The 72,089-nt window shown below is 38.6% G+C and overlaps 7 protein-coding genes across 7 annotated transcripts; 1 reads left to right on the forward strand and 6 right to left on the reverse strand.

The window, feature by feature from the left end:
• Window positions 1–5,150: 5,150 nt before the first annotated feature.
• Window positions 5,151–8,865, reverse strand: LOC123754890 (larval cuticle protein LCP-22). Its single transcript, XM_069332598.1, has 5 exons — window positions 8,815–8,865; window positions 8,512–8,674; window positions 8,139–8,245; window positions 7,445–7,743; window positions 5,151–5,379 (listed from the first exon to the last, which is right to left on the reverse strand). Exons 1-5 carry the CDS (start codon window positions 8,863–8,865, stop codon window positions 5,151–5,153), a joined length of 849 nt encoding a protein of 282 aa, XP_069188699.1.
• Window positions 8,866–23,901: 15,036 nt separating this feature from the next.
• Window positions 23,902–25,113, reverse strand: LOC123754888 (endocuticle structural glycoprotein SgAbd-1-like). The gene is made up of 3 exons (XM_045737221.2): window positions 25,024–25,113; window positions 24,358–24,677; window positions 23,902–24,115 (listed from the first exon to the last, which is right to left on the reverse strand). Exons 1-3 carry the CDS (start codon window positions 25,111–25,113, stop codon window positions 23,902–23,904), a joined length of 624 nt encoding a protein of 207 aa, XP_045593177.2.
• Window positions 25,114–29,554: 4,441 nt separating this feature from the next.
• LOC138369359 (cuticle protein AM1159-like) lies at window positions 29,555–30,451 on the reverse strand. Its single transcript, XM_069332599.1, has 3 exons — window positions 30,440–30,451; window positions 29,978–30,225; window positions 29,555–29,771 (listed from the first exon to the last, which is right to left on the reverse strand). Exons 1-3 carry the CDS (start codon window positions 30,449–30,451, stop codon window positions 29,555–29,557), a joined length of 477 nt encoding a protein of 158 aa, XP_069188700.1.
• Window positions 30,452–34,950: 4,499 nt separating this feature from the next.
• LOC123754883 (cuticle protein AM1159-like) lies at window positions 34,951–35,852 on the reverse strand. Its single transcript, XM_045737217.2, has 3 exons — window positions 35,841–35,852; window positions 35,363–35,610; window positions 34,951–35,122 (listed from the first exon to the last, which is right to left on the reverse strand). The coding sequence occupies exons 1-3, from the start codon at window positions 35,850–35,852 to the stop codon at window positions 34,951–34,953; spliced, it is 432 nt and encodes a 143-aa protein (XP_045593173.1).
• A 4,387-nt stretch (window positions 35,853–40,239) lies between these two features.
• Window positions 40,240–41,080, reverse strand: LOC123754882 (cuticle protein AM1159-like). Its single transcript, XM_045737216.2, has 3 exons — window positions 41,072–41,080; window positions 40,576–40,823; window positions 40,240–40,456 (listed from the first exon to the last, which is right to left on the reverse strand). Exons 1-3 carry the CDS (start codon window positions 41,078–41,080, stop codon window positions 40,240–40,242), a joined length of 474 nt encoding a protein of 157 aa, XP_045593172.2.
• Window positions 41,081–51,422: 10,342 nt separating this feature from the next.
• On the forward strand, window positions 51,423–52,894 carry LOC123755168 (cuticle protein AMP1A-like). Its single transcript, XM_045737644.1, has 3 exons — window positions 51,423–51,451; window positions 52,138–52,400; window positions 52,548–52,894. Exons 1-3 carry the CDS (start codon window positions 51,443–51,445, stop codon window positions 52,783–52,785), a joined length of 510 nt encoding a protein of 169 aa, XP_045593600.1. The 5' UTR covers window positions 51,423–51,442; the 3' UTR covers window positions 52,786–52,894.
• A 16,802-nt stretch (window positions 52,895–69,696) lies between these two features.
• LOC138369374 (cuticle protein AMP1A-like) lies at window positions 69,697–71,776 on the reverse strand. The gene is made up of 3 exons (XM_069332614.1): window positions 71,748–71,776; window positions 70,229–70,488; window positions 69,697–70,126 (listed from the first exon to the last, which is right to left on the reverse strand). The coding sequence occupies exons 1-3, from the start codon at window positions 71,754–71,756 to the stop codon at window positions 69,889–69,891; spliced, it is 507 nt and encodes a 168-aa protein (XP_069188715.1). The 5' UTR covers window positions 71,757–71,776; the 3' UTR covers window positions 69,697–69,888.
• Window positions 71,777–72,089: the final 313 nt, after the last annotated feature.

Below are 72,089 nucleotides of genomic sequence, written 5' to 3' on the forward strand. Positions count from 1 at the left end.
TACATTGCTGTGCCATCCACTCTCTGGGCTGTTACATAGCTGTGCCGTCCACTCTCTGGGCTGTTACATTGCTGTGCCGTCCAATCTCTGGGCTGTTACATTGCTGTGCCGTCCACTCTCTGGGCTGTTACATTGCTGTGCCGTCCAATCTCTGGGCTGTTACATTGCTGTGCCGTCCACTCTCTGGGCTGTTGCAATCCGCATTGTACAATAAAATGCCTGCCAGTATATGCACTGTACGAGTCTTTAATTCGGAAGAGTCTGCAATGAGTGTTAGTGTGGATGGTCACAGGATGGGGAGCATCGTGTCCAGAGAGTGTAGCAACGTGACTTGCGACAACAAGCAAGATTCTTCTCGTCTGCCAGGATGCCAGACCGGTTTGCTTTGTTGGGTGTAATGAAGAACCAACACACGCACACACACACACACACACACACATACACACACACACACATACACACACACACACACACACACACACACACACACACATACACATACACACACACACATACACACACACATACACACACACACACACACATACACACACACACACACACACACACACACACACACACACACACACACACACACACACTCACACACACACATACACACATACAGAGAGCCTCACGACCAAGTGGATAGCGTGGCGGCAGCAGTCCTAAGGATCCCCGTTCGATTCCCAGTCGGTGCAAAAACAAAGGAGCAGAGTTTCTTTACACTGTTGCGTTTGTTCATCTAGCAAAAGGAATTGTATAACACATCACTGGTATGGGCTCAGAGATGGTAAATCTTGTCTTTCAGGTTTAATAGAATTCTATGACCATGCGACAAAAATTAGAAGGGTAGGCAAGCTGCATACTTCAACCACCCTCCAGCTCAAGCTTTAAGTCAAATACTGACACTTTGTGATAAGTAAAAATTTGGCTTTTATAGCAGACAATTGACAGGATGAATCATCCATTTATAGCTATAAGAATGTTACTGTGTTTGCCTTAAGATGGAGGCCAATCACTTCGAGCTTGCCTCATCCAGCTTTGCAGGTTGAATAATCTAGGGTATGGGACGGACATAGGCTGGCTGGAGTCGCCAGAATTAAAGAGTGAGCAGCATGCCAGGATCTCATTCTGACCCCTAAGATGATTATGGCCCACTAGCTACACCCAGTTAAATGTTTTGAAGAAAGAAAATGGAGATTACAGCATCATTAATTGATTTTCAGAAAATTAACATAAATTTTCTGATAGCAAACGGATAACAATTACATCTTTAAATATTTCACACCACTAGGCTCCTCTCACCAGCTGACCACCCACACACCTGTGGTAGATTATTATAGTAAAAAAAAAAAAGAGACAGACAGACTGACAGGTCTGTAAATTGACTCGGTCGACCAGGGCAAAGAGACACTGGAAGACTAACAAACAAAAAAGAGACAGACAGACAACACTATACAGGGACAGAGGCAGAGGCAGGTACAGAGATAGTCAGAGACAGACCGACAAAAAGAGACATTAAGAGATAATGAGAGAAGGAATGAGAAGGGAGAAGGGGGGGGTGTTCGAAGAGAGAGGGAACGCGATGGGGGATATATGAGGAGAGAGGAAGAGTGGGGTGAGATTGAGAGAGGGAGGGGAGGGTTGAGAAGATTAAGAAGGAGGAGAGAATGCATGAGGGGGGGGGGGAGGAAAGATGGAGAGAAATTTAGAGGGGGGGAGATGGGAAGAGAGAGTTTGAGAGACTAGAGAGGGGAGATGGGAAGAGAGAGTTTGGGAGACTAGAGAGGGAGATATTAATTAAGAGAGAAGGGGAGAGGAGAGAGTTAGGAGGGAGAGAGACCCGAGAGTGGCTGGACACTACCACTCTAACCTCCTATAATAATTTAATTCACTGTTTCGGGGACAGGAAGCCAGAGTGTATTCATACACGTTTGGATTTATCATGGTCACCCCACCCAAGGCCGAATTACAGACCTCGCCTAGGATGCAACCCCAACAACAAGCTGACTGACTCCTGCGTACCTTCTCACGGCTTCATGAACAGATGCATTAGGTGAAAGGAAATGTTTCCAACCATTTCTGTCCCGTTGGGGATTCGAACCCGAAATTCACGATTGTGCGTCGAGAACAAACCCGACTGTACAACCGCGACCCTCCTCTTTTTCCAGTTATGGCAGTAAGCTGAATATTCTGTCATGGTCTCGAAGACATGTAATATGGAGCAATTGACTGGGTTTGTTTGATATGTAGTTCTATATATAATTTTTTTTTTTATCTGTATCCGTAATTCTAATCCTCAAGTTAGTCTATATAAAATTTACTTGCGTGTTTGGGAAAAAGAAATCGCAGGTGGTGACCGATCAACAGGCCAACAGCCGTGCATAAGGCGGGTTGTTGTGCTCAAGGATGTCTTCCCGTGCTAGCATTTCATTAGTAAAAATTCGGTGGTGACATTCCTCTCAACAGCCAACCACAGAAAGAGATCATTGATAGCGCCGCCTACTAAATGACGTCATCAATATATTTGGAACACTAAACCTATCTATGCCTTTTTTGTCTCAAGTAGTATCTATCTAAAATGTAAAATTTTCAGCAAATTTCATTTTAAATCGAAGATATTGCTATAAGTAGGTGTAACAAAAGTATATCTGATCTCTCTAAGCTGCATTATAGTAAGTAGGTGGCGCTTTGTAATAAGCATCATGAACGTTACAATGTCTCACCCACTAATACTGCGATTAGTGTTAAATTTCGGCCACTAGATGGTACTACTTGTCAGGTATCACTGTTGACATCACAAGTTAGCCAGCAACTATTATAGCCCATAATATATATAATTATTGACAATTGATTGTAATTTTGAAATTGTAATTTAATATAAAACACCTTCTGGATAGATCTGTGATGAAACAGATAATCAAAAATAAAAGGTTACTGATTTCCGGAAAAGAGCCAAGAGGGAGGAGCTTTCAGCTGATCCTTTGCTGTGATTGGCTATTGACGTGAATGTCAACATAGAGTTTCTGCCAATGAAATGCGAGCGAGCTGAATGCATCCTTCAGTCCAGCAACCCGCCTTATGGGCTGCTGTTTGCCTCTTGCTTGATCCACTAGTCGGCTACTCTAAATTCTTCTTCAACACGGATGGCGGGGCTTGGGAACCGCCCTCTGTAACTGTTCAGTTTTATATTCTGTTCCTAGATGGAACATCTTGTACTTAACTTGAGGGTTTTTTTTCTTTTTTTTTTGTAAGTGAATATTTAGGAAGTGTTTATACTATTGGCCGAAAGTGAATGAAGCACGTTTTGAATCATAGCTTCAAACATGTCTAAAGGGACTATAAGTCAAATACTTACTAATGTGACTAATACTTACTAGTTTAGTAAGTCAGTATTTGACTAATACTTTGTGAACCTGACAGCCCTTTGTTTTGATAATGGGCTGACAAATTTTTTAATTGCTAGAAAGCCTTTGGCATAGTACCCCATAAAAGACTAGAATAAGTTGGAGAAGCAAGAAGGAGTGATAAGGGAAGGTACTCTAATGGTTAAGGGAGTTCTTAGGCAACGAAAGACATCGAGTCACTGTGAGGAGTGAGATGTGACTGGTGGAGTCCCACAGGGTTCAGTTCTTAGACCTATCCTCCTTCTCACATATATGTAAACGATCTATCAGAGGGAATAGACGTATTCCTCTTAATATTTGCTGATGCGAAAATTATGAGAGGATTAAGACAGAAAAGATGGCAGGGATCTAAAAAATGACCTGGACATACTGAAAGTATGCAATAAATGTCTACTGGCAACTTAACTCAAGCAAATGTAAATTAGTGAAGACGGAGGAGGGAGCATGAAGCCAGACACAAGGTTTCATATAGATGATGAAACTTATAGTTTCATGGATCCTCCATGAAACTGACTGTAAGATCTAGGAGGGCTTGATATTATATCGAACTTGTCTCCTGAAGCCCACATCCAAAGGATATTAATTTATTGTGTTGGGGGATAGGCAGCCAGTTTGTGTTTATACACGTTAGGATTATATCGAGGTTGTCCCCTCCCCCCCCCCTCACTTCCCAAGGGTGAATTACAGACCCCCATAGGATGCAACCCTACAACAAGCTGACTAACTCCTGGGTACCTACTTCCTGCTAGGTGAGCAGGAGAATTGGGTGATAGGAAATGCGCCCAACCATTTCTCTCCCGCCCGGGATTCGAACACTTTCTCAATTGTGAACAATTTCAGTTTTGTGAGTCGAGAACATACCCGACTGCACTACCGGGCCCCCAACAGCATGTGAGAAAATGGACAACTTCAGAACTGCTTTTAGAAATTTGAGTAAGGAATCATTCAGAACCTTGTGCACCGCATATGTCAGGCCAATCCTGGAGTATGCAGCTCCAGCATGTACTCCATACCTAGTCAGGCACAAGGTGAAGTAGGAGAAGGTTCAAAGTTATGCCTTCCACAATAGTTCCAGAACTGAGAGGTATGAGTTACGAGGGAAGACCCGTAAATTGACCCTCACGTTGCTGGAAGGCAAGAGATCTTAGAGACATCATTATCAAACACAAAATTATCAAGGGAATTGATAAGGAAGATAAAGACAGACTAATTAACGTGGGTAGTGTTCGCACAAGGAGATACAGGTGAAAACTGAGTACCCAAATGAACTAATGAGACATAAGAATTTTATTTTATCAGAGTAGTTAACAAATGATGCACTAGAAAATGTGATGGTGAAGACTCTATAACACAGTTTCAAGTGTAGATAGAGCTCAATTTTATATTACGGCAGCAAATAAAACATTACAAATGAGCTTAATCATATGAGCAGCAACAAAAAAAGTACGTGAGAGAAGGGTTAATAATGATCACAGTACTTGCCAGTCCGGAGAGATAAAGACGTCTCCAGGTGAAAGAAAATTGAAATATTGTCTAAACTTGTTCATATAAATATATCCAGTACCTGGAAATTTAACTATGAATTAAGAATAAAATTTATAAAATATTTGGAACATTAATTTATTACATGACACGTTACATATTGTGCGCAATATAACTAAGACAAATAAATATAAGAAACACAACTATGTAAAGCTTTCAACAGTGTTGAGTTACATGTGTAATGACAGGCAACAAGTGTTACTGAGGCTGGATGTAGGTCTGTGAAGGAGCAGGTAAAGCACTAGCTTCTTGTGCGGCGGCATTGGCAGCGTCCTCCTGAGCGGCGAAGGCGATCTGGTCCAGCACGAACTGGGGGATTGGGTGGGGGAAGGCAGGAGCCACTGGCAGCAGGTCAGACTGGGGCTGGTAGCCGTTCTCGTCGGCGACGAACTTCACATTGACGGGATTGCCGTCAGGAGCAGTGTAGCTGTAGGAGGTAGAATATGATGTAAACCACTGACTAAAGGTTAAGAGAATAAGCCGAATAAATTTAGTTCCAACCGTCCTCCACAGCAGCACCCATCGCTTTATAGAACCAGTATATAGTGCTGCTCGTGCACCACTACACTCCAGCAGTCATCCACAGCAGCACCATCTACTGCATAACACCATGTGTACAGTGATCCACGTGTATTGTGGTATATATTACATACAAATCTATACTATAAAAAGATGTGTTTGTCTGTCCTAAGTTGGAGGCCAGATGCTTGGGGCTAGTCTCTCCCAACGTTGTAGAGGAAATGGAGTTGCTACGTGATGGACATGGGCTGGTCGTGGTAGGAATAAGTTAAATGCTTTAAGAAATATAGCTTCTAACACAACACCCTCGAGCTTTTGGCATGTCTGAATGAATCTGGTATGAACTCGGGAACGAAACTTTCAGAGTGTGAAGTTACTGTTTGTAATTCCCGCACGAATCTATGTATCTGCCCGAAACGCTATGCGTATTAGTGGCTTTACAAGAATGTAAAAAACATCAGTGCAATGTACTCTCAAGGAGTACTGCATAATCCAATGTACCTTCTTGTATATATATACATAAATAAATAAATAAATATAACTGTGACGTTGCTTCACTGTTTATCTGTGCAATTTCGTAATAATATAATTTTCTGAGTAATTGGGAAGAACGGGAAGTTGTTGGTGGAGGGATGAAGGGAGGGGGTAGGGGGAGGAAGGACGATGGGCTGCTAAGTGGTGGGGACGATGGGAAAGTGAGAAAAGGGGGGAGGGGGGACGAAGGGAGAAGATAACACACCCACATAGTTGTTGTTCTTGCTATAGATTCAGCTACTCAGAACAAGTTCCAAGTAGCACGGGCTATGGTGAGCCCGTAACTTACCTGGCACAGGAGCGGGGCAAGTAGCACGGGCTATGGTGAGCCTATAGAGGACTTACAGGACAGGACAGGAGCGGTACTGTGACTTAGAGGACAGGAGCGGTACTGTGCCCCCCCCCCCCCACATAGTTTAGTTGTTTCAGGCCTTGTTTATAATACATTCTCCTAGAGAAGGGGGAGAGGGGGAAAGGGGGGAGGAGGGGGAGGACGATGTGGAGATAACAAACCCATATAACTGTTTCAGTCCTAATTAACAATAAATTTCCTGCCCTTATTTACACTCTTTCCCGCTTCCTTACACAAGCACCCACTTCCCGATACATCCACCGTGTCCATCCATCTTCTTCCCTCGGGACAAGAGAGTCATCTCCTTCATCTTCCATAAAGTTTACTTGAATACACCCTCTTCACCAGCCTGTCATCATAAACTCGTTCAACTCGTTCAACATAACTAAATCGTATCTGCATATTCTCCTCAACGTTGAGGTTCATTGACTTTTATGTACCATGTTTACTATATCGTTTCTTCTAACACCGCAGATGCTTCTCAGAATGTTCATTTCTACTTCTCTAATTCTGATTTTTCAAGTTCAAGAAACACCATCTTCTCACACTCATGCACAGGAGTCGGCACGTCTGCCATGCCAAGTGGACCGCCGGCTGACTATTCATATTTCCTTTTTCTTAAACTTGGTTTTTATTATACCTGCCAATTTTCTTCCCTGAGCGACCTTATTCATATCTTCATTAGCATAAGAATTCGTCTTCGTCTCTTGTCTTATTTTCTTTCAATTCTCAGTCTTAGTGTCGCATAAACATAGATCATCAAAATTTAGTTATTTCCAACTTTTTTCCTGATTAATTCCTCTCACTTTCAGAGGAAATCGGCTTTGCTTTCCGGGGCCTGGGCAGATGCGGTCCCCAGCTCATAGGTTATTTTGACATTTGTGGTAATAAATTTTGGAATAATGGGTTTTCCAGCTCTTCTTTTCTGCCCCCTCACCCGCACCACACTCTCCTCTTAACTTACAGCATATTAGGCTAATAGAACCTTTCAGTGGTTGCGGTAGGTTCTTCACATTCCTATGCCACCCTAAAAACACAAAATAATAATATTACTAATTATTATTATTATTAATGACATTCTACTTACGAGTATTCTCCAGACAAGACCACAGCTCCATCAGGGCCGCTGGGAGCGCCAGACACCACCTGAGTGATGCCATTGCCGGCCTCCACGTAGACAGTAAACGTTCCGTCATCCTCCTGTACACGCTCGTCCTTAATGATGGGCACAACTTCCGGAACTACGCTGGCTTGAGGGAGTGTCGTCAGGGTGGGGTCGAGAGCTGTGTAGGTGGGGTCAGGGGCAGTGTAGGTTGGACCGGGCTGCTGCACTCCGTACTGAGGTGCGGCAAAGGTCACAGCGGCGACAGCGGCAGCAAGAATCACCTGCGACGGAATTACATACATATATACGAATATTTAAGCACAGATAGAATTAAACAAGTAGAATGTTCAAAACGAGGAACAGCAGAGTTATGAAGAAGTTCTGCAGTTTAAGAGCCGTAAATAAGATAAAGATTACATAAGAATGAAGTCAAAGGTAACGCAGTGGATAGTTTTATATTATCAGAAAGACAAGTGAATAGTCACTGCCAAAAGCTATTGGCGGTTGAAAGGAGGTGTTTAGGAACTGGCGATCGATTATCAAATAAATCTCGTTCATATGCACCTAGATACATATAAACACACATATGAACCTAGATACATATAAACACACATAAACAAATTGTGTCCCAAAAGTGCAATGTAGGTTTGCTATGTCAACGGAGCAAGTTACTCACAAACTTCATCTTGTTGGCTGTAGTAAGACTCTTGACACGACCTGACATAACGGTGTTTATATACTCTGGAGAAAGGATGTCCTTCAAGAAGAGTGATGCTATAAACTCTTAAACATCGTCATGAGGTGAGAGTACACCTTGTGCATTACAATCGACCCATAAACATAAGCATCTCATCTTGAGAATTACTGAGAGGCCAATTAAAGAGGACCAGCTGTCACCTTCACCAGCGTCTCAGGTCAGTATGTGTGTCGTAATTCCTAAGAGTGCAGACAGCTTCTGCTCATAGGAAATTATTTGTTTTTAATATAAAATGTTTTAATGTTGCAATATTTGGGAATATGGAATATAGCAAAATATTTTCTTTGACTACCATTCATTTGAGTAGCTGATGATGTAATGATCATTTCTTGATTAGACAGATGCCAGGATCTGGGCTTAGTTATTTCAGTAGATAAAAGGAAAAACGGCTGAATCTCCGCCCGCCCAGACGAGAGGAACTCTTCGCCAAACTCACCGAAAGGATGCATCCCAGACTGTAAGAGATTCAATATAAATAGAGGCTTATTTAAATTATCTGAGGCTTTTGCAGGGTGTAACTCAATATTCAGAGCATCATTAATCGTGCTTCTGAAATTATTTTCTTAAATGTATCATAATTCTTAGACTAACTCACCCGAATGCTTGCATTAACGCCCTCCAGACCGTCATTTTTGAAGATCAGCATCCATCTAAAATGGATTACTAAAATGCCCTTGAACTCAAAAGGAAACAATAATACTCTTGAACAATAGTTTTCAATATAAATAAATGTAAATAAAAGGATTTTGTTTTCACTAATTAACATAAGACACCACTTGAAGTAAAATTTATTAAATCAAAGTCATCGAATGACATTCGTTCACATCTTGAGACGCCCAACCACTTGGGGTGGACAGTAGTGCGACGGTCTCGCTTCATGCAGGTGGGCGTTCAATCCCCGACCGTCCAAGTAGTTGGGCACCATTCCTTCCCCTCGTCCAATCCCAAATCCTTATCCTGACCCCTTACAAGTGCTATATAGTCGTAATGTCTTGGCGCTTTCTCCTGATAGTTTTCTTTCTCACATCTTGAGAAACATATCAGTATTGCACACCAAAAATAGCATTATCATGGGCTGTTTATGTTTATCAAATTTAATTCATTCTTATGATCTTTTTTACTTAAGTAAATTTACTTATTTATATAAGTAAATAAGAATACAAGAAAGGACGAAAATGCAATAGGCCTATCAGCCTGTCTCCCATTGTTCTATTTACTCACCACTCGCGTGTTGATGATTCTTAATCTACTCATATGTATATTATATATCACACTGGGGCTCCAGGATTCTAGGGTCCCTACGATTCAAGGGCCCCATGATGTCTTGCGTTCATGACAGATCTCTTGGCAGAGAGGATAATTAATCGACCACGGTTAGAGAGCACTGGTATTCATATACCTTTTAAAATGATAATTATAATTATAATATAAATAATTTAAATAATTTCTGCATGACAGTCTGACGGTAATCCCACACTTTAGCGGACGCCTGGGGCTCATCATCGGGATAGGGGCCCTGGTGAATGGTTTTATCCAGGGACCATACTGTTAACGGCAGTGTGGGCTCTGGATACCACACTGGTATCCAGGGCCCACACTGCCGCACACCCTTGTAGTGTCTGTGTACTCCAGACGGCACTGCCCATACCCTTGTAGTGTCTGATTTTTATTTTTTTTAGTTTTTCTCTTGTATGTGGATACTTAATTAAAAAAAGAATAAAAGTATAGTCGTAAACAAAAGTTGTATGGAAATATATATCAGTTGAAAAGACCAAGACAATAAAAAAAATTTCAGTAACAATAAAAGAGCTAACAACCAACTTGCAAAAGACGATAATGATGTGTAAACCAAGGAGTCTGAGATGATCAACTCTGGTCTCAATTTAGCAACATGAATTGATTCCAAGGTGTTACGGTTCTGGATGCATCCTGGCCTTGAGGCAACCCAATACGGTGAGATATGTTCATATGTTTGTAACCTGACCAAAGAGCCAGAGCTCAACCCCCGCAAACACAACTAGGTGAGTACACACACACACACACACACACACACACACACACACACAAGACCAATCCTGGAGTATACAGCTCCAGCCTGGAGTCCATACCTATAGTTAAACACAAGACAAAGTTAGAGAAGATTCAGCGGTATGCCACCAGGCTCGTCCCGGAACTGAGAGGATTGAGCTACGAGGAAAGGCTAAAGGAGCTGAACCTCACATTCCTGGAAAACAGAAGAGTAAGGGGGAAACATGATAACCACCTACAAAATTCTCAGGGGAATTGACAGGGTGGACAAAGACAAACTCTTCAGCACGGGTGGGACACGAACAAGGGGACACAGGTGGAAACTTAGTACCCAGATGAGCCACAGAGACGTTAGAAAGAATTTTTTCAGTGTTAGAGTAGTTAAGAAATGGAATGCAATAGGAAGTGATGTGGTGGAGGCTGACTCCATACACAGTTTCAAATGTAGATATGATAGAGCCCAGTAGGCTCAGGAATCTGTACACCAGTTGATTGACAGTTGAGACGCGGGACCAAAGAGCCAAAGCTCAACCCCCGCAAGCACAATTAGGTGAGTACAATTAGGTGAGTACACACACACACACACACACACACACACACACACACACACACACACACACACACACACACACACACACACACACACACACACACACACAGGGCCTCGTAGCCTGGTGGATAGCGCGCAGGATTCGTAATTCTGTGGCGCGGGTTCGATTCCCGCACGAGGCAGAAACAAATGGGCAAAAGTTTCTTTCACCCTGAATGCCCCTGTTACCTAGCAGTAAATAGGTACCTGGGAGTTAGTCAGCTGTCACGGGCTGCTTCCTGGGGTGTGTGTGTGTGTGTGTGTGGTGTGGAAAAAAAAAAAAAAAAAAAAAAAAAAAAAGTAGTTAGTAAACAGTTGATTGACAGTTGAGAGGCGGGCCGAAAGAGCAAAGCTCAACCCCCGTAAAAACACAACTAGTAAACACACACACACACACACACACACACACACACACAACTAGGTGAGTACAACTAGGTGAGTACACACACACACACACACATACACACACACACTGGCCTCGCGGCTGAGTGGATAGCGCTCGGGGGTCGTAGTCTTATGGGCCAGGGTTCGATTCCCGGCTGAGGAAGAAACAAATGGGTTTCTTTCACCTGATGGGACTGTTCATCTAGCAGTAAATAAGTACCTGGGAGTTAGACAACTGATACGGGCTGCTTCCTGGGGATATATGTGTGAGACTTACAGATAAATGGGTAGTAGATATGATAGAAGAAAATAGGTCGGGAGTCAGTACAGTAGACAACCGACGGTTAGAAAGGCAGGATCCAAGAGCTAATCCTGGAGGCAAAACAAAAATAGTAAACACACACACACACACAGGTTATTATGGGCTGTATATGAAACACTGGAAACATAGAACGTAGTTTAGAAACTTAAATCAGAGCTCGTTAAAGGTAATCTAATCAGCCTTTGTTAGATCAGTACTGGACGGTGTAGCTGTTTAACCCGCACCTTGTGAAGCATCAAACCAAAAAAGATATAGTACGCAGGAAAGTAACGTGATTGATGCCAGAGCTAAGACGGTAAAGCTATTGGAATATGTTAAGGGAACTAGACCTCACGACCCTGGAGGAGAGAAGAATGAGGGGGACATGGTCGCGACATACAAAATACTGAGGGGAATTGATAAGGACAAACTCTTTACATTGAGCGAAGGTTGGACGAGATAACATAAGTAGAAGCTGATAGCGCAAATAAGTTAAAGAGATGCAAGCAAATACTCATTTCCTGTTCGGGTGGTCAACAAGTGGAATACGCTGAACATTCGTCATGAACATCGTCCTGCTGTAAGAGTCCACTGCTCCGACTGCAAGCTGTGCATTACAGTAGACTTCCATAAACATAATCATCTCATATAGAGAATTACTGAAAGGCCAATTAATTAAGGAGAACCAGCTGCCACCGTTACTAGCGTGTCTCAAGTCAGTACTCACCTAGTTGTTCTTACGAGGGTTGTTTCTTGGTCTCGCCTCTCAACTGTCAATCAACTGGTGTACAGGTTCCTGAGCCTACTGGGCGCTATCATATCTACATTTGAAACTGTGTATGGAGTCAGCCTCCACCACATCACTGCCAAATGCATTTCATTTGTTAACTACTCTGACGAAAAAGATTTTTTATATTTGTCGATAGCCGTGGAGCACTTGATTCCTTAAACTGTCGAAAAGCAATCTTCATCTCCATAGTTGAGGATTGTAAGAAAAGGATAAATAAGATACGTCTGAAAGGTCACAAAGTGAAATACCTGTGGATTCCATCTCGTGTTGGAATAGTGCTGAACGATGTGGCGGATGACCTGGCCTAACGTGCCACATCAAAACCCCAAGTTGACATTGAATGTCTTTTATCAATGAGACAAATAAAAAGCAAAATTATTAATATTCAGGCACAAATCGAAGTGGCGATGAGAGGTATAATGTATGAGAAAAGTCAAACCATGCAACACTACATGTGAGCCAAAACACCCATTTTACTTATGGTAATAGGAGAAATTCTTGAAGTGACCCTGAATACATGCGGCACAGGCTTGGGTACAAATATTACTTGGAAGATGGAATAAGTGTTAATGATAATGACACGAAGTGTAAACTATGTGGCATTTTAAGGGGCACACCCTCACCCATTATGTTCTTGATTACCCGTTGATTAATGTATATAGAAACGTTATGATAAGCACTCTTCCTGAACAAATAGCCTGGAAATAGCCTGGATGTGTCACAACGGAAAGATTGATGATATTCGGAGATATATAAGAATTTTGCACCAAGATTGTAACATTGTTGAATTATCTGAATGTCTCTTGCAAATGGTCTGTGTACCTAGCCATAAAAGTATTTGTGTCTCCGTCTGGTAACATACTGCATGTATGTAAGGGAAGAAATGTATATGTTTATCACTCAGGATGTTTCGTAATATGCGTCCGGGATGCTTCCGGACGCAGGTTCGAATCCCCGTCACGGCCTTTGTGGATTTGTTCATTTGATGCATCACGTTAGGGTATCATTTGATGCATCACGTTAGAAATCACAGGGTGATTTCTGTGTGTAATGATGTAAGGGCGTAGAGGGAGAACGGCCTATTGACATTGCTCGAGTGCAGGGGCGAGTTGTGTAAAACCCTGGTTTGTGCTTCGGAGAGGCTGCGAGATCCAGTAAGTTTAGTAGAACTTCGGTTTTTTAACTCTTTTTAACCCTGTCGTAGCTCAGTCGATTAAGGCAGTGTCTGGGATGCTCCCGGACATTGAGCGAAGTTGAGTTCGAATCCTCATCACGGTTCTAGTGGATTTGTTCATTTGATGCATCACGTTAGTGTGATTTCTGTGTGTAATAATAAAACCCTGTTAGATGAGTTAAATGTCTAATGTGTTAATGTTCCAGTCACACATTTCAGGTGTCTCTCCTTTGGTACCGTGGTTTGAGTTGCATTTTTGTCAGTATGTGAGAAAACATAACATTTTAAATTTTACAGGAGAAAATCTTTAAACTTACATAACATAAAAATTATGCATATAGAATAATTATGTGGTACATATGTCAACATTACAAATGTTGACATATGTTGCACATAATGATTACTTTTCGAACATTACGTCAACTCTAACTTTCCAAGGACCTATTAATGTAAATAAAGACTTTGATCTAGGGCACGGTTGTGTCCTCATTCCTGCTTTATTTAAAGTATTAATCAAGGTGCTGTAAATCTTTGTCTTGCAAACCCAATTACCACTTAATTAAAATAGCTGATGATATGATGATCTATATCACTGGGTACATTATTATCCAAAATATTTTAAATTCTTGATTAGAACAAAGCCAGAACCTGGGCTTAGTAATCTCAACAGTAATTATTAAGCCCAGACAAGGAAGAACTGCTTTTAAATTTAAAAAAGAAAAATGTATCCCAGATTGACTATGAAAAGAATTAATATAAATAGTCTTATTTGAATTTCTTGAGGCTGTTGTACAATATCATCCAAACTAAACGGAAACGAGAGTAGTACATAATATTTATATGGAAGATACTGGAAGGCTAGATTCCAAATATACACAGAAAATTAACAACGTACTGAATCTAAACAGAGGAAATGTAGAATAGACCCAGTGAGGAGTAAAGGTGATATAAGCACAATCAGAGAACAGTGTTTGAGCATCAGAGGCCCACGGCTTTTTGAGAAACAATAGGATTAGCTGCCGCAGAAGGTGCCGGACCAATTGGGTTGTCATGGTTATGTAGGCCTGCGGACCGCTAAAAGCAACAACCTTCTAGATCAAGTTATCACAAGACAAGCGTAGCCTCAAGTCGTGATTGGGGAGGAGTACTCCAGACATGATACTGTTACAAATGCTAAATTCATTTTTAATTATTTACCTCACATTAGATCTTTAGTGGCCTAAGTTATACCTCTGCCCACTTGAGTGTCCGAAGGAATTCTTGAACGATTGAAAAGACTGAAACCGGAGCAATGCGGATCATCCTTGAGTGTTCTCGTTGCACGAATATACTTAATATGAGAAAATAACTCAATATTCAAAGCATCATAAGTCATGCTACTGAAAATAGAGTTTAACTTTGTACAATAAAAGTCCCAAAGATGTTCGTTTTTTAATTTCAATATCCCTCAAATGGATTGCTAAAATCAGAATGCAGGAGATTCATACTCTTTAACAAGAAAGAACTCTGACAAGTAACCCACTTACAGATTATAATCCCTCCTTTCCAACCAAAGAAGTAAAATAATGATCAGCCCATATTTCGTTCAGATGAAGAGCAAGACAACTTAAGGCAGAGTGATTCTCAACTCACAGAGCTCCCTCGTTCAAACCATTTAGACTGATGGATCCTCTACCCACAGAACTCTCATTCTCAAACCATCTACATTGATGGAACCTCAACTCATTGAGCTCTCGCTTTCTCTTAGACAATCTACAGCGATGGATGCTCAACTCACAGAGCTCTCTAACTCAAATCATTTTCACTGGTGGATTCTCAACACCACCCAGTATTTAGATTTCTTATGAATATATGCATAACAAAAGTTATAATTCACATTTTACTTGGTTTTTTATTACACTGAGTATTTCGAAGAAAATATTAATATATATAAAATCTCAGTTACTTAACAAGATCAGGGGTGAAGCTAAGTAGAGGAAAGCTGATGATATCTGACTAGAAATGAAGCTGAGTAGAGGGAGGCTGATGCAGCATGATCAGAGATGAAGCTGTGTAGGGAGATGCTGGTGATGAATAATCAGAGATGGAGCTGTGTAAAAGGAGGTAAAAAATGAAACTTTCTTTAAAAATTGAGACCTGAATCATTCTCTTAACACTTATACATCATGTTTCTCGTGTTACATAAAAATTGAGTACCACAAGTCCCGTGGTATATTTTTATTCATTATGATATATTAGCTACAATAAAAACTTTACTGAGTATATGCAGAGAATAATAAATATTTGTTCGTGTCCTAGAAGTGGGTTTCCTAACTAAAGGATAAATAAAAACAATTGTATTCTGAGCATTATGATTTTATTTTGCATTTTCTACCTTTCACTCAATAATTTAATGAAACAATAATACAAGTACAGCCCTTAGGTTAGAGTTTCTAACACTGCCTTCTCAGATGGGAAAACCCAAGCAGCAAAAACGGACGCTGTAGCGGCAGCAGTAGCAGCAGCAGCAGACGTTGTAGCTGCAGCAAGAGAAGCAGCAGATGCTGTAGCGGCAGTACCAGGAGCACCAACTACTGAGACTAGAACAAGTTCTAGGCCTGAGGAGGACTTCTTTCTTCAGGAACCTAGATGAGGGTAGCAGCAAGAGCTGCAGGAGCAGCAGGAGCTGCAGGAGCAGCAGGAGCTGCAGGAGCAGCAGGAGCTGCAGGAGCAGCAGGAGCTGCAGCAGCAAAGGCGATCTGGTCCAGCACGAACTGGGGGATTGGGTGGGGGAAGGCAGGAGCCACTGGCAGCAGGTCAGACTGGGGCTGGAAGCCGTTCTCGTCGGCGACGAACTTCACACTAACTGGTGTGCCGTCAGGAGAAGTGTAGCTGTGAGAAAAAAAAATTAATAATTATTTTTGTTTGATAATAAGTTTTACGCTTTCCCTACAATCTTCAAATCATCTGAAGATTACCAGCATAAAGCGCAGACAAACCCAGGATGCATTCCACTTGAAATCATTGCTAAAGAAGACAAGAGTTGCTGCCTTTAAAATCTACATTTACAAAGTCACTGAGAGTTGCTCTTCTTTCAAGTTTGGACGAGGAATCCCTTTTATTATATTTGATCGCCCTCATTGAGAAGGCAGCGACCATGTTTAACTCAATAATATGATGAGCAATTTTATTCAAACAAGTCTTAACATTTTTCCCTTGTGGATGACGCGGACCATTACAAGGTTTCAGGAGTACGTATTTAATGATATTTTTGACATTTTTGAACTTATGACAGAAATTTTATGTCCATCTGTCTGTATCTTTGTTATCCTTGGTGGTCATCGATATCATCGATGACATGATTACATGCCGGTGTGATAGACTAAGTTCCTCCGAACATTTATGGATACTAACCAACATTAACATCGTGACTAGCAGGCTGAGGAGCATCGAACACCACTTGTCTCTGATACCAGGAGGTCTGCCCATGGATATGCAACTTTCAAGAGAATAAGCAGGGAAATCTTACCCAGAGACCATATATTAAAAACTCCGAATCGTATATTTTTCCAGCATTTTCCATTTTAAATCAAAACAAAATCATGTACGTTAACGGGCCATTCACATTTCATCAAATTGCCTCTCATTCTTTTTTACGATATTTGAAGGCGTCAATAGATGATAATATATCCAAATTGTGTACATAAACTTAAGGGAAAGGTTTTAATTAGACACTTAACAAAAGAGTCAATAGGAAGGTATTGAATTAAATATATTTAATTCTATTAAGGAACGGTTATTTCTAAGGATACAAAGGAAGGATATAAATGAAATGAAGTAGGAAACTTCAAGTTTGAAACAAGACTGAGCGCAACTTTAGTAAACTTGCCAAGACACTAAGACAGGACGGGAAATAAGTTCGAATGGCCTGAAAATCTTTACATGATGACTAAGACTTTTAAAATGCACCAAAGATTCATAAATGCACTTTAATGCTGACGAAGGCAGGGTTCCGATCCTAGGAATTTATAATAGTTACAATTTGTCAGCTAAATAACGATGAAAATAATTAAATTACGTTGATTAATTCATTCAAATAATTAATTAAATTAGGCAAAATTGTAAATTAATTTTGTCAACATAGATGTTAATAATAATAATTACTATGATTATTCATCATTATTACTCACGCATATTGTCCAGTCTGGACCACAGAGCCGTTAGTACCGGTGGGGGAGCCAGACCTGGCCAGAGAGATACCGTTGCCAGTCTTCACGTCGACGGTAAACGTTCCTTTATTGTCGCTTGTACGATCGTCCTTAAGGATGGGCACAACTGTGGTACTGGGTGCAGGCGGGGCGGGGGCTTCGGGGGCAGCCGGGGCTGAGGCTTCGGGGGCAGCGGGGGCGGAGGCTTCGGGGGCAGCCAGGTGGTTAGCCTTTGGGGCAGCGAAGGCCACGGCGGCGACGGCGGCAGCGAGGATCACCTGCGACGGAAAGTTTCTCAGATTTTTTGCTAGGAGTTCTCTTAATACGTCCGTGCATTAAAAGAATTCAAAGAATTAAAAGAAAAACTTGATTTAAAAGGAATTCAAGAAATCAAAGCCGTTTAAATTTAGCATTCAAACGGCTTTCCCATTGAGCACTATGTCCAAGAACAACGCCAATTCAACGCTAAATTCACTTTATCAGCATTGATTCCACTTTAATGACGTTAATTCAAAGCTGAACCAATGCCACTCTTGGATATCATGTCTACTGGATTGTTTGATATTTAAAACATAAGTTGTAGGTAAAATTAATTATTAGTAAATCACCTATGCTCTGAAATTTCTCCAAACCTGCAGGCTATGAACATAATGAGTAAGAATACTATTGAATATTATTATTTCAGTGTTACTGGTTCTACAAACACGCAGTCTTACACATATTCACACTTACATACTCGTCAAAACGTATAGATATATTGGTCAAAACTCGCAGAAAGAAAATCTTGATTTTTTCACTCAGGTAGTGAATTGTGACCCAATCAGCGTTAAATATTTTATCCCGTGAGCCGCAATGTGCTGTCGCTACAATGAAGGAGATCGGTACTTACGAACTTCATCTTGGCGTATGTTGTACGACTCGTGCCGGGACTTGGCTTATCCGAGTTTATATACACTTAGAGAAAGGACGTCCTTGGTCACAGCAGCGTTAATATTCCGTTCCGCTCGGCGATTTTCATGCTGGAAGTATCCGCTTCTCCGAAATGAGTGTTATGCATCATAATAGGGATCAGTATGTAAATGTGGCTTTCCTTCATGATACATAGAGAAGCAGACGGGGAGATGAGCACACTCGAAGGCCGTAATGCTACACATGATTCTACCAGTACTCACCAGAAATGAAATTATGCTTTGATCAACACACGCAGATACGCACGCACGCTCACGCACGCGCACACACACACACACACGGAATCTGTACATCAGTTGATTGACGGTTGAGAGGCGGAACCAAAGAGCCAGAGCTCAACCCCCGCAAACACAACTAGGTGAGTACACGCTGACTCCATACACAGTTTCAAATGTAGATATGATAGAGCCCAGTAGGCTCAGGAATCTGTACACCAGTTGATTGACTGTTGAGAGGCGGGACCAAAGAGACAATGCTCAACCCCCGCAAGCACAATTAGATGAGTACATGCGCGCGCGCACTCTCTCTCTCACACACACACACACACACACACACACACACACACACACACACACACACACACAAGGACGAACTTTTCAACACTGGTGGGACGCGAACAAGGGGACACAGGTGGAAGCTGAGTACCCAAATGAGCCACAGAGACGTTAGAAAGAACTTTTTCAGTGTCAGAGTAGTTAGCAAATGGAATGCATTAGGAAGTGATGTGGTGGAGGCTGACTCCATTCACAGTTTCAAATGTAGATATGATAGAGCCCAATAGGCTCAGGAATCTGTACACCAGTTGATTGACGGTTGAGAGGCGGGACCAAAGAGCCAGAGCTCAACCCCCGCAAGCACAATTAGGTGAGTACAATTAGGTGAGTACACACACACACACACACACACACACACACACACACACACACACACACACACACACACACACACACACACACTCACTCACAGGGCTTCACAGACGAGTAAATACATCCAACACACACACGTAGGCACACGTTCGTGATTGGTGATCCAGATACCCGAGTGTGATTTCCGGCCGAAATAGAAACAGCTGGGTAGAGTTTCTTTCACTTGATGGTGCTGTTCACCTAGATATAAGTAAGTTCCCCTGTTTATATGTGTACTTACCTAATTGTGCTCTACGTAGATTGAACTTGGGCTCTTTAATTGGTCCCGTTTCCCAACCATCAGTCTGCTGGCGTACAGATTCCAGAGCCTACTGGACTATCATATCTACATTTGAAACTGTGTAGGGATTCAGCCTCCACCACATCACTGTAACAGTTGTTGAGGTGAATTGTGTTGACTTGGGATAGTAGTTTTAAGTAACTTTTAGTTATATCATAATTTGTAACAACTTGCTTGGTGATGTTATTAGTGGTGATGCACCTGAGATATATAATAGATACTTTATATCACTGCCTAATGCATTCCGTTCGTTAATTACTCTGACAATGAAAAATTATTTTTAACGTGCTAGTGGCTCATTTGGGTAGTCCCTATGTACGAGTTCCACCTGTGCTAAATAATCTGTTTTTATCTACTCTATCAATTCACGTGTTTGTTTTGTATGTGGTAATCCTATCTCCACTAATTCTTCTGTCGTCTAGTGATGTGATAGTCAATTCCAATAGTCTTTCCTCGTAGCTCATACCAGTCAGCTCGGGTACTAGTCCGGTGGCATATGTTTGAACCATCTCCAATTTTGTCTTGTGCTTGACAAGATACAGTCTCCACGTTTTAGCTGCAAACTCCAGGCTTAGTCTGACATATGTGGTATACAAGGTTCTGAATTATTCCTTACACAAGTTTCTAAAGTCAGTTTTTACGTTGGCCATGACATATGTCGCGACTGATATCCTTTTGTTGCGGGCTTCAGTGGGCAGGTCCGGCGTGAAATCAACCCTCAAAGCTTTCTCTTTTTCTGTTTCTTGAAGGATTTCATCTCCCAATGGCACCTTGTATCTATCCTCCTGCTCCCTACATCTATTTTCAATGCTTTGCATTTTCCTCTATTTAAACTCTTGTAGCCATTTGTTGCACCATTCCTTCAATTTGCCCAGGACATCTGGAAGAATCTTCCTGTTCTCGTTTGACTTAATCTTTCTCAAAATTTTAGCATCGTCAGCAAACATTGAGAGGAATGAGTGTATACTTTCTGGAAGATCATTTACGTATATGTAAAACAGAATTGGTCCGAGTACAGAACCCGTTGGGACTCTACTAGTGACATCACTTCATTCTGAGGTCTCACCCCTTACAGTAAATCTGCTTTCGGTTGCTTATGTACTCCATTATTATATGGCGCAGCATAACTGTTACTCCTGCCTGTTTCTCCAGTTTATGCACCAGCCTCGTAAAAGGCATTCTGAGAGACAAAGGAAATACAATCCGCCCACCCATCTCTTTCTTGGTCTCCTGCGTTCTCTCGTGTTTGTGTACTCACCTAGTTGTGCTTGCGGTGGTTGAGCTCTGGCTCTTCGGTCCTGCTTCCCAAAAGTCACTCAACTGGTGTACAGATTCCTGAGCCTTCTGGGCTCTATCATATCTGCATTTGAAACTGTGTATGGGGTCAGCCTCCACCACATCACTGCCTAATGTATTCTACCTGTTAACTTCTCTTGACACTGAAAAAGTTCTTTCTAACGTTCCTGTGGCTCATTTGGGTACTCAGTTTCCACCTGTGTCCCCTTGTTCACGTACCACCCGTGTTAAGCAGTTTATCCTTATCTACCCTGTTAAGTCTTCTGAGAATTTTGTAGGTAGCGATCATGTCTCCCGTTACTCTTTTGTTTTCCAATGTCGTGAGGTGCATTTCCCGCAGCCTTTCCTCGTAACTCATGCCTCTTAGTTCTGGGACTAGCCTAGTGGCATACCTCTGAACTTTTTCCAGCTTCGTCTTGTGATTGACAATTTACGCACTCCATGCTGGGGCCGCATACTCCAGGACTGGTCTTACATATGTGGTATACAAGGTTCTGAATGATTCCTTACACAGGTTCCTGAAGGCTGTTCTGGTGTGTGTGTGTGTGTGTATGTGTACTCACCTAATTGTACTCACCTAATTGTGCTTGCGAAGGTTGAGCTCTGGCTCTTTGGTCTCGCCTCTCAACCGTCAATCAACAGGTTTACAGGTTCCTGAGCCTATTGGGCTCTATCATATCAACACTTGAAACTGTGTATGGAGTCAGCCTCCACCACATCACTTCCTAATGCATTCCATTTGTCAACCACTCTGACACTAAAAAAGTTCTTTCTAATATCTCATTCTAATATCTAATATCTTTCTAATATCTAATATGTGTGTGTGTGTGTGTGTATTCACCTAGTTGTATTTACCTAGTTGTGCTTGCGGGGGTTGAGTTCTGCTCTTTCAGCCCGCCTCTCAACTGTCAATCAACTGTTTCTACTACTGCCTTTTTTTCCACACCACACACACACACACACACACACACACACACACACACACACACACACACACACACACACACACACACACACACACACACACACACACACACACGTCAGGAAACAGCCCGTGACAGCTGACTAACTCCCAGGTACCTATTTACTGCTAGGAAACAGGGGGGCACAGGGTGAAAAAAACTATGTCCATCGGTTCTCGCTGGCGCCCGGGATCGAACCCGGGACCACAGGATCACGTGTTCAGCGTGCTGTCCGCTCGGCTACCAGCTCCCTCACACACACCGGTGTGTGTGTGTGTGTGTGTGTGTGTGTGTGTGTGTGTGTGTGTGTGTGTGTGTGTGTGTGTGTGTGTGTGTGTGTGTGTGTGTGTGTGTGTGTGTGTGTGTGTGTGTGTGTGTGTGTGTGTGTGTGTTTACTATTTTGTATCTGCAGACTCGAGCTATAAGCTTCTGGATCCCCGCCTTTCTAACCAATCTACTTTTCTTCTATTTTATCTACCTCATATATTTCTCTCTAATACACACACACACGCCCTCAGGAAGCAGCCCGTAGCAGTTGTTTAACTTCTAGGTATATATTTACTGCTAGGTGAACAGGGTCATGAAAGTGAAAGAAACTCTGCCAATTTGTTTCTGCCTCCACAGTGAATCGAACCCTGGCCATTAGGCCTACAACCCCTGAACGCTATCCATGCAACAGCGAAGCTTCTGTGTGTGTACTCAACTAGTTGTACTCACCTAGTTGCGCTAGCGGGGGTTGAGCTTTGGCTCTTTGGTCCAGCCTCTCAACTATTAGTCAACTGGTGTACAGGTTCCTGAGTTTATTGGGCTCTATTAAATCAACATATGAAACTGAGCATGGAGTCTACCTCCATCACATCACTGCTTAATGCATTCCATTGTTAACTTCGCTGACACTGAAGAAATTATTTTTAATGTGTCATTGCTCATTTGGGTACTAAGTTTCCACCAGTATCCCCTAGTTCGTGTTCCACCAGTGCTAAATAGTTTGTCTTTGTCAACCCTGTCAATTCCCCTGAGAATTGTGTAGGTCCTAGAACCTGATCACTAGTCCTAGAACCTCTCAGTTTCAGGACCAGTCTGGTGGCATACCTCAGAATCTTCTCTAACTTTGGCTTGTGTTTAACTAGCTATGGACTCCAGGTTGGAGCTGCATACTCCAGGATTGGTCTGACATAGTGGTATACAGTGTTCAGAATGATTCCTTACACAGGTTTCTAAAGATAGTTCTTATGTTGTACAATCTCGCCTATGCCGCAGATGATATCCTTATGATGTAGGCTTCTTGGGACAGGTTCGGTGTGATATCAACCCCCAAATCGTTCTCTCTATATGACTCTTGCAGGAGTTCACCTACCAGATGGCACCTTGTGTTCAGCCTCCTGCTCCCTTCGCCAAATTTCATTACTTTGCACTTTCCTGAGTTGAACTTTAGTAGCCATTTTTTTTAGACCATTCCTCTAGTTTGTCCAGGTCGTCCTGTAGTCTCTATCTATCTATCTATCTATCTGTCTATCTATTTTTTTCTGTTTCCTATAGCATTATCTTTTGACCAGTCTTAAATTTACTGTATGCCAAAGTTACGGGGAATCCTTACATATTTATAGTAAGTGTAATGGGCTGCCTAGCCAAAAAACATCGATAAAATAAAACATATTTGTTTCTTGATATTATATTTTATATGCTGTACTTTTCTCACAATTTTAAAACAAAAATAAATAAAACTGTAGAAGATTGAGAGAAGCCAACCAGTCCAGAGCAAGCTGGGCAACACCTGGCACGAGAAGCTACTGAAGCTAGAACAAGATCAAGGCCGGAGGAGCACTCCTTTCTTCAGGGACCTCGACGACAGGAACAACGTTTCCGCCCGCAGCGATCTGGTCCAGCGCGAGCTGGGGCATTGGGTGGGGCAAGGCAGGAGCCACTGGAATAATGTCGGACTGGGGCTGGAAGCCGTTCTCGTCGGCGACGAACGTCACTTTGACTGGGGTGCCGTCAGGGGCTGTGTAGCTGCCGGAGGAGACATGAGATATTAATTATTTCTACACAGGAAGCTATTATTAAATAAATATTATTATTAATATTATTTGTTTCACTTTTAATTAATATTATCATATTTATTTTATATTACTGTCATATTTATTAAATATTACCCTCATATTTATTAAACATTATCCTCATATTTATTTATCATTAACCTCATATTTATTTATTATCATTGTATTTGAATTTAAATATTCAAGAATACTCACGAATATTGTCCAGTCTGGACCACAGAGCCGTTAGTACCGGTGGGGGAGCCAGACCTGGACAGGGAGATACCGTTGCCAGTCTTCACGTCGACGGTAAACGTTCCTTCGTTGTCATTTGTTCGATCGTCCTTAAGGATGGGCACAACTGTGGTACTGGGTGCAGGCGGGGCGGGGGCTTCGGGGGCAGCCGGGGCGGAGGCTTCTGGGGCAGCGGGGGCGGAGGCTTCGGGGGCAGCCGGGGCGGAGGCTGGGGGGGCAGCCAGGTGGTTGGCTTTAGGGGCAGCGAAGGCCACGGCGGCGACGGCGGCAGCGAGGATCACCTGCAACGGAAGATTGACGGACTTTTATTTCAAGTAATTCGTGTATGTATGTCATTTTGATTTAATAAAAGTTTTTCATTTGCATTTAACAATGATGACTCAAATTGAGTAACATTGAGTGAATACATATAATGAAAGGAGCAAATACATTTTACATTAACTCAGCTCAAAAAATGTAAACAAAGAGTTTACATATATTTACTCAATCTATGCCATGCATTCACTCAAGTAGACATTTCTTATGAAATTCAGAAAGAAAGTCTTTGCTCACTTATATACACTGATGAACTTAAGCAAACACAAGAACAAAGATCTTCCAGCTATTTCAACAGAGCGAAGTACTCACAAACTTCATCTTGGCGTCTGCAGTAAGACTTGTGGTAATGGATGCCCAACAAGAGCTTATATACGCTAGAGAAAGGCCGCCCTTGGTCATGACAGTATTACCATTGTGATCTGCATGATGTGACTTCGTTATAAATTAACCATTATATTAACTTTCAGAGTACGCATATTGCTTTGCTGATGAATATACAATTGCCACATTGAAGAAGTCCTTGAGTATAGAACCGCACTGTTTAATATCGTTTACAGTTACTAGCATATAACTAGATAAGCACACACACACACACACACACACACACACACACACACACACACACACACACACACACACACACACACACACACACACACACACTCACACACACACACTCACACACACACACACACACACTACCAGACCCCCCTCCTAGTGGGGGTCTGGTTGCTGAGCGGACAGCACACGAGGCTCGTAATTTTTTTTTTTTTTTTTTTTTTTTTTTTGAGATATATACAAGAGTTGTTACATTCTTGTACAGCCACTAGTACGCGTAGCGTTTCGGGCAGGTCCCTGGAATACGATCCCCTGCCGCGAAGAATCGTTTTTTCATCCAAGTACACATTTTACTGTTGCGTTAAACAGAGGCTACAGTTAAGGAATTGCGCCCAGTAAATCCTCCCCGGCCAGGATACGAACCCATGACATAGCGCTCGCGGAACGCCAGGCGAGTGTCTTACCACTACACCACGGAGACTGGTGAATTCTGTGGACATTAGGACGTCGTTTAGGAACCTAAACCAGGGCTCCTTTAAGACAATCTTGGAATGTACAGCAACGGCCTGCAATCCCGGCGCTCCACAAGGTCGTGTAAAGCACGGAACCTAAAGTTAAAAGATACAAAGATTTTCAGTCAAATTAGTGCCATAGCTAAGAGAGCTTAACTATGAGGATAGATTAAGGAAACTAGGTTTCACAACCCTAGAAGAGAGAGGAAATAAGACATGATCGCAAAATATAAGATACTGAGAGGAATTGGGTAAAGATGATGAAAGACAGCCTCTTTAAAAATACACAAAGTAGAATAGGAGCACATAAGTGAAAACTGAAAACGCAAATGAGTCCATGAAATAGAAAAAAGTTCTCGCACACTGTGTAGTGGGTCCATAAGTGGAACACACTAAAAGATGAAGTGGTGAAAGCTACGTCCATCCACATCTTTAAGGCCAGACTAGAAAAAAGAGAACTCGAACGTAAAAACAGTTAAATCATAACACAAGAGTTACATCAAAGCTAGTAGACGGGGCATAAAGAGGTAGATCTCGCTCCCCCGTAGTCAATGACAGGTAAGTACACGCGCACGCACGCACGCACCCACGCACGCACGCACGCACGCACGCACGCAAACACACACACACACACACACACAGTTGTACTAGGTGAGTACAACTAGGTGAGTACACACACACACACACACACACACACACACACACACACACACACACACACACACACACAGGGTAGATAAAGATAAATTGTTTAACACGGGTGGTACGCGAACAAGGGGACACAGGTGGAAACTGAGTACCCAAATGAACCACAGGGACGTTAGAAAGAACTTTTTCAGTGTCAGAGTAGTTAACAGATGGAATACATTAGACAGTGATGTGGTGGAGGCTGATTCCATACTCAGTTTCAAATGTAGATGTGATAGAGACCAGTAGGCTCAGGAATCTGTACACCAGTTGATTGACAGTTGAGAGGCGGGACCAAAGAGCCAGAGCTCAACCCCAGCAAGCACAACTAGGTGAGTACACACATGCACATTGAAGCATATGTACATACACAGACATCTATTATTGAATATGAGAGAAAGGAATCGATCAATGATTCCTTCACGAATCTATTCATATTCCTCATGTTCTTCATTTAAGAAGGTAATAGAGAAATCAACTCTCCTAAGTTCATTTTACAGTTTCATATGGCCTCAACCTATGAGAAAGATTTCGTTGAATCTTTAAACATTTTCAAAGGCAAAGGTGAATGAGGTGCATACAAATGAGCTAGGGCAATCGTATATATAACCAAGAAGGGTAAAGAAAGGCGTATGGGCCGATAGGCCGTTTGCAGTTCCCCATCCTTCTGTGCTATGTTGGCTGGGTCAGTATGCTCGATATTCTTGCTTTGTCTTTAGGATAGTATAATATATTTGAACGTTAGCTGGTTTTAATAGTTGGTTGAGATTGTTTAATATGTAGTACTTCGCTGATTTCGAATCTTCTATAGTCTTTGCATCTGTCGATTATTTCGCTGTTGCTGGGTAGAATATCTCTGGTCATGATCTGGTTGTGATTAGAAATTTTATTGAACAGACCCTTTTTGTTTGTAAATTGTCATCGCCTTGAGGGTAATGTCACTCTCTTGGTTTATGATGATGCAACTCATTTCACGGAAGTGATCAAACTTGATACATAGTGTCAAACTTTCGTAACCAATGAGATTAATACAAATTTCGATTCCATGTGTTCTAAAACACAATAGTGTATTGTATTTCTGTATTTTTGTAATATAAATCTGAATGACTGTAATAGTTCAAATATTACTGATGCTTACATGCTGAACTTTTTTTTTATTTGTTCAGTATTATTACCGTTCCCTGTTGGTATTTCTTCATTAGTCTTAACATATTATTAGTTTTAATACTTTTGTTATTATCAATATAATGGCTGCACATATCATGTACTTTGACTCTTCGATGACAGCTTCATATTGTGAAGAGATGTTTGTAATGTTGGTTGATAATAAGTAATTATCATTATTATTATTAAAATTGCTGTCATTATTATTATTATCACGTCACTCTCTAACGTTTTTGGAGCATGCAAGCATGACCTGCACTTTTCTAAACGATTATCGTAAGCAATGAGGTTGGATTTAATTCTCTTACTGAATACTGATGTGGGATATTTGCCATTCAATTATAAAATTGTTTCAGGGTTAAAGTGTAATTTATGTTTTATTACTTTGGTATATTATTGTTTTGTTTTCGTTATTATACGTAAGATAACTAAACAAGTTTCACCATAGCGCAGGAATATCCCTGCAAAAAAATGGAGGCACATGGTTAACTTGGCAGAAGATGTAAAATAGATCAGAAGGAACAAATCTCTGGCGACTAGACATTGAAGAAGACTGAACATGACATCGCTGATGTCATAAATTAGGCAAATGTTCCAGAAATTTTCCATTTTGCCATAAACCAATGAACAACGAAAGGCTTATTATCATCATGCAAAGAGTGTCACCCAGGAGTATTGTTTATGAAACAAAATAATTTGTTGTTAATACATGACAATAAATTAAAAGTAATTACAAAAGGAAATATGGGAAGCGAGAGAGAGAAGCCTTTTGAGGCAAATGGCTAATAATTCAACACGAAACGTCAGAGTAAACAGACTAAAACAGAATTTACAATAACTTTCCCTCTCAAACTGTACCATATAACTTTGTAGATTAGCAACTTCACCAGGTATCTTCACCATATGTATATATATATATATATATATATATATATATATATATATATATATATATATATATATATATATATATATATATATATATAAATATATATATATATATATATATATATATATATATATGTATATATATATATATATATATATATATATATATATATATATATATATATATATATATATATATATATATATATATATATATATATATATATATATATATATGACCGAAAAAGTGAGATTAATAATTCTAACACGAATTTTCTCAATATTTCTTATGTTTCATTTTACTGTCGATGGTAATTGAAAAAACAATTCTCCAAAATTCATTTTTATTTCTAGTCTGAAGCAACGCTAGAACGCGTTTCGTAATACCTTATTACATTTTCAAAGACTTTAGTTTACTCACACAACTGTAACCTAAAAACATTAAACAGAATTTTACTTATACTAACACTAAACAGCTTATCCGTCTTACATATACTCTCACTTGGGTGAGGTGATATTGTGCAACAGTTTTGGATGGGGTGAACAAATTTGTGACAAATGGCAGACAGAACACAAAACAAGGGGTATTAGTTGGATATGAGAGCATAAGAATGGAAGTAACTGCAGAGAGCCTATTGGCCCATACTTCCTCTTGATGCGTCTATATTGGTTCGGAGTCTTGAAGTGGGTAGAATATAGTTGTGCATTAATTGGCTGTTGATTGCTGGTGTTGATCTCACTTTTTCGGTCATATTTAACAACATGTGTTTACAAGAAAGATTGCTACCAAAGTATACTAGTATATATATATATATATCATTTAATGGACGTTCTAAAAAATAGATAAGGATAAAATGTAAAAAAAAAAAAATAAACAATAGAGAATTTATTTTATTTGCAGAAATTTTCACAAAACACTTAAATTAAATAAATACAAGTAATACAGTTACGAGAGTTATCGCCAATTTAGTCTCATCTGAGTAACACCAGAAAGCAGCAGCAGCAGCAGCTGCATGTGTTGGGGTGACAGTCTAGGACAAGGAAGCCGGGTCCTCAAAGACGGCGTCAGCAAGGGCCAAGGACCGAGCAGCGTCTTCCTTAGCGGCGAAGGCGATCTGGTCAAGCACAAACTGGGCGATTGGGTGGGGGAAGGCAGGAGCCACCGGCATCATGTTGGACTGGGGCTGGAAGCCGTTCTCATCAGCAACGAACTTCACTGTGACTGGGGTGCCGTCAGGGGCAGTGTAGCTGCCGGAGGAGACATGAGAGATATAAACTATTTTTGTAAATGCATATATTACTAAAACTGAATTAATTAAGATATTATTAATAATAATATAATTATTATTATTATTATTATTATTATTATTATTATTGTTATTATTATTATTATTATTATTATTATTATTATTATTATTATTATTATTATTATTATTATTATTATTATTACTCACGAAAATTCTCCAGTCTGGACCACAGAACCGTTAGTACCGGAGGGAGAACCAGACTCGGACATGGTGATACCGTTGCCAGTCTTCACGTTGACGGTAAACGTTCCATTGTTGTCGTTTGTGCGCTTGTCCTCAAGGATGGGCACAACTGTGGTATTGTGGTCAGACGGGACTGAGGCTTCGGAGGCAGCTAAGTGTGAGGCCCTGGGGGCACCGAAGGCCACAGCGCACACGGCAGCAGCGAGGATCACCTGTGATGAAAGATTTACGGATTGTTGCTTAAAAAATACACACATAAAAGTTTACACACACTCAAACATGCATACATTTGACTTCAATATTGTTTTGACGAAATTCAGATAAGAAAGTTTAACATTTCGTTTGTGAGCTTTGAACTATTAAAACAAAGAGTGAATGATAAAAAGGAAAAATCCTCCGCCTATGTGAAGAGTGCGAAGTACTTACAAACTTCATCATGATGGTTTCTGTGAGACTGGTACTAACACTTGATCTAACGGAGTATATATACACTGGAGAAAGTATGCCCTTGGTAATGACATTGTTACCATTCAGATCTACTTGCTATGAGATCCCTATTCCAATTAAATAATGCATCACAAGTTTCAAAAGGCGTATTAGGCTTTGCTTGAGAATATCTGATTACCCCTATGAGAAAAATCCTTGGAGTTCGAGTCGTGCAAATAATAAAAGTATTATTCAATCGATGTTATTTGTATTCACGAAGCTACCCAGTAGTCTCTGCCCTTCCCGAGAATGAGACTGCCATTAAGTCTAACGCGATTATCAGTTTAGTTCCTCTGAAATTCTTCTTTAGTTAGATCAGAGCATCCGTGGTAGGACGGTGGTCACAAACTCTGGGGCCCATGTTCGAGCCGACAATGATCCTTATGAATGAAATGGTATTAGTCCAACTGCTGAGGTTTCCAGTTTATATGAGTGATAAAGGGGACTTCATCACTCTCATATAAAGAGATGAGGGAAATATAGAACCTGGAAGGAATCTGGAGGAAAATAAAGTTTAAGTCCTTTTGTACAATAATGTTGTCCTACTGCAAAGGCGTTGGAAGTTATACTGAACAGAGGTAACAGCGAAAACAGAATTCATCTGGTCGCATAAGGCCCTAGTGTGGCTCGATTTGGGAGGATCCCTAACTTTGGAGAAAGGATAAATGGCATAATAACTTTCGAGGAAAATATGTCAGATCCCAACTATTCATTTGAATATTTTTCTTCTCTGTTAACACTAATCAAAGTTATGTACTTTGTTAAGTATTTTATCACACAAAATCTATTAGTTTTCAAAAAAGGACAATACAAATATCAAAGTATGAAAAGTTGTAGATTTCTTCGATCTCCTCAGATGTCGTAAAGGAACTGAGGATGCAGTGTATATTTTCTCTATATATACTCACACTAAGAAGCAGGAACGGAATACGGCAGTCCTAGAGACTCTTGTAGTTTCGATGTGGCTGGAACCTAAATTCCATAGTAAACCTCTTACGATTTTACCCCAGAGCCATGCGTCTCTGATCCGAGTTGGACAAAGTTGTTCCCGTGGTCTTATTCCATGTATTTACTAGACATGTTTATTTCCTGTGGGAGTAGCATAATAGGCTTGATCAGAAGAGAAGTGAAGTTAATGTTGGTGTCAGTGGCACAGTACAATCCAATCTGGGCAACCAGCAGCGAGAGAAAATTCCCCGGACATTGGACAATAGGGTTCTCTAATAGACACTGGTCTGTGTAGAGACGCCATTTAATAATTTCGTCGTGCCTTGTACGTCGTACAACATACAACGTACAACATATAGAAGGAAATACAAAATACAAGTGAACTGGTTTTCTGCAGTTCATATCATGCAACACATTTTCATATGCTTCAGCCTCAACGCAAATACACCGTCCTGATTGGTGAAACACGGCGAGAAGCTGGTGTAAAACCAGCCACTTTGACTAGACGGTAGAACGACGGTCGTGCTTTATACAGGTCGGCGTTCAATCCCCGACCGTCTAAATTGTTGGGCACCATTCCTTCCCCCCCCCCCGTCCCATTCCAAATCCTTATCTTGACCCCTTCCAAGTTCTATTAAGTCGTAATAGCTTAGCACTTTCCCATGATAATTAAAAATTGCGTTAAGTGTCCTAGTGTGTTAAGTGTTGCATAAAGAAAATGCAATGGTAATAGTTTAACTAGGCTGTAGAAAGTAATAATAGCATTTAGCACAACAGCCAATCTCAGTACCGTGGTGACATAAACATGTTTCAGAGCCGATGTCCTTCCAGATTTATGTATATGGCATCCATAACTGATTTGTTGCACGAAATAAGAACTCGCTGGTGACATTGGGCAACGAAACAAGACCCTCATTCCAGAGTATACGACTATGAACGTGAAGAAAGGAATTCCAAGCTTGTTTTTGTTGACAAATGCAAAGAAACATACATTTGAGCTCCAAGTGAAAAGACATAATATTTATAGAGCGCCGTGTAGCTGATAGAAGTAAATAAAGAGAAGTACATAAAAGTAATAACGGCGGATAATTGGGGAGTTAACTGAGGAGCAAAATTATCAACATGATTTTAGGTCTCATTTAAAGATTATTACCAATGGTAGACTTCTGTTCTTATCGTAGATTTTACGCGTTACCTTGGACACCTTTTCTGTATATCCAACTCTTGATTATTGCGTCCAGTTTTCGTCTCAATATTGGCGGTTGTTTGATATAAGAGAAATGAAAGGTTTTTCTTGGCAAAAAATTCTATCATAACATTAAAATATAATTGAATAGTTTTACAGTTTAAAGAAGGACGATTAGGAGGTAACTTAACAAAAGAACTCAAATTTATTAAAGAGCATGACTGATGATTCAGTGAAGATTAATATATGCAATCTTAACAACGCAAACAGTCCTTTTAATTTAATCGACTTTAATTGTTTGCTCCCCTGAGATTTTTAGTTTAATTGTTGTACATTTTTAGGAGATGTGATGTCACTGTCTTGATTTAAGAAGATGCAAATCATTGACCGGAACTAGTCGGACTTGAAATGTAGTGTCAAAGCTTAGTAACCAATGATATTTATACATATTTCTATTCCATGTGCTCAAGAACACAAAAATTAATTTAATTTCTGTATTTTTTTAAATATAAGTATTAATGTCGTTAATAGTTAAATTATTACTGTTGTTGATAAGTTGAAGATGTTATATTTATTTGTTCAATCTTATTACCGTTCCATGTCGGAATATCTTCACTAATTTTGACATCATCTTTGTTATTATAAATCTAACGGCTGTAGAGATAATGTACATTGACCTTATCCATTGACAACTATATATTGCTAAAGTAATGTTTGTAAAAAAGCTTATTAAATAATATTTTATTATCATTATCAGTGCTGTTAATTTCATCATAATTTTGTACATGCCACTAAATGTTTTTGGAGTATGCAAAGTACTGCTGCACGTTTATTTAGTTTAGTTATCTGTAGCAATGCGGAAATTTTAAAATCTTATTGAATGCTTCTCTGTGGTATTAACCATTCAATTATAATACATTGTTATAATTCAATTACAATACATTAAAATTTAACATTGTCGAAGTGTGTATACTAGGATTTATTAAGGTTTATTATTATGATATATATTATTATTATTGTTTTTCGTATTATGAATATAATAATATATCAGACCGCTGAAAATGTTGCACAATCGAGGTACATCTTTAACTTGGCAGAAGTAGTCCAGGAGGAACAAGTCTCTGGCTACTAGACATGAAATAAGACTGAGCACGATATCACTTATGTTATGCACAAGGCAAATGAACTTGAAGTTCTCTACTATGCCGCAAAACAGTTAACATTGGAAAGGGTTAATATTACGTAAAAATGACAACTATTAGCATTACACGTCAAACAAATTCTTTTGCTAATAATGCATGACAAAAGTAAAAGGAATTGCGGAACGCAGAATTTCTGAAAGCCATAATAATTAATAGAAATAATGGGGAAACGAAGAGAAGCAATTTTGCGGCATTACAATAATGATTTAACACTAAAAGTGGGAGTGGAGAGCTCAAACTTAAAAATGTTCCTACTTCTCTATGCATAATTAACCTTTTTAAAAGAGGAGCTTCTCCTAGAAAGAAACAAGTAATCAGAATTACGTTTTAGACATATATATGGAAATAACAATACTTAGGTGCTACAGGTCCTTGGTTATACTGAATATATTATTTATAATAATAATAATAATAATAATAATAATAATAATAATGAGAAAATTCATAGGAACTGTGATGAAGGTTCGAACCTATGTGGTGGGTGTTTCCAAGCATCAGGCTCCTACTGATTTTCTCATTGACACGTCACGTAAGTGTGACTACTTTGTGTAATAATAATAAACATTATTGATTGTGTCGGAGGGGGGTTAGACAGACAGTGCATATATAATTATTAGGGTTATATCGCCATCCCCATCAAGGACGAACTACTGACCCTTCCCCGTATGCAACCCCACAACAAGCTAACTCCTGGGTACCTCTTTACTGCTGGATAAATTAGAGGCAATAAGTAATAGGAAACACGCTTAATAATTTATGTCCCACCCGAGACTCGAACCCGGAATTTTCCTTTGTGAGTCGAGAACAAGCGCGACTGTACTTCCGGGACCTTCAAATGCACAGTGTAATAAATATGTGATTGTTTTATTGAACGTTCTAAACAGTAGAAGCTAACAGATAATAAAACACATAGATAATTTAATATTATTTTATTAGGCGTCATTTTTTAAATAAAATTAAAAGTAAAATAAATAAAAATAATACAGTTACAAAGGTTATCGCCAGTTTAATCACAGCTGAGTAACACCAGAGAGCAACAGCAACAGCTGCTGCAGATATTGGGTAGAGGTCTAGGATAAGGAAGCTGGGTTCTCAAAGATGGCCTCAGCGAGGGCCTAAGAGCGAGCAGAGTCTTCCTTAGCGGCGAAGGCGATCTGGTCCAGTACAAACTGGGCGATTGGGTGGGGGAAGGCAGGAGCCACCGGCATCATGTTGGACTGGGGCTGGAAGCCGTTCTCATCAGCGATGAACTTCACTGTGACTGGGGTGCCGTCAGGGGCAGTGTAGCTGCCGGAAAAGACATGAAATATTAACTATTTTTGTAAATGCATATATTACTAAATATTAATTTATTTAGGTAATATTATTATTATTATTATTATTATTATTATTATTATTATTATTATTATTATTATTATTATTATTATTATTATTATTATTATTATTATCATTATTATTGTTATTATTATTATTATTATTATTATTACTAGTAGTAGTAGTAGTAGTAGTATTATTATTATTACTCACGAAAATTCTCCAGTCTGGACCACAGAACCGTTAGTACCGGAGGGAGAGCCAGAACTGGACATGGTGATACCGTTGCCAGTCTTCACGTTGACGGTAAACGTTCCATTGTTGTCGTTTGTGCGCTTGTCCTCAAGGATGGGCACAACTGTGGTATTGTGGTCAGACGGGACTGAGGCTTCGGGGGCAGCTAAGTGTGAGGCCCTGGGGGCACCGAAGGCCACAGCGCACACGGCAGCAGCGAGGATCACCTGTGACGGAAGATTTACGGATTGATGTTTTAAAAAAAAAGAATTGTGAACACAGAACGTACATGAGTTAACACACACTTAAACATGCATACATTCGACTTCAGTATTATTATCACGAAATTCAGATAACAAATTTAACATTTTGCTCATGAACTTTGAATTATTAAAACAAAGAATGAATGATAAAAAGGAAAAATCCTCCGCCTATGTGAAGAGTGCGAAGTACTTACAAACTTCATCATGGTGGTTTCTGCGAGACTGGTACTAACACTTAATCTAACGGAGTTTATATACACTCGAGAAAGTACGCCCTTGGTAGTGACATTGTTACCATTCAGCTCTACCTGCTATGAGATCTCTATTTCAATTAAATTATGCATCGCAGTAGCTTCCAGAAGGCGTATTAGGCTTTGCTTGAGAATATTTGATTACCCTATAGGAAAAATCCTTGGAGTTCGAGTCGTACAAATAATAAAAACATTAATCAATCGAGGCTATTTGTATTCACATAGGTGACGAGCAGTCTCTGCCCTTCCCGATAATTAGACTACCGTTTTAAGTCTCAGACAAGTACCAGTTTGGTTCCTCTGAATTTCTTCTTTAGTTAGATCCGAGCATCCGTGGTAGGACGGTGGTCACAAACTCTGCGCCCATGATCGAACCAACAATGATCCTTATGAATGAAATGGTATTAGTCATACTACTGAGGTGTCTAGTTAATATGAAAGAGATGAAGGAAATAAAGAAATTGGAGGGAAATAAATTTTAAATCCTTTTGAATAATAATGTTGCTCCTCTTCACAGGCGTTGCAAGTTAAACTGAACAGAGATAACAGCGAAAACACAATTCATCTGGTCGCATAAGGTCCTAGTGTGGCTCGATTTGTGAGAATCCCTAACTTTGGGGAAAGGATAAATGGCATAATAACTTTCGAGGAAATTATGTCGGTTCCCAACTATTCATTTGTATATTTTTTTCTTCTCTGTTAACACTAATCAGAGTTATGTACTTTGTTAAGTATTTTATCATACAAAATCTATTATTTTCAAAAAATAACAATACAAATAGAAAAGGATGAAAGGTTGTAGATTTCTTCGATCTCCTCAGATGTCGTAACGGGACCTGAGGATGCAGTGGATATTTTCTCTCTTTATACACACAATGAGAAGCAGGAACATAACGCCGCAGTCCTAGAGACTCTTCTAGTTTGGATCTGCTTGGAACCTAAATTCCATAATAAACCTCATGCGATTTTACCCCAGAGCCATACGTCTCTGATCCGAGTTGGACAAAGGTCTTGTTCCATGTATTTAATGGACAAGGTCATTTCCTGTGGAAGAAGCATCATTGGCTTGACAAGTAGAAGAGTGAAATTAATGTTAGTGTCAGCGGCAAAGTATAATCCAATCTGGACAATCAACAGAGACAAAAAATTCCCCGGACATCGGACAATTGAGTTCACTAATAGACACTGGTCTGTACAGAGGCTACATTTAATATTTTTGTCGTGCCTTGTACGTTGCACTATGGGTTTTCTGCAGTTCAGATCATGCAACACATTCTCATATGCTTCAGCCTCATCGCAAATACCCATGTAAACCATCTGGATTGGTGAAGCATGGCGGAAAGCTAGTGTTAAGCCCCCCGCTTTGACTGGACGGGAGAGTCTTATTTCATGCAGGTCGGTGTTCAATCCTCGACCGTCCTAGTGGTTGGGCACCATTCCTTCCCCACGTCCCATCCTAAAACCTTATCCTGACCCCATGAAAATGTTATAAAGTCACAATGTCTTGGTTCTTTCCCATGATATTTATAAATTGTGTTAGGTGTCCTAGACGCAGGAAGAAAATGCAATGCTAATAGTTTAACTAGGCTGTAGAAAGTAAGAATAGCATTAAGCACAGCGGCCAATCTCGTTACCTGAATGCCACAACGGCCAATCTCGGTACCGGAGAGACATGAACATGTTTCAGAGCCGATGTCATTCTCGATTTATGAATATGTCATCTATAACTGATTTGTTGCACATAATAAGAACTCGCTGGTGAAAATGAATAACGGAACAAGGCCCTCATACCAGGGTTTACAGCTATGTAACGTGAACAAGTGAATTCCAAGCTTGTTTCTGTTGACAAATGTAAAGAATCTTATATATAAGCTCCAAGTGAAAAGGCCTAATATTTATAAAACGTCGTGTAGCTGATGGAAGTAAATAAAGAGAAGTACATACTAGTAATAATACAGCGAATAATTTGAGAGTTAACTGAGGAGCAAAATTATCCACAGGATTTTATTACTCATTTAAAGATTATTTATTATAGATTGTAGACTTGGGTTCCTCTCGCAGATTTTAAAAGTTACCTTCGACACCTATTCTGAACATCCAACTCTTGATTATTGCGTTCAGTTTTTGTCTTAATATCGGCCGTTGTTTGATATCTAAGAAACGAAAGGATTTTCTTGGAGAAAAAATCTATCATTAACATTTAAAAATTTGAACAGTTTTAGAGTTTTTAAAAAAGGACGATAATGAGATAACGGTAACTTAACACAAGAACGCAAATGTATTTAAGAGCATGATTAACGATTCAGTGAAGATTGTTATGTATAAGCCAAACAACGCACTCATTTCTTTTAATTTAATCGACTTTAATTGTTTGCTCCCGAAAGATTTTCAGTTTAATTGTTGTACATTTTTGGGAGATGTGATGTCACTGTCTTGATTTAAGCATATGTAAATCATTGACCGTAACTAGTCAGACTTGAAATGTAGTGTCAAAACTTAGTAACCAATGATATTAATACATATTTTGATTCCATGTACTCAAGAACAAAAAAATGAATTTTATTTCTGGGACATTCTTAAATATAAATGTTAATGTCGTTAGTAGTTCAATTATAACTGTTTTTGATAAGTTGAAGAAGTTATTTCTATTTGTTCAGTATTATTACCGTTCCATGTTGGTATATCTGCATGAATTTTAACATTAACTTTGTTATTGTAAATGTCACGGCTATACAAATCATGTACATATACCTTATTCATTGACAACAATATATTGCTAAAGTAATATTTATAATAAAATTTCTTAAATAATATATTAATATCATTGTCGCTACATTTATCTTAATTCTTTACAAGTCACATAAAGTTTTTTGAGTATGCAAGGTACAGCTGCACATTTTTCAGTCCAGTTATCTGTTGCAATGCGGAAATTTTATACCCTTATTGAATGCCTTCGTGTGGTATTAGCCATTGAATTATAATACATGGTTATAATTAAATTATAATACATTCAAATATTAACGTTGTTGAAGTGTACATATTATGATTTATTACGTTTTATTATTATGATTCATATTATTATCATTATTTTTGTTATTATGAGTTTAATAATATATAAGACAGCTGAAACTGTTGCACAATCGAGGTACATCTTTAACTTGGTACTAGAAGTCTAGGAGGAATATGTCTCTGGCGACTAGAAATTAAATAAGACTGCGCACGATATCACTGATGTTATGCATAAGGCAAATGAACTTGAAATTTCCCACTTTGCCCTAAAACAGTTAAGAGCAAAAGGGTTATTATTACGTTAAAAATTCGACCATTAGCATTACACGTCAAACTAACTATTTTGCTATTAATGCATGACAAAATAAAGAGGAATTACAGAACGCGGAATTTTTGAAAGCTACAATAATTAATGGAAATACTGGAATAGACGAAGAGAAGCAATCTTGAGGCATAACACTAATGATTCAACACTAACAGTGAGAAAGGGAGAGAACAATCAGAGAGAACAATAAGAATGTCTCTCCCTCTCTATGCATAATTTAACCTCATTAGAAAAAAAGCGACTCCAGGAAAGAAAGAATTAATCAGAATTAGCTTCTAGTCATACATATGGAAATTACAGTACTTAGGTGTTACAGGTCCTTCGTTACACTGAATACATTAAATAAAATAACAATAATAAGATATAATAATTATAATGAGAAATCCATAGGAGCCGTGATGAGGGTTCGAACCTATGCTATAGGTGTTTCCATGCATCAGGGCTCCTACGGATTTTCTCATTGACACATCACGTTAGTGTTATTACTCTGTGTAATACCAATAATAATTATTGATTGTGTCAGGGGGGGGGGGGGGTTAGACAGCCAGTGCATATATAATTATTAGGGTTATATCGCCATCCGCATCAAGGACGAACTACTGACCCTTCCCCGTATGCAACCCCACAACAAGCTAACTCCTGGGTACATTTTTACTGCTGGATAACCTGAGACAATAGGTAATAGGAAACACGCCTAATCATTTCTGTCCCGCTCGAAACTCGAACCCTGAATTTTCCAGTGTGAGTCGAGAACAAACGCGACTGTACTTCCGGGACTTTCAAATGCACAGTGTAATAATTATTTGACAATGTTTTAATGAACGTTCTAAAAAGTTGAGGACAACAGATAATAAAACATATATATAAATGAATATTATTTTATTAGGCATCATTTTTCCAATAAAATTAAAAGTAAAATAAATACAAGTAATACAGTTACGAAAGTTATAGTTTCAGCTGAGTAACACCAAGGAGCAGCAGCAGCAGCTGCAGGTGTTGGGTGAAGGTCTATGACAAGGAAGCTGGGTTCTCAAAGACGGCCTCAGCGAAGGCTAAGGAGGGAGCAGCGTCTTCCTTTGCGGCGAAGGCGATCTGGTCCAGCACAAACTGGGCGATTGGGTGGGGGAAGGCAGGAGCCACCGGTATCATGTTGGACTGGGGCTGGAAGCCATTCTCATCAGCAACGAACTTCACCGTGACTGGGGTGCCGTCAGGGGCAGTGTAGCTACCGGAGGAGACATAAGATATTAACTATTTTTGTAACTACATATATTACTAAAATTACATTAAAATAAGTATAATTTTATTTTTATTATTATTTGTATTATTATTATTATTACTCACGAAAATTCTCCAGTCTGGACCACAGAACCGTTAGTTCCGGAGGGAGAGCCTGACTCGGACATGGTGATACCGTTGCCAGTCTTCACGTTGACGGTAAACGTTCCATTGTTGTCGTTTGTGCGCTTGTCCTCAAGGATGGGCACAACTGTGGTATTGTGGTCAGACGGGACTGAGGCTTCGGAGGCAGCTAAGTGTGAGGCCCTGGGGGCACCGAAGGCCACAGCCCACACGGCAGCAGCGAGGATCACCTGTGACGGAAGATTTACGGATTGTTGTTTAAAATATAAAGAATTGTGAACACTGACCCTACATGAGTTTACGGTCATTCAAACATGCATACATTCGATTTTAAACAAATTGCTCAATTTGGCGAACAATATGAGTGAATGGGTATGTTTATGAGTGAATTCTAACTCAAAAATTTTGATATTCAGAAACGAGAGTGAAGGAGAAGAAGTAAGGTCTCCCTGCTATGTCTAGAGTGCGAGATACCTACACTCTTCATCTTGGTAGCGTCTGAAATACTGATACTAACACCTGATCTAACACTGTATATATATTCTAGACTAGAGAAAGGGTTACCTTGGTCATGACACTGTTACTAGTTATATGTACTTGCTCTGATATCTCTTTTCCTATTATAAATTATGTATGACAATAGTTTCAGAAGGCGTATTAGGCATGAGAATAACTGATTATCACTGTGAGTGAAATCCACGGAGTTCGAATCGTGCAAATAATAAAGAATGTAATCTGTCGGTGTTATTAGCATTCATGGGATGGAATTTATACAAGGAAGACTGCCTACTGAAATATATGCAACATATTTTAGTAGGCAGTCTACCAAAATATACATGTGTATCTAAATATATAACCACGAACTAGTTAACACGAGATAAATAATGTGACAATTGTTAACCCCGATATAAGTTATATATATAAGTTATATATATATATATATATATATATATATATATATATATATATATATATATATATATATATATATATATATCTATATATATATATATATATATATATATATATATATATGTATATATATATATATATATATATATATATATATATATATATATATATATATATATATATATATATATATATATATATGTGTGTGTGTGTGTGTGTGTGTGTCGTACCTAGTAGCCAGAACGCACTTCTCAGCCTACTATGCAGGGCCCGATTTGCCTAATAAGCCAAGTTTTCATGAAGTAATTGTTTTTCGACTACCTAACCTAACCTAATCTAACTTTTTCGGCTACCTAACCTAGCCTAACCTATAAAGATAGGTTAGGTTAGGTTAGGTAGGGTTGGTTAGGTTCGGTCATATATCTACGTTAATTTTAACTCCCCCACAAAAAAATGATCTCATACATAATGAAATGGGTAGCTTTAGCATTTCATAAGAAAAAAAATTAGAGAAAATATATTAATTCAGGAAAACTTGGCTTGTTAGGCAAATCGGGCCTTGCATAGCAGGCCGAGTACGACGTTCTGGCTACTAGGTACAATATATCTATCTATCTATATATATATATATATATATATATATATATATATATATATATATATATATATATATATATATATATATATATATATATATATATAATATATATATATATATATATATATATATATATATATATATATATATATATATATATATATATATATATATAACTGAAAACTCAACACACCAGAATGATTCGAACCCAGACAACCAGGAGCACTATGCACCATGGCATACCTGGTTCCTTAACCACTCGACCACCGTGACTGTAAAAAAAAATCATTTGTAGCCAAGGCTATATCCCCAACGACCCGACAGCACTTGGTGGTAAGCTTGGGCATAGATATTTTATTGAATCACCTCACTTTGTTGGGCCACGTGGAACAACACAAATTATTTGTGTTGTTGTACGAACGTCGAGGCCTGGAAGTCTGGCAGGAAGGGAAGCTTGTGTCCAATGTAGGTCATCGAAAGAAAGTTGACATACAGAAAGAAAATTACCATATTTACCCAGACTTTAACCTGTATGCTCGAGTGATATGTTAAATTATACTGACCTTCCTATGTGTATTCAGACAGAGCCTACCATAGATGATTATAACGCTGGGCATAGGAATATTGGTAATTCGCAGTTCAGTAATTGTAACGGCAACCAACTGGTGTAACTGTTAGGTAGTCACGATGATGCACAGATTGTGGGTGACCTTTAATCGACGCATATCTACGTAGGTATTCTGGATCTATGTCTCGGTTTCAACGTCTCCCACACCGTTTGCGCCTCGTCAATAGTGCCAGATCTGTAGTCTGGTCATCTGCCCATATTAGCCACTGTAAGCATTGGAAACTCTATCCTCCCCGGCGGAATGTTCAAGCGGAAGAGGCTGGCTGTGCCCATCGATCAACTAGACAATTTTGTTGTTCATGTTTCAGAATGATACAATGCCTTTGAGCCTTCTTCAGTTGAAAATGTTAACAATAAACTCTCAGGTATTGTCGAAAAGTTCATTGATTCACTTGATCCATCGTCCAGGCAGCATAATCCAAATTATATTGGTCATAGCAATTATGCCTATTATAATGATTTCAAATTACATGCACTAAAACGCACTTCCAGAAGAATTGGACTAGCTTATTTAAGGTCCCGCATTACTGAAGTGCTTAAGCTCTTTAAAACGGCTCTGGTTGAGGTCAGGGAACGTATGGTGGACCTGAGGCAGACAGACTGGCAAACTTTTGTCAGTGGTCTCAATTCTTGCACCCCACTAAGCTGGGCATGGAAGGATATCAACAAGATCAAAAGGAAAAATGCTGCAAAAATCTCACACCTTAATCCTCTGCACAGAGCAAATGATGTGCTTGTTGATGCTTGGGCCACAACTTTCAGCCTTGACAGTCTTCCTCTACCCACACAGAATGAATTAAATAATAGATTTGCTGATAGAGCAAGGCTCCTTGACTTCATGCTTCATCAAGAGGATGACTGTAACATGCTTTTTACTGAATACGAACTAGACTCTGCTCTTCAGAATGACAGATCTACATCTCCCGGGGAGGATGGAGTTATTTATTGCATATTGCGTGTGCTTCTGTTAGTACCAGTGGAATCCTTTGCTTGACTTGTATAATATTAGCTATGTAACTGGGGAGCTTCCAAAGTTATGGACCAACAGCCTTATTACTCCCATTCCTAAACCAAACCAGCAGAATGCTTTTCGCCCAATCTCCCTCACTAGTTGTCTCTGTAAGTGTCTTGAGAAGAAGATTATAAACTATCTCCTTTACAGAATTAGTAACTTGTTGTCACCCAAGATATATGGCTTCACGCATGGAAAGAGTGTACATCACTATATTACCGCCTTCCTCACCCTGCATACTGATAGGTCATATACCACTTTCCTAGATACTAAGTCAGTCTTTGACATTGCTAACCGACATGTCATTCTGAGCGAAAATGCTAAAATGAATGCTGGGGAATAGCTACTATGGTGAATAAGAGGCTATCTATCCAACAGGAAGTCATCTATGTACGGTTCCAAGGCATAGGAGAGTAACGAGAGATTTTGAACTTGGCACTCCACTGTCCTCAGTCCTACTTTGTTCAATGTGTTAATCAATACACTCCTGAACTCAGTAACTAAGAGGTCCAGCGAACACATCATTAGCTATGCAGATGATATACTGATCCATACCAATGGGTATACCAACACCCAAAATTTTCTGAACTCTGTATTGCACACATGTCAGTTATCTCAGTAGAGAAAACAAAGATCCTAACCTGACGCCCACCCTGACGGGGTGGGGCTGTTCGCAAGATGCAGCTGCATGATGGCTCTCTGCTCGACTATGTAACCAGATACAAATACCTTGGTCTTGAGGTTCCATTGTTCCGTAATGTTGTAGGCAGACTGGGTCGTCAATGTTTTTTTTTATTTATTTAGCTTTTATTTATATATACACGAGTTCTTACATTCTTGTACAGCCACTAGCACGCATAGCGTTTCGGGCAAGTCCTTAAGGCAAATTTTCCCCGGAATACGACCCGCTAAATCTTTAACAACCAGGTACCCATTTTACTGTTGGGTAAACAGAGGCTACAGTTAAGGATTGGCGCCAAGTAAATCCCCCGGCCAAAATACGAACCCAGGCCAAAGCGCTCGCGAAACGCTAGACGAGTGTCTTACCACTTCACCACGGGGACTGTAAAGAGAGAGAGGCTCGGTGTTCTCAAGGCTGTGACAGACTACATCCAAGTTATGGCGCAAATAATTGAGAATTGGCATAAGGCTGTATCTCTCATATATGAGATCTCTGATTGATTATGCTGCACCCATGCTTGCTCTAGTGCAGGAGAAAATGCTTGGAGGGCTGGAAAAGATGCAAAACGAAGCCATGAGGATTATCCTTAGATGCCTCCGTACAACTAAATTATTAAACATGAGAAAGGAAATTAATATTTCATGCGTAAGTGATTGTATCACTGAAATTAATGTTTTAATTGGTATCAAGATGCTTAGACTAACGCACCCTAACCCCTTCACTGAAGCCCTCCAAGCCTTCTTTCTTGACGGTCAGTATCTCTCCAAATGGATTACCAAAATCGCAACTGTACTCAGAATGTTTAATATTCATCACCTCTACCAAGAGAGACAACAACGACACTTTCCTGCCCCATTGGAGATCATACTTTTCCAAATTACTGCCCCCCGCCCCTTTCCCAACCAAGAAGCTGATTAAAGAACAACTCTTAAGAACAATGCCTTAAGCCAAATTGATGCATTAGTCATTGGACGCTTCCTTTCCCAAATTATTTACACTTATGGCTCCTTTGCACCAGCCCTATTGGGCAGCTGGAAGTGCAGTTGTTGTGACAGCGAAAGATGGTTCCTTCTCCTTTGAGTGTGGAGCGCGTATAAATAACTGGGCCTCCACGCTTTAAACAGAATTGGTTGCCATAATCCTTGCACTCGAGCGCGTATATGAATCCAAAGTTGACACGCTAATTGTAAGTGACTCCTTGTCATCCTTGACTGCCCTCAGCTCCCCCAAGGCATAACTGTGACATGCTTGTGTCTGAAGTTAGACACAGATATGATGAAATAATCAATGATGGTGTCACAGTTTGTCTTCTGTGGATTCCTTCCCATATTGGTCTCCGAATGCATGATAGAACTGATGAGTTAGCCAAAGCTTTTGCTCATAAAGAGAGAATTGATTACTATCCTGGACTGCCTTTGAGCAGCCTGAGGGCAGTAATATTGCGGGAACATCAACAAAATCTCGTAGATATTAGGCAAAGTGAAATTCACACCAGTTACTCCATCTATCATCATTCTATAATGCAGGAAGCACCGCACGTCTATGGGTCATCCAATAAAATTAGCAGACTTCTAGATGTTATCACTGCTAGGCTTAGGCTCGGCTACAAGTACCTCTGGGAGTTTGTAACATCTGCTGATGTAGATTTGACTATATGTAAACTCTGTCAGCAGAAATATTCGCATACTTGCGTCATTATATAATGGAATGTGAAAAAATAGCTTAATTCAGAGATAACACATTCAATGGAGTCCAAGAAATGTGTAAGTACTTCATTCATAATGATATACTGTCAGAAATCTCAGCGAAGTATCCAAAATGTGTATACTGTAGGTAATGCATGCACATGGCTGTAAATCTGCCACCCAGTTGGGTGGGTGTGGAGCAAGACTAGTAACTGTGACTCACGATAGATGTAAAGTGTCTTGTATAGTGGCTGTTGTGAGCCTCTTGTTGAATCACTTATGATACAAAAAGATTATCGATATGTATATGTACTTGTGTAAATGATTGCATATATATATGTACATGTATATATATCATTAACAGTTGTGTAACTAGCTTCAAAAGATTGTCACTTGCTTAGCTAAATGAACTATGGGATTCAGTTCCTGACCCGGTTGTGTGCTCTGTAACCCTTTCCACCATCGCCCACGGAATGGGTATGGGGTGCATATTATAAAAACGAAATTCTAAAAAATTGAGGCTATTGTAACATTGCGAACAACTCAGAAAGTAGGTTAACATGGGGAGGGACAGACAACTGGTGATGAGGTAAAGTGCATCGTGAGTATCAGTGTCTCCAGTCCTCTCATCCATCCTCTTCAGGACAGCGCTCATCTTACTAAGGACATCGTCACTGGAATTCGACCCAAGTGAAGCTCCTAGGAGTGTGCACTCTCTTCGGGTTTGATTATATGTATTTTAGGCAAAATATGGTTTATTTGATCTATAATGCGCTGGTTGGAAGAGGTCATTTCACTCTTAAAAATGTTTAGTGTGAGGCCAAGATTTGCTCAATGCAATGCATCAGAATTATTCTGATGTCCTTCATGAGAGATTCCTTGGAACCAGCTAGGGCACATTCATTCAAGAACTAGATGTTAAACTCGCTGGACAAGATTTTCGGTGACCTCTTTACTAACTAACCAGAAAAGGAGAGGAGCAAGGGGGTCACCCTGGAGGATACCTTCTTGAGAGTCAATTTCATGTTCCCTAAATATAAGATTCAGGCCCCGCCTTAAGCACGATTATATAAATGGGTACATGAAGGCGAAATGATGATGAGTAAACAAGGAAATATAAGTATATCGATCCAAAGCTGGAACCTTCTTCAGTAGTTTTGTCATATTTTATTGCTAATTGTCCCATTGCACTTTATTCTCATAGAGACATGTATATGTGTATAATGTCTTTCATCGCCTGCATCACTCTATCATGTCCTCATGATGGCCTACTGAGCGAAAACACATTTGCCAATCGAAATGGTGCTTCGGCACAAAAAAATAACCATCACAACTCTCATGTTTGGCTGCATATAAATGTTTTGCTTGCAAGTAAGACTAGCCAAGGAAACTACCAAAATTCCATTAATAACATTTATAAGAATGTTACTCTCGTATTTAGGACTATTGAGAGAGAGAGAGAGAGAGAGAGAGAGAGAGAGAGAGAGAGAGAGAGAGAGAGAGAGAGAGAGAGAGAGAGAGAGAGAGAGAGAGAGAGAGAGAGAGAGAGAGAGAGAGAGAGAAGGAGAGAGAGAGAGAGAGAGAGAGAGAGAGAGAGAGAGAGAGAGAGAGAGAGAGAGAGAGAGAGAGAGAGAGAGAGAGAGAGAGAGAGAGAGAGAGAGAGAGAGAGAGAGAGAGAGAGAGAGAAGGCGAGGTCAAGACCTGCAATAGGGTAGGCAAACTTCTCGTGAGGCACACACAAGGCCAGCCATTGTTCACCTCACTACCGTCTATCTCCGCCGTCATGGACACGTTCAGATAGCAGAGCATTTCCATTCTTCTGCAAAGAACAGAAAATGTCAGAATTGGAACATATATACACACACACATTATATATATATATATATATATATATATATATATATATATATATATATATATATATATATATATATATATATATATATATATATATATATATATATATATATATATATATATATATATATATATATATATATATATATATATATATATATATATATATATATATATATATATATATATATATATATATATATATATATACAAGCAAGTGAAGTTTTTACATCTTTAGAACACTTTCCCATCAGGAGAGTCGAACCCGAGCCAGCACAGAAGCCTGTGCTGGCTGGTTAATTACGGGAGTAAAATTAATGTATTACTAAAAATAATAATGAATTTCTTTATGGAAAAAGGAAGTACCGTTGTTTATGTATACGTTTATTTACTGTTTTACTATTACCAAAAGTATAACAGAGAAATATTTAAAAAAATATGAAAGCTTTTTATAAAGCCTGCTAAACATTTTTGAATATTAATGTTTTTAACAATATAATTGAAAATAACATAATTTATCAACAGAATCTTGCCTTATAAGCAACAAGATATATGAACGAGATGCAATAAGCTTTGGTTAATAATATTGGATGCCAAGAAAATAAAGCAAGATAGTAAATCTTAGAGAATTTTGACCAGCAGTTGAACTAATTATGATAATTAAACTGGTGGTAATTAGTTGAATTAACCCAATCAACAGTTGAAATAATGATGCTTATTCAACTGACAGTGTGATAATAATAGTAGTGTTAGTAGTAGTGGCAGTTGCAAGTCATAACATCAAAAGTAGCCACAACTAAATTTTAATTATCTTATATATATAATTATATAAATATATATATATATATATATATATATATATATATATATATATATATATATATATATATATATATATATATATATATATATATATATATATATATATATATAATTTATCGACAGGTACAAAATGTTAAATTAAAGACAAGATGTTGTTGTTGTTGTTTAAGATAAACTACCTGGAACAAAAAGTTCCAAGTAGCACGGGCTATAGTGAGCCAGTAGTTAAAAGACAAGAATTCCTTACACGCAATTGGGCTTAAATCTTGTCAACCGCAAGACGGTTATTAAGGCCACCACATTTGCTTACTGACCAACCAGCAAGTACACTCTAGTCCTGGACATGGTCTAGGACTAAAGGTAAATTTCTGGAGAAAGCGCTAAGCCATTACGACTATTACAGTTGGAAGGTATAAGGGAAAATATTTAGGATAGGAGGGATAGAAGGACTAAAGTGTATTCTCAAGTGCATATATATATATACCGAGAAGCAGGATACACCTCCCTGTGTATATCCTATCTTGACAAGTATACCATACAATATATTATAAAAAAATAATTATTGTGAAATAATTGCTGACTGTGATTGTGTATTGTTTGTTCACAATGATTGTGTATTGATTGCTCACAATGATTGTGTATTGATTGCTCACAATGATTGTGTATTGTTTGCTCACAATGATTGTGTATTGTTTGCTCACAATTATTGTGTATTGATTGCTCACAATGATTGTGTATTGTTTGCTCACAATGATTGTGTATTGTTTGCTCACAATGATTGTGTATTGATTGCTCACAATGATTGTGTAGCGTTTGCTCACAATGATTGTGTAGCGTTTGCTCACAATGATTGTGGAATCATCGTTCACAATGATTGTGAACAAATTACTTGCAATAATTGTATTTTTTGTGCAATAATTGCATTCAGTGACTGAGGAATGATCGCTCGAACTAATGATCGCTCATATTACTCCCAGTGCTTGTAGAGTGATCGTATACAATGATTATGGAATGTTCGCTAACAATGACTGCGCTGTGATCTTTTACAGTGACTGTGTTGTGATCTCTTACAATGACTGTGTTGTTATCTCTTACAATGACTGTGTTGTGATCTCTTACAATGACTGTGTTGTTATCTCTTACAATGACTGTGTTGTTATCACTTACAGTGACTGTGTTGTGATCTCTTACAATGACTGTGTTGTGATCTCTTACAGTGACTGTGTTGTGATCTCTTACAATGACTGTGTTGTGATCTCTTACAGTGACGGTGTTGTGATCTCTTACAATGACTGTGTTGTGATCTCTTACAGTGACTGTGTTGGGATCTCTTCCCCAGACTGTCTTGTGATCTTACGCGGTTGGAGTGTGATCGCTCTTAATAATTGGCTAGTACTGGATCACTCAGGCTACGGCTAGCTATTTCAACAAGACTCACATTTTGACCCTCGCGATCAAACGATTTCCAGACGATACATAGCCGTAGTGATAACACGCGCTTTGCGTGCGATTTGGTCCGAATTCGAGTCGCCAGGGTGGAGTGATTAGGCGAAAATTCTTAATTTAATGGTTTACCCCTGTTCACCCAGCAGTAATTTGGTACGTGGTTGTTATTAAAAGAAGAAGACGAGGAAGAAGAAAAGGAAGAAGAGGAAGAAGGTGAAAAGGAAGAAGAGGAAGAAGAGAAAGTGGAATAAGAGGAAGAATTAACTGTAGAACTGCCAATATCATACCACCACTGTCATACAGCCAACAGTAAGACCACCACTGTCATACAGCCAACAGTAAGACCGCCACTGTCATACAGCCAACAGTAAGACTGCCACTGTCATACAGCCAACTATAAGACCTCCACTGTCATACAGCCAACAGTAAGACCTCCACCGAGATGCTGTTCGCCTACAGAAAGAAAACTTGATGTACAACTGCGGTGGAAAGGGTATCAGAGACAACGTGCTGCGTCATGCCAAACTGCACCCGTTGTGTCAAGAAGCACTCAGTGCGTCTCAGTCATCTGCGTCCTGGCCACCAGCACCACACGTGAAACACATCAGAACGCAATGCTCCTGATTGTTATGGGGTCAGCCAAAATATATTATTGAGAAGAGAAAACAAATACCACGTACCTTATTGTGTAATATATTATTTAGTTGTCCTAATTAGTGACAAGCATGGGAAGGAAGGTGACAGAGATATTACATTCTAGGCAGCCCCAATAATTACAGGTTATATACACGATTAACGTTTATATTGTTGACCAAACCACACGCTAGAAAGTGAAGGGACGACGACGTTTCGGTCCGTCCTGGACCATTCTCAAGTCGATTGTGTAACGTTTGTGTAACGTCAAGTTACGATTACGATTACAATCGTTACGACTGTAACGATTGTGTTACGTCTAGTTTAACATTTATATTTAGAATGAGAGAGTGAGACAGAAAGAGAGAGAGAGAGAGCAGCAGCGAGAACGAGACAGAGATAGAGTGAGAGAGAGAAAGTAATGACCAGTGAAAGAGGCTAGAAAAGCTGGGTCATCGGTGAAGGGCGACCTGCCCTTCCCGAGGTCAGGACCAAGGAACGCCTGGCGGTCCACCCCCTATATAAGCTCCCGGTACCATGACCACGGCATCACTTGGCCGCTGCCACCATCACCATGAAGTTCGTAAGTGATCCCAACTTCCCATTCACAGAAGTTGCTGCTGCTTATAACGTAGACTTCACTTACTGTTTGGAATTGACTCTCCTCTGAGACTTGCCTGAAGATCTCAAACTAGTGCCAGGAAGAAAACTACACATTATCGTCCCAGGGACTCTTATTCGCTCTAGGAATAAACTTGTAATTTTGTAAATTTCTCCAGGTCTATTGAAAGTTTCGAACAGTAAACAATCCTTAATACTTCAAACTTGAAATGAGTATACTGTATTCATTGCCATGATCATTACAAGTAAAGTAGAATACGATACAATTATTGATGTAATTACAAATACATCTACTGCTGATAAATGAAATTTTAATAATATTAATTCATTGCTGACGGTTGTAACTGTTAGAAATTATAATAAAACAATTATAAGCAATTGACATAAAAATAAAATTACAACGTATTATCTCTCAAAAATGGTACTGAATATATTATATAATATTAGTGTAGCTGGGTTAGTTCTCGACTCGCGATTGGAAATTTAAATGAGAATATAAATGTAAAAATATATATTGGAACACTAAGGTAGCCAATTTTTTGGCTAGCTAGCATTAGCAAGTTTTTTGAAAAAAACAAAGAGCATAAATAACTATGGGAGAAGTTAAAGGTAAATTCAGAGGGAATATTAATTTGATTATTACATCAGGTGATCATTGCTGCCGTGGCCGCCGTGGCTGTCGCCGCCCCACAGTACCAGCTCCCACAGACCTCCTACGGCGCCCCCGCCGCCTCCAGCAGGTCTGTCTCCATCGACAGTGTCGAGGTGGTGCCCATCCTGAGGGACGATCGTGTCCAAGAACCAGACGGAAGATACAGTGTTGACGTGGAGACTGGCAACGGAATTGTCCTGTCCCTGAACGGCTCTCCAGATGGCTCAGATGGCGCTGTAATTAAGGCCGGACAATACTCGTAAGTTTTTGTTGCCGTACAAAATTTCTTGTAATATGTAAGGTTCATTCGTTCGTACGTTCCTTGTAATTTGTAAATTCCTTTCAGTATTACGAGTGGCATATACACAAAATAATGAACGTTAAGTTACTGATGTTCTATTCTCAGCTACACCGCTCCTGACGGCAGTCCCGTCAATGTGAAGTTCGTCGCCGACGAGAACGGCTACCAGCCCCAGTCTGACCTGCTGCCAGTGGCTCCTGAGTTCCCCCACCCAATCCCAAAGTTCGTGCTGGACCAGATCGCTAAGGCTGCTGAAGAGGACGCCGCCGCCGCCAGAGCCGAGGGTGCTAGTGTGAGGGCCTCTGCCTCCGCTCCCTCCAGGACCTACGGCGCCCCTCAGTAACTGCTGAGCACCACCAACCTCCCGCCTTTGAAGATACTCACATTTATTTATTGTATACATGAGTAGTGCGTATAATTATGTAATGAATAAACTATAGTTCCATGCATTATTTGGATTGTTTGTTATCCTACTTACATAACTGACTGCACAATGCTTGGTTTGACGTAATATGCTTGTAATTCTTAGATAAACTTTGTAAGTGATATTAAAGTAATACAATTGTGTATTTTGCCATAATATTGTGATTTAAAAACATAAAGATAAAATAGCAGACTGAGAATGGTTTAGCTAGAAATTAACATTTAGTTTTCATGTGCATTTAACTTCCTTGTTTTTTTTCTATGAAAAAAATGAATCTTATCAGGTTTGGACAGATGTTCTTTTCAACAGTATGCATAACTTGGTAGAGTTGCATATAACAATTTAAATTGTTTTTTCCAAGGTAAATTAACAAGTTTTGTTCAGCCAATTTGAAATAGGCTGCTAGTTAAATAGCAGTTTCAAGTGGAGAGCTATTTACATTGCCCAGCTCCCCATATAATTATTATTCTCTTCTGGTTTAACGACAAAGATATAATTGCGGTCATTTGCTTAAATAATTGTTATAAAATACTATTATTAATAATAATATATGTAATTAGAGTATTTAGAGCCAGTAATAGTAAGTGATTATATATTGTTAAATTTAGTCAGTAGGCATATATATAGGTCGGGTAAAATGAAATAATATATGCATTAATACTGGCAATAATATATAAATTAATACTGGCAATAATATATTCATTAATACTGCCATAATATATTTACAAACTATGTAAATATACACATTGTAATAATAGGACGTGATCATTTAACAATGATACTGTTAGAAAATCCGTAGGAGCGGATTTACAGGACTACAACGGATCCTGTAGTCTCTATGAGACACAAACCAGGGTTTTACACAATTCCCCCAAGCACCCAAAGGTGCATGTAAAGGCGAAGAGGTAGAACAGTATATTGGCGGAGCTCGGGTGCATGGGGGGAATTGTGTAAAACCCTGGTTTGTGTCTCGGAGAGACTGCAGGATCCTTTGGTAGGTCAGGATGATTTCCCGGTTGCAATTATTTTACCATGTCGTAGCTCAGTTGATTAAGGCAGCGTCTGAGATCCTCTCGGACGTAGGTTCGAACCCCTCGTCACAGCCCTTGAGGATTTGTTCATTTGATGCATCACGCTATTGTGATTTCTGAGTGTAACCTATTTTCTCATTGATACATCACATTAGTGTGATTACTTTGTGTGTACCGACACAGTTGTTAACACATAAGAAACACCAATATGCAGCAAAAACACTGGCTTATAAAAAGAAGAAAACTAGCCCCAAATGTTGGGAAGAATAATCTCTCTGCTTCAGAGTGACAGTTAAAGTATTGCTGGAGACCGCTCCTCGCTGCCTTAAGGCACAGACAGCTTATTCTGCCAATCAGTAGGCATTGTGGAGAGTAGATTGATCTCACTCTGTTTAAGTGTGACAATTACATCACGAGTTAAGTAATTTTGAAATTTTGTATATCTTAACTGTTTGTTTGTCTGTTTTCGCCTAAAATTAAGCTATTGTTCAACAATAATACAGACAAATTTAATTTTTTCCAACTCACAGTATACCAAACAACTTTTTCCAACTCACGGTACATTGAACAACCTTTAGCAACTCACGACACACCGAATGTGGTGCTAAAACCGTCAAAGGACTTTCTTATTTTTAAGAAGAGACCTTACCATTGATAAGAACGAGAATTACGATTGTGTTTAAAAGTTCAGTAGCTAAAATAATAGACTAAATAAAACGCAATAGAAAAAAAGCATTCGAGCAAACTCACACGGAGTTAGGGGTCTGGTAGCCGAGTGGACAGTGCGCGGGATTCGTAATACTGTGGCCCGGGTTCGACTCCCGGCATCGGCAGAGACAAATGGGCAGAGTTTCTTTCACCCTGCCGCCCCTGTTACCTAGCAGTAAATAGGTATCTGTGCGCTAGACAGCTGTTACGGGCTGCTTGCTGGGCGTGTGAAAAAAATTAGTTAGTAGCTAGTAACAGTTGATTGATTGACAGTTGAGAGGCTGGCCGAAAGAGCAAAGCTCAACCCCCGCAAGAACAAGTAGGAGAATACACGGAATCCCCAAACCATTCTCTAGCCCCAAGCAATAAGTCAAATAATGAGTTTTTATTAAGTGCTGTGTTTTATTTATTCAGCAGACATGTAAATGACAGGATGAATCTTCTATAAAATAAAAACTTTTTTCTGAAATGTAAATTAATAGTATTATATATTGTGGGTTTATGTATAATTAGGTCTAGGTTAGATTTAAGGTGTTATGGTTACGTTGGTTTAGGGAGTGTTTACACTACACCACACTCTGAAGGTGAACTAAGCACGTTTCAAGTCATAGCCTCGAACATGGTTCTGTGGACTATACAGCGCGTCCTCATCAATAAAGGTCAAATGCTCGTTAATCCTGCCGCCAAACCCCCCTTTTTATGGATGAAAAATGGTTTACACATAAACAAATCCACAAGGGCCGTGACGAGGATTCGAACCTGCCTCGGAGAGGCTACGGGATCCAGTTAGTTCAGTAGAACTTCGGTTTCAACCCTTTTAACCCCGTCGTAGCTCAGTCGATTAAGGCAGTGTCTGGGATGCTCCCGGACGCAGGTTCGAATCCTCGTCACGGCCCTTGTGGATTTGTTCATTTGATGCATCACGTTAGTGTGATCTCTGTGTGTGGTTTACACATAACTCACATCTGATGACTTTCAATTATTTTACAAATAGTGCTTCGCTAAAGACTTTTGATCGAATTGCAACGATGTAAATGATTATTTTACTTATTACAAATACAATAAATCACCAAGAGTACCTAAACACCTAACCTAACCAAACCTACGCCAAAGTATAGAACTTTAATATATAATATTAATATTTAAATGAGAACAAACGTATTTTTAATGCGCAATGCGTTAAAATTGTTCAATGCGTCTTGAGGGACTTCAGCAGCTCGTGTCTGACCTGAGGACTTGTTGCGACTATAAGTCCGAACAATAACTGCCTGAAGATTGACGCTCAGTGTTGCCAGGTGGAGGTCTTTCCAAACTTATCTCGACTTTTTTTTTTTTTTGTATTGTTAAATTTAGTTGTCGCCTCATTTCGAACTTCCCCAAACTCCTGTGGGCCCTTCGCGACATACTGTTGTGATCCACTAATGCTTCAAAGCAGTTACTGTTTAAACTAGCATGTACTCAAGCATATACTCCTAGTACCAAGTCAAAAGTTTAACCTCTGGACGTATCTGGAAATAGCGTTAACATCTGTAACAATCAGTTCCTACATGTTTCATGAAGTTACATTTTACTACATCATATATACATATTTTAATTTATGAATGCGTAAATGCCATTTTCTATTGTTAATTGCCACACAGGACAGAGATCGATTTCATAAATGTCGAAAACATCTTTTCTTCCCTGTTTTCGCCTTTTGCTTTGAGAAATTTTTTATTTTCCTCGATTTCTCTGTATTATATTAATATAATTTTGTTCTATACTAATTATAACTGTTGTGTGGCTGCCTGACAGTCAAAATCAGATGCATTCCCAAGGTAATCAAAGGGATATTCTAGCGTGTTTCAGATTTTGAGGCTATTTCCAGATACGTTCAGAGTTTATGCAGACCATAAGTCACAAGAACGTGACTGAGGATATGATCAAACTACAGAGTTTATTAGTGCTGATTTGGTACTAGAAGTACATGATTGAGGCTCTTTCCGTGGTAATTTTAGACAGTAACAGTAGTAGGGTTGGCGCCACACAGACGATATTTTTTTTTCAGGGAAAATATCGTCTGTGTGGCGCCAGGGTTTTCAGGTAAATTTAGAATATCCCCTGTGCGCCCCAAGGGTTTCAGGTAAATTTAGAAATATCGTCTGTGTGGAGCCAGGGTTTTCAGGTAAATTTTGTCAGTCGCAGATTTTAGAAGTAAGGATTTCTTATGAGAAAAATAATTTCCGAGACTTAGAAGTTTGTTAAAGCCTTATGGGAGAAATTCAAATAACGTGTGTAGCACTTTAGGGCTTCCAGGAGAACTCTACGGACATATTTTACATGTTTTCAACTTACAAAATCGTCTATGTAAGCCTTAGTTATTCATATAAATTTAGAAAATCACCTGTGTAAGTCATTGTTTTCAGGGTTTCGTACATCACACCCCCCTCCCTCCCCCCCTTACCTCGCAATCTGTCGCCTCACCTGTGTTTACTTTACGCCCGGTCAGCCAGACCTCTTATCTTATGTTATCTTCTCATAATATCTGGACCGTCCCTCCTCTCTCTCTCTCTCTCCTTTCATTCAGTTCAACTATTTTCCAACATCGTATGTTTGCTCCTTTTCATTAAGCAAGTCAGTATGTTTGCTCCTTTTCATTAAGCAAGTCAGTTTTACACAAATAAATCATGTTAGTAAGCAAGTTCTAGCTCACGTTCCCCACCTTAGTCCCCTGTCGTATAAAGAATACTATCATTCCAAAATTTAAAAATAATCATATTTCAAATGTTGTTCAATACAGTAATTTAGTTACCAAGCTCCAGCTCTTGTCCTCCGCCTTAGCTCTCTCTCGTATCTTCGTTAGTAACAGTCCAATTTCCCTGAAATTTCTACCCTCTGTATTTCAGACATAGTTTAGTAAATGCAAACAATTATCAAACTCTAGCTCTTGTCCCCAGCTTAGTTCATTTGTACAAAATCATTAGTAACAGTCCAAATTCCCTGAGATTTTTAGCCTCTGTATTTCAGACACCATAAATAAGATCAAAACAGTTACCAAGCTCCAGCTCTTGTCCTCCGCCTTAGTTCTCTTTCATATCTTTGTAAATAAACCACCAATTTCCCTGAAATTTCTACCCTCTGTATTTCAGACACCGTAAATAAAATCAAGTCAGTTATCGAGCTCCAGCTCTCGTCCCCGCCTTAGTTCTCCTTCGTATCTTTGTAAATAACCCATCAATTTCCCTAAAATTAAAAGCAGACATACTTCAAAGTTAGTAAATAAAATCAAGTCAGTTATCGAGCTCCAGCTCTCGTCCCCCACCCTCTTCCACCCTCAAGTCTTTGTAAATAAACCATCAATTTCCCTGAAATTTTTTACCCTCTGTATTTCAGACATAGTAAATATGAAGTAAACAATTATAAAACTAGCTCTTGTCCTCTGTCCAAGCTCACTTTTGTAAAATCATTACTCTCAGTCCAAATCACCCAACTACATTTTCAGACATAGTAAATAAAAACCAGTTCAGTTATCAAGTTTCAACTCTTGTGCCCCAGCTTAGTTCATTTGTGCAAGTTCTTTATTTTCCAACTAAATCATCCTGAGATTTAAGATCACCGTATTTCTAACGTAGTAAAATTAATCGGGGCATTAACCAAGCTCCATTTCCTCAGCCTTAGATCATCAGACATAAATATATTCGATCAAGTCCCTCTCCAGCCTATCTGTTTATCAGAGTATTTACTTTACCCTTCTCATCCCCAACGTATCAATCCCCAACGTATCCAAACCTTCAATAATCATACTGTATTTGCATATTTTCTCTATATTCACTGTGTTCTTCGTATTCTCATCCGTGTTCACTCCATGTTCTACAAATGTTCACAGTCCCATTCAGTTCATATTTTCACAAGTATCTCCATTTTTTTTTTAGTCTCATTATGTTCTCTACAAATTCTAGTCATATTTTCTATGTTTTCATATTCATCACATGTTCTCTTTACAACTTTTATACTCAATATTCATGCTAACTTCCATATGTTGTGTTCTTTGTCAATATTCATGTTCCTCTACAAGTTCATGTTCCTCACAAGATCACTTCGTTTTTCACCTTCACTTACATGTTTTCTACATTCTTTGTCATATTCTCCATGTTCTTCACAAGTCCATTGTTCATTCTTTGTATTCCCTATTCTCCTTATCATGTTTTCATGTTCTCTGTAAGTTCATATTCCCAGCATGTTCACTGTATTCATCAACTTTTTCTTACATGTTTTCTGTGTTCACCGTATGTTCACTGTGTTCATTCCCTTACTTAACCTCAATTTTTTATGTTCTTTGTTTCTTCCATTCACTAACTAGTTCTTTGTCAAATATTAGCATCAGCAATACAGTTTCCTCAACAATTTTAGTCACCAAGTTTTTATTTGCAAAAACTAGGTCAAAGTAATTCTCGTAGTCAACTTAATAGTTCTACCAGCCATATTCTTAAACAAATCTACAATTTATTCAGTTCCAAATTTACAAAGACAAACCTTTCTTGTAACTTCTTAACTAAAAATCTTTCGCCAATCAACTAAAAACATAGTCACTTTCGTCATTTCTCAACTAAACTTATTATCCAGTCAACTAAAAATAGTCAGAAATAACCTCGTTCAACACTGTTCTTAACTAAAACACCCTTTCTCTTAGCTGAAAATTGTCAAAGGAAACTTCTTTCAGCACTTTCTTAACAGCCGCTATGTTTCATCAAGAAAAAATTGTCAAAGGAAACTTTCCAAAACTGTTCATAACTAGCTTTTATCCATCGTCAATCAACTAAAAATAATAACTTTCATCATTTCTTAACTAAACTTATTCCCCAGTCATCAGAAAATAACCGTGTTCTTCATGTTTCATTGTCATTTCTTATCTAAAAATTATCCGCCAATCATCAGAAAAAGTCATGTTCATCATGTTTTGGCTTTTGCTCAACTAAAAGTATTCATCGGTCAACTAAAAATAGTTACTTCATCGTGTTTCCTTGTCATTTCTTAACTGAAATATCACTTCTCTCATCTGAAAATAGTCATGTGTAGTCTCTTTCCAACACTGTTCTTAACTAAAACAGCCTTTCGCTTAGCTAAAAATTGTCAAAGGAATCTTTTCAGCACTGTTCATAACTAACTTTATCCATCGTCAAGTCAGAAAATATAGTCAAAGATATCTATCATCGTCGTTCTTAACTGGCATTATACTTTGTGGAGCACTAAAAAATAGTCACTGTCGTCATATTTTGTCTTTTTCCTCAACTAAAAGAGTCAAATGTAACTTTTTCAACACTTTCGTAACTAAAATTATATGTCGCTAAGTAAGAAAAATAGTCAAAGGTGCTCTCCGTTACACCAAAGTTACTCTTCGAGAAATCAAAGACACTCTTCAATACATTAAGGACTTACTCAAAGACACCAAAGTTACACTCTAAGACATCCTTCGAGACATCAAAGACATCCTTTAAGACTTCAAGGGCACTCTTCGAGATATCAAAAGACACTCTCAAACACTCAAATTTACTCGCATCCTCAAAGTTATTCTCAGAGTCATCAAAAAGTTAATCTCAGTCATCAAAATGCTATTCTCTAAGTAGCCTTTCGTTCATCAGAGAAACTTTCTAAGACATCTTCGTTCATTAAAGTTAATCTCAGAGGCATAAACGTTATTCTTGGAGCTATCAAAATTAATCTCTAAAACAACAAAAGTTAATCTCTGTCATCAAAGTTAATCTGCAAGATATCTTCGAGACATCAAAGTTACTTTTCATTACATCAAAGATGCATTCAAATACTACCCATGTTCTCAGAAGTCATTCTCTAAGCCATCAATGTTCTTCTCTAATACATAAAGTTATTCTCTATGTCATCAAAAATTTATTCTCTGAGCTAACAAAATACTACTCATGTTCTCAAAGACATTCTCCAATTCATCAAAGTGGTTTCAAAGACATCAAAGTTAATCTCAGAGTTATCCAAAGACATTCTCAAAGTCATCTAAAGTTATTCTCTAAGACATCAAAGTTATTCTAAGAGTTATCAAAAGTTATTCTCAGTCATGATATGTTATTCTCTAAGTAACCTTCCATTCATCAAAGACATTCTCTAAGCCCTCAAAGTTATTCTCTAAGACAACAAAGTCATTCCCAGTCATCAAAAGTTATTCTTCGAAACATAAAATTTGCTCTGTAAGATATCTTCGTTCATCAAACTTATTCTCAGAGATATCTAAAGTTATTCTCAGAACAATCAAAAGTTATTCTAAGACAACAAAAGTTATTCTCAGAGCTACCCAAAGCTATTCTCAGAGTCACCTTCGTTCGTCAGAGAAACTTTCAAAACATCTTTGTTCATCAAACTCGTTTTCAAAGTCATCAAAAGTTAATCTAAGACATCTTCTTTCATCAAAGTTATTTTCAGAGACATCTAAAGTTATTCTCAGAGCTATCAAACTTGTTCTCAGAGTCATCAAATGTTATTCTCGAAGTCATCAAAGATATTTTCAGAGACATCTAAAGTTAATTTCTATGTTATAAAAGTTATTCTCAGAGACATCTAAAGTTAATCTTGGTCATCAAAGTTGTTCTCTAAACATCAATGTTGTTCTCCAAGACATCAAAGATATTCTCAAAATCATAAAAGTTATTCTCAGAGCTATCAAAGTTAATCTCAGAGTTATCCAAAGATATTCTCATGTCCACAAAAGTTATTCCAAGAGACGTCAAAGTTGTTTCAAAGACATCAAAGTTAATCTCAGAGTTATCCAAAGACATTCTCAGAGACATCTAAAGTTAATCTCAGACATCTTCGTTCATAAAAGTTATTCTCTAAGACACCTTCATTCATCAAAGAAACTCTCCTTCTTCCATCATGTTATTCTTTAAGACATCTTCAGTCATAAAATTTTCTCTCCAAAATGTAACTAGTTCAGCTTTTCATACCAAACCTGCATTTCTGTTAAAACATATTTTCTTAGTTGCTTTACCCTAAAACTGTTCTCTGAACTACACTGTTCAAACCTACGTAACCTATCCTCTCCACCCAATGTTACTTAGTTAACGTAACGTTCCTAAACCTAGCTTTACCTATCCTAACATACCTTACCTATCTTACCTAACTTTACCTATCCTAACATAACTTACCTTACCTTCCCTAACTTAAGCTAACTTTACCTATCCTAACTTAACTTACCTAACTTATTCTGCTTAACATAACTTACCTTACCTTCCCTATCTTACCTAACTTTACCTATCCTATCCTAACCTAACTTGTCTTACCTAACTTAATCTTACTTTCCCAAACTGATGTATCCTAACTTATCTAGTCCAACCAGACATGATCTAACTTAAGTATTCCTTCTTGTCTTTGTGTTTCGTCAATCATTGTCTCATATTCATTTACTCATTTCATTAGTTAATTTCTCAAATGGTCACTTATGCATTTCAAGTGCTATTTGTTAGAGATTGGATATTTAAGCATTTCAAAGAATTATAATTTCTCAAATGGACGTTTTTGCATTTCAAGTGCTATTTGTTTAAGATTGGGTATTTAACCATTTCAAAGGATTTTTGTTATATATGGGAACTTACTCGTTTCAAGGGATAATTTCTCAAATGGACGTTTTTGCATTTCAAGTGTTATTTGTTTAAGATTGGGTGTTTAACCATTTCAAAGGTTTTCTTATATATGGGAACTTACTCGTTTCAAGGGCTAATTTCTCAAATGGTCATTTTTGCAGATCAAGGGTTATTTGTTAAAGTTCATCAAGTTGCCCATAAGTTGTATTTAGTAGGTTCTATCATATGTTCTTATTCCCCAACCCCTTAACCTAACCTCTTGTAATCGTAGTGTATTTGGTAGGTTCTATCATATGTTCTTATTCCCCAACCCCCTAACCTAACCTCTTGTAATCGTAGTGTATTTGGTAGGTTCTATCATATGTTCTTATTCCCCAACCCCTTAACCTAACCTCTTGTAATCTTAGTGTATTTAGTAGGTTCTATCTTATGTTCTTATTCCCCAACCCCTTAACCTAACCTCTTGTAATCTTAGTGTATTTAGTAGGTTCTATCTTATGTTCTTATTCCCCAACCCTTTAACCTATCCTTTCAGATGTAGTTTGTTGAATATATTATCCTTTTCCTAACCTTTCAGATGTAGTTTGTTGAATATATTATCTTTTTCCTAACCTTTCAGATGTAGTTTTGTTTCTCCTTTTGTATATTTTTACCCAAACCATCTTTCCTTCTTTACTTTGATTCTCCTACTCCTTCTAACCCTCCTTTTCTATCTCTCTCCCTTATTCTCTCTCTTCCTCCCCTCTCTCTCCCTCATTTGCTCAAATGCTCTCTTGTTTCTCAAATTCAAGTCTTATTGCTCCCATTCTCACACCCTCATTCTCATTCACTTAGTTTTTCTTTTTCTCAATTCAAGTCTTATTGCTCCCATTCTCACACCCTCATTCTCATTCACTTAGTTTTTCTTTTTCTCATTTCAAGTCTTAGTGCTCCCATGCCTACACTCTCTCTCATTCTCTCTTCTTTGGTTCCCATTTTCTTCCGCCCCCTCTCTCTTACTCCTTGCTCTTCTTTCATGCTCTCACTCCCTTGAGCTCTTGTTTCTCAATTTCAAGTCTTAGTAGATCTGATTCTTTACTATTGTAATTTTATTATTACTATGATAAAGAATGAACTTATATGTGAAAACAAAGTAAAGAAGGAAAGATGGTTTGGGTAAAAATATACAAAAGGAGAAACAAAACTACATCTGAAAGGTTAGGAAAAAGATAATATATTCAACAAACTACATCTGAAAGGATAGGTTAAAGGGTTGGGGAATAAGAACATAAGATAGAACCTACTAAATACACTAAGATTACAAGAGGTTAGGTTAAGGGGTTGGGGAATAAGAACATAAGATAGAACCTACTAAATACACTAAGATTACAAGAGGTTAGGTTAAGGGGTTGGGGAATAAGAACATATGATAGAACCTACCAAATACACTACGATTACAAGAGGTTAGGTTAGGGGGTTGGGGAATAAGAACATATGATAGAACCTACCAAATACACTACGATTACAAGAGGTTAGGTTAAGGGGTTGGGGAATAAGAACATATGATAGAACCTACTAAATACAACTTATGGGCAACTTGATGAACTTTAACAAATAACCCTTGATCTGCAAAAATGACCATTTGAGAAATTAGCCCTTGAAACGAGTAAGTTCCCATATATAAGAAAACCTTTGAAATGGTTAAACACCCAATCTTAAACAAATAACACTTGAAATGCAAAAACGTCCATTTGAGAAATTATCCCTTGAAACGAGTAAGTTCCCATATATAACAAAAATCCTTTGAAATGGTTAAATACCCAATCTTAAACAAATAGCACTTGAAATGCAAAAACGTCCATTTGAGAAATTATCCCTTGAAACGAGTAAGTTCCCATATATAACAAAAATCCTTTGAAATGGTTAAATACCCAATCTTAAACAAATAGCACTTGAAATGCAAAAACGTCCATTTGAGAAATTATAATTCTTTGAAATGCTTAAATATCCAATCTCTAACAAATAGCACTTGAAATGCATAAGTGACCATTTGAGAAATTAACTAATGAAATGAGTAAATGAATATGAGACAATGATTGACGAAACACAAAGACAAGAAGGAATACTTAAGTTAGATCATGTCTGGTTGGACTAGATAAGTTAGGATACATCAGTTTGGGAAAGTAAGATTAAGTTAGGTAAGACAAGTTAGGTTAGGATAGGATAGGTAAAGTTAGGTAAGATAGGGAAGGTAAGGTAAGTTATGTTAAGCAGAATAAGTTAGGTAAGTTAAGTTAGGATAGGTAAAGTTAGCTTAAGTTAGGGAAGGTAAGGTAAGTTATGTTAGGATAGGTAAAGTTAGGTAAGATAGGTAAGGTATGTTAGGATAGGTAAAGCTAGGTTTAGGAACGTTACGTTAACTAAGTAACATTGGGTGGAGAGGATAGGTTACGTAGGTTTGAACAGTGTAGTTCAGAGAACAGTTTTAGGGTAAAGCAACTAAGAAAATATGTTTTAACAGAAATGCAGGTTTGGTATGAAAAGCTGAACTAGTTACATTTTGGAGAGAAAATTTTATGACTGAAGATGTCTTAAAGAATAACATGATGGAAGAAGGAGAGTTTCTTTGATGAATGAAGGTGTCTTAGAGAATAACTTTTATGAACGAAGATGTCTGAGATTAACTTTAGATGTCTCTGAGAATGTCTTTGGATAACTCTGAGATTAACTTTGATGTCTTTGAAACAACTTTGACGTCTCTTGGAATAACTTTTGTGGACATGAGAATATCTTTGGATAACTCTGAGATTAACTTTGATAGCTCTGAGAATAACTTTTATGATTTTGAGAATATCTTTGATGTCTTGGAGAACAACATTGATGTTTAGAGAACAACTTTGATGACCAAGATTAACTTTAGATGTCTCTGAGAATAACTTTTATAACATAGAAATTAACTTTAGATGTCTCTGAAAATATCTTTGATGACTTCGAGAATAACATTTGATGACTCTGAGAACAAGTTTGATAGCTCTGAGAATAACTTTAGATGTCTCTGAAAATAACTTTGATGAAAGAAGATGTCTTAGATTAACTTTTGATGACTTTGAAAACGAGTTTGATGAACAAAGATGTTTTGAAAGTTTCTCTGACGAACGAAGGTGACTCTGAGAATAGCTTTGGGTAGCTCTGAGAATAACTTTTGTTGTCTTAGAATAACTTTTGATTGTTCTGAGAATAACTTTAGATATCTCTGAGAATAAGTTTGATGAACGAAGATATCTTACAGAGCAAATTTTATGTTTCGAAGAATAACTTTTGATGACTGGGAATGACTTTGTTGTCTTAGAGAATAACTTTGAGGGCTTAGAGAATGTCTTTGATGAATGGAAGGTTACTTAGAGAATAACATATCATGACTGAGAATAACTTTTGATAACTCTTAGAATAACTTTGATGTCTTAGAGAATAACTTTAGATGACTTTGAGAATGTCTTTGGATAACTCTGAGATTAACTTTGATGTCTTTGAAACCACTTTGATGAATTGGAGAATGTCTTTGAGAACATGAGTAGTATTTTGTTAGCTCAGAGAATAAATTTTTGATGACATAGAGAATAACTTTATGTATTAGAGAAGAACATTGATGGCTTAGAGAATGACTTCTGAGAACATGGGTAGTATTTGAATGCATCTTTGATGTAATGAAAAGTAACTTTGATGTCTCGAAGATATCTTGCAGATTAACTTTGATGACAGAGATTAACTTTTGTTGTTTTAGAGATTAATTTTGATAGCTCCAAGAATAACGTTTATGCCTCTGAGATTAACTTTAATGAACGAAGATGTCTTAGAAAGTTTCTCTGATGAACGAAAGGCTACTTAGAGAATAGCATTTTGATGACTGAGATTAACTTTTTGATGACTCTGAGAATAACTTTGAGGATGCGAGTAAATTTGAGTGTTTGAGAGTGTCTTTTGATATCTCGAAGAGTGCCCTTGAAGTCTTAAAGGATGTCTTTGATGTCTCGAAGGATGTCTTAGAGTGTAACTTTGGTGTCTTTGAGTAAGTCCTTAATGTATTGAAGAGTGTCTTTGATTTCTCGAAGAGTAACTTTGGTGTAACGGAGAGCACCTTTGACTATTTTTCTTACTTAGCGACATATAATTTTAGTTACGAAAGTGTTGAAAAAGTTACATTTGACTCTTTTAGTTGAGGAAAAAGACAAAATATGACGACAGTGACTATTTTTTAGTGCTCCACAAAGTATAATGCCAGTTAAGAACGACGATGATAGATATCTTTGACTATATTTTCTGACTTGACGATGGATAAAGTTAGTTATGAACAGTGCTGAAAAGATTCCTTTGACAATTTTTAGCTAAGCGAAAGGCTGTTTTAGTTAAGAACAGTGTTGGAAAGAGACTACACATGACTATTTTCAGATGAGAGAAGTGATATTTCAGTTAAGAAATGACAAGGAAACACGATGAAGTAACTATTTTTAGTTGACCGATGAATACTTTTAGTTGAGCAAAAGCCAAAACATGATGAACATGACTTTTTCTGATGATTGGCGGATAATTTTTAGATAAGAAATGACAATGAAACATGAAGAACACGGTTATTTTCTGATGACTGGGGAATAAGTTTAGTTAAGAAATGATGAAAGTTATTATTTTTAGTTGATTGACGATGGATAAAAGCTAGTTATGAACAGTTTTGGAAAGTTTCCTTTGACAATTTTTTCTTGATGAAACATAGCGGCTGTTAAGAAAGTGCTGAAAGAAGTTTCCTTTGACAATTTTCAGCTAAGAGAAAGGGTGTTTTAGTTAAGAACAGTGTTGAACGAGGTTATTTCTGACTATTTTTAGTTGACTGGATAATAAGTTTAGTTGAGAAATGACGAAAGTGACTATGTTTTTAGTTGATTGGCGAAAGATTTTTAGTTAAGAAGTTACAAGAAAGGTTTGTCTTTGTAAATTTGGAACTGAATAAATTGTAGATTTGTTTAAGAATATGGCTGGTAGAACTATTAAGTTGACTACGAGAATTACTTTGACCTAGTTTTTGCAAATAAAAACTTGGTGACTAAAATTGTTGAGGAAACTGTATTGCTGATGCTAATATTTGACAAAGAACTAGTTAGTGAATGGAAGAAACAAAGAACATAAAAAATTGAGGTTAAGTAAGGGAATGAACACAGTGAACATACGGTGAACACAGAAAACATGTAAGAAAAAGTTGATGAATACAGTGAACATGCTGGGAATATGAACTTACAGAGAACATGAAAACATGATAAGGAGAATAGGGAATACAAAGAATGAACAATGGACTTGTGAAGAACATGGAGAATATGACAAAGAATGTAGAAAACATGTAAGTGAAGGTGAAAAACGAAGTGATCTTGTGAGGAACATGAACTTGTAGAGGAACATGAATATTGACAAAGAACACAACATATGGAAGTTAGCATGAATATTGAGTATAAAAGTTGTAAAGAGAACATGTGATGAATATGAAAACATAGAAAATATGACTAGAATTTGTAGAGAACATAATGAGACTAAAAAAAAAATGGAGATACTTGTGAAAATATGAACTGAATGGGACTGTGAACATTTGTAGAACATGGAGTGAACACGGATGAGAATACGAAGAACACAGTGAATATAGAGAAAATATGCAAATACAGTATGATTATTGAAGGTTTGGATACGTTGGGGATTGATACGTTGGGGATGAGAAGGGTAAAGTAAATACTCTGATAAACAGATAGGCTGGAGAGGGACTTGATCGAATATATTTATGTCTGATGATCTAAGGCTGAGGAAATGGAGCTTGGTTAATGCCCCGATTAATTTTACTACGTTAGAAATACGGTGATCTTAAATCTCAGGATGATTTAGTTGGAAAATAAAGAACTTGCACAAATGAACTAAGCTGGGGCACAAGAGTTGAAACTTGATAACTGAACTGGTTTTTATTTACTATGTCTGAAAATGTAGTTGGGTGATTTGGACTGAGAGTAATGATTTTACAAAAGTGAGCTTGGACAGAGGACAAGAGCTAGTTTTATAATTGTTTACTTCATATTTACTATGTCTGAAATACAGAGGGTAAAAAATTTCAGGGAAATTGATGGTTTATTTACAAAGACTTGAGGGTGGAAGAGGGTGGGGGACGAGAGCTGGAGCTCGATAACTGACTTGATTTTATTTACTAACTTTGAAGTATGTCTGCTTTTAATTTTAGGGAAATTGATGGGTTATTTACAAAGATACGAAGGAGAACTAAGGCGGGGACGAGAGCTGGAGCTCGATAACTGACTTGATTTTATTTACGGTGTCTGAAATACAGAGGGTAGAAATTTCAGGGAAATTGGTGGTTTATTTACAAAGATATGAAAGAGAACTAAGGCGGAGGACAAGAGCTGGAGCTTGGTAACTGTTTTGATCTTATTTATGGTGTCTGAAATACAGAGGCTAAAAATCTCAGGGAATTTGGACTGTTACTAATGATTTTGTACAAATGAACTAAGCTGGGGACAAGAGCTAGAGTTTGATAATTGTTTGCATTTACTAAACTATGTCTGAAATACAGAGGGTAGAAATTTCAGGGAAATTGGACTGTTACTAACGAAGATACGAGAGAGAGCTAAGGCGGAGGACAAGAGCTGGAGCTTGGTAACTAAATTACTGTATTGAACAACATTTGAAATATGATTATTTTTAAATTTTGGAATGATAGTATTCTTTATACGACAGGGGACTAAGGTGGGGAACGTGAGCTAGAACTTGCTTACTAACATGATTTATTTGTGTAAAACTGACTTGCTTAATGAAAAGGAGCAAACATACTGACTTGCTTAATGAAAAGGAGCAAACATACGATGTTGGAAAATAGTTGAACTGAATGAAAGGAGAGAGAGAGAGAGAGGAGGGACGGTCCAGATATTATGAGAAGATAACATAAGATAAGAGGTCTGGCTGACCGGGCGTAAAGTAAACACAGGTGAGGCGACAGATTGCGAGGTAAGGGGGGGAGGGAGGGGGGTGTGATGTACGAAACCCTGAAAACAATGACTTACACAGGTGATTTTCTAAATTTATATGAATAACTAAGGCTTACATAGACGATTTTGTAAGTTGAAAACATGTAAAATATGTCCGTAGAGTTCTCCTGGAAGCCCTAAAGTGCTACACACGTTATTTGAATTTCTCCCATAAGGCTTTAACAAACTTCTAAGTCTCGGAAATTATTTTTCTCATAAGAAATCCTTACTTCTAAAATCTGCGACTGACAAAATTTACCTGAAAACCCTGGCTCCACACAGACGATATTTCTAAATTTACCTGAAACCCTTGGGGCGCACAGGGGATATTCTAAATTTACCTGAAAACCCTGGCGCCACACAGACGATATTTTCCCTGAAAAAAAAATATCGTCTGTGTGGCGCCAACCCTACTACTAGTAACGGCTTGTAAGTCTGGAGTATTCTTATCCTATAGTATATTTGAAGTGAAAGAACTATCAGTTTTATACCAGCCTGTCTAAAACATATTTTATAGATGTGATACTTGAACACAGCTGAATAAAACTAGCTTTTTCGTTATGAAAATTATTTAATTATATCTAATTACTTCATATACGCATTACTCATGAATACAATAAATATATGTATCTTCAAAGGCGGGACGTTGGTGGTGCTCAGCTGTTACTGAGGGGCGCCGTAGCTCGTGGAGGGGGCGGAGGCAGAAGCCCTCACACTAGCACCCTCGGCTCTGGCGGCGGCGGCGTCCTCTTCAGCAGCGAAGGCGATCTGTTCCAGCACGAACTGAGGGATTGGGTGGGGGAACTCAGGAGCCACTGGCAGCAGGTCAGACTGGGGCTGGTAGCCGTTCTCGTCGGCGACGAACTTCACAACGACGGGAGTGCCGTCAGGAGCAGTGTAGCTGAGAAGAGAATATCAATAATTTAACACTTATTACTTGCTGTATAGATGAAATATTGAGAGCACTTCACTAATTACAACATGTGCCACAAAAGTAACTCACGAGTATTGTCCGGCCGTCACTACAGCGCCATCTGGGCCGTCGGGAGAGCCGGACTGGGACAAGACAATTCCGTTGCCAGTCTCCACGTCAACACTGTATCTTCCATTGTCCTCTTGGACACGATCGTCTCTCAGGATGGCCACCACCTCAACACTGTCAACGGAGACAGACCTGCTGGAGGCGGCGGGGGCGCCATAGGTGTCTGGGAGGCTGTACTGTGGGGCGGCGACAGCCATGGCGGCCACGGCAGCAAAGATTACCTGATATAATAATGAAGTTAATTTACACAAAGAAATCACTCTAATGTAATATATTTATCAATGAAAAATTTAATTGGAGCAATGAGGTAACTCGGACCAGCGATCTGGGTACTCCCAGCGTCATACCTCACCCCTGCACCACGATATGGTACAGGTTATACAACCTGGGGTTCTACTGAATCCACAGGAAGTCTGGAGGCTTGTACTGAAGCCACTCCAAGTTTTATATATAGCCCCCCATGCACTCTGGTATAGGCAAAGTAGTTCATCAACCGTACACTCTAGTTGATGAACTGTATAATGATGAACTATTTTACCGGCACTATGATTGGGGTGACATGTAAAACTTGTACTGAAGTCTGGAGGCGTCAGTAGAAGCCTCCAGACTTACTGTGGATGCAGTGAAATCCTTGGTTGTGTATAACAAATTCCATGTTGTAGTTCAGGGGTAACGTGCGCGGTTGAGAGTATCCTAATCACTGATTTGAATCATCGCAGTTGGTATTCTCATTGAAGTTAATATTTAACTTCAAATTCTCTTAATTGTAACAGTACAAGATACTTTTTGATGTATAATATACCTACTTGATATATTTAATATAACTCACTCAATAACGATTATTAATTAGCAAAATTTAGCTTGTTTGATAACAAAGTTAAAATAATTTTGCAATAATATTGAACGGTAAGCAAGGCAATTATCTGATAATTTATAGAACAATGTTAAGCACTATGAAAGATTACCTGATATAATAATTCGCATAGTTAATGAATATAAACAAACACAAAATGCAAGATTTTTCTATTTATAATATTTTTCGAGTCGAAGATAACTTCCCATCTTCCCATCTTCTTGAGGTTATCTTGAGATGATTTCGGGGCTTTTAGTGTCCCAGCGGCCCGGTCCTCGACCAGGCCTCCACCCCCAGGAAGTAGCCCGTGACAGCTGACTAACACCCAGGTACCTATTTACTGCTAGGTAACAGGAGCATTGGGTGAAAGAAACTCTGCTCATTGTTTCTCGCCGGCGCCTGGAATCGAACCCAGGACCACAGGATCACAAGTCCAGCGTGCTGTCCGCTCGGCCGACCGGCTCCCATTGAGACACATTACGAACATTTTACTAAATTTAATGTAATTCCGTTTACTTTTAATGGACAATAGAAAATGTGACCATGGAGTGATAGAACACAGAACTCCCAGAACCTCATCCAGGTAAAATCCAGGAACACCTGTGAATGGAAGTTGGGATCACTTACGAACTTCATGGTGATGGTAGTGGCAGCCAAGTGATGCCGTGGTCATTGTAACGGGAGTTTATATAGTGGTGGACCGCCAGGCGTTCCTTGGTCCTGACCTCGGGAATGAAATGCCCTTGGTACACTCACCGAGGATCAAGTCATTCTCGCCCGAAAGCTTTCGTGTAACTGAACCTCGCCCTCATGTAAATGTATCTCGCCCTCATGTAATTGTATCTCTACATACTCGTCTTCATGAGTTGAGTGCACTCAGTCCCTCAATCATCCTCTCGCTATTTACACCCTATAATGATTTTCTTGGTTACTGACGATTATTGTTTTTTATTTTAATATTTCGTTAAT

The sequence above is a fragment of the Procambarus clarkii genome, chromosome 28 (genome assembly GCF_040958095.1).
Source record: "Procambarus clarkii isolate CNS0578487 chromosome 28, FALCON_Pclarkii_2.0, whole genome shotgun sequence".
NCBI lineage: Eukaryota > Metazoa > Arthropoda > Malacostraca > Decapoda > Cambaridae > Procambarus > Procambarus clarkii.

Excerpts from the sequence above, each read along its gene's own strand:
- LOC123754883 (XM_045737217.2), bottom strand. Across the intron at positions 35,123-35,362 it reads GTCCAGACTGGAGAATTTTC|CTACACTGCCCCTGACGGCA; the intron begins GTGAGTAATAAT and ends CTTTTCCGGCAG.
- LOC123754888 (XM_045737221.2), bottom strand. The coding sequence starts at position 25,113 with ATGACCAAGGGCGGCCTTTCTCTAGCGTATATAAGCTCTTGTTGGGCA. Across the intron at positions 24,678-25,023 it reads CAGACGCCAAGATGAAGTTT|GTGATCCTCGCTGCCGCCGT; the intron begins GTGAGTACTTCG and ends CTTCCGTTGCAG. Across the intron at positions 24,116-24,357 it reads GTCCAGACTGGACAATATTC|CTACACAGCCCCTGACGGCA; the intron begins GTGAGTATTCTT and ends CTCCTCCGGCAG.
- LOC123755168 (XM_045737644.1), top strand. Across the intron at positions 52,401-52,547 it reads ATTAAGGCCGGACAATACTC|CTACACCGCTCCTGACGGCA; the intron begins GTAAGTTTTTGT and ends TTCTATTCTCAG.
- LOC123754882 (XM_045737216.2), bottom strand. Across the intron at positions 40,457-40,575 it reads GTCCAGACTGGAGAATTTTC|CTACACTGCCCCTGACGGCA; the intron begins GTGAGTAATAAT and ends CTCCTCCGGTAG.
- LOC138369374 (XM_069332614.1), bottom strand. Across the intron at positions 70,127-70,228 it reads GTGACGGCCGGACAATACTC|CTACACTGCTCCTGACGGCA; the intron begins GTGAGTTACTTT and ends TTCTCTTCTCAG.
- LOC138369359 (XM_069332599.1), bottom strand. Across the intron at positions 29,772-29,977 it reads GTCCAGACTGGAGAATTTTC|CTACACTGCCCCTGACGGCA; the intron begins GTGAGTAATAAT and ends CTCCTCCGGCAG.
- LOC123754890 (XM_069332598.1), bottom strand. The coding sequence starts at position 8,865 with ATGCTGATCTTCAAAAATGACGGTCTGGAGGGCGTTAATGCAAGCATT. Across the intron at positions 8,675-8,814 it reads GCGTTAATGCAAGCATTCGG|TCTGGGATGCATCCTTTCGG; the intron begins GTGAGTTAGTCT and ends AATCTCTTACAG. Across the intron at positions 7,744-8,138 it reads CAGCCAACAAGATGAAGTTT|GTGATTCTTGCTGCCGCTGT; the intron begins GTGAGTAACTTG and ends ATTCCGTCGCAG.